The sequence below is a fragment of the Dioscorea cayenensis genome, chromosome 8 (assembly GCF_009730915.1).
Source record: "Dioscorea cayenensis subsp. rotundata cultivar TDr96_F1 chromosome 8, TDr96_F1_v2_PseudoChromosome.rev07_lg8_w22 25.fasta, whole genome shotgun sequence".
NCBI lineage: Eukaryota > Viridiplantae > Streptophyta > Magnoliopsida > Dioscoreales > Dioscoreaceae > Dioscorea > Dioscorea cayenensis.
In genome coordinates this window covers 7,909,978-7,982,066 of record NC_052478.1, presented here as the reverse complement: position 1 = coordinate 7,982,066, position 72,089 = coordinate 7,909,978, and the positions used below count along the sequence as shown (strand labels likewise).

At 33.1% G+C, this 72,089-nt stretch overlaps 5 protein-coding genes and 1 non-coding gene across 8 annotated transcripts in view; 3 read left to right on the top strand and 3 right to left on the bottom strand.

Moving 5' to 3' along the window:
• The window catches only part of LOC120266634 (protein ENDOSPERM DEFECTIVE 1-like), a 2,831-nt gene extending 1,355 nt beyond the window's left edge, over positions 1-1,476 (bottom strand). The window contains exon 1 of the mRNA XM_039274277.1: positions 1-1,476. This exon is cut by the window's left edge and continues 40 nt beyond it. Coding sequence (XP_039130211.1) covers positions 1-1,076 — 1,076 coding nt within the window. The 5' untranslated portion in view covers positions 1,077-1,476.
• A 659-nt stretch (positions 1,477-2,135) lies between these two features.
• LOC120266953 (sodium/hydrogen exchanger 6-like) lies at positions 2,136-9,627 on the bottom strand. Its single transcript, XM_039274610.1, has 22 exons — positions 9,326-9,627; positions 8,563-8,614; positions 8,390-8,449; positions 8,238-8,262; positions 8,069-8,154; positions 7,849-7,960; positions 7,527-7,589; positions 7,390-7,409; positions 7,213-7,310; positions 7,083-7,111; positions 6,601-6,632; positions 6,456-6,503; positions 6,310-6,370; positions 6,119-6,216; positions 5,961-6,036; positions 5,839-5,858; positions 4,684-4,781; positions 4,487-4,596; positions 3,511-3,594; positions 2,909-3,018; positions 2,731-2,810; positions 2,136-2,541 (listed from the first exon to the last, which is right to left on the bottom strand). Exons 1-22 carry the CDS (start codon positions 9,516-9,518, stop codon positions 2,495-2,497), a joined length of 1,602 nt encoding a protein of 533 aa, XP_039130544.1. The 5' UTR covers positions 9,519-9,627; the 3' UTR covers positions 2,136-2,494.
• An 8,214-nt stretch (positions 9,628-17,841) lies between these two features.
• On the top strand, positions 17,842-21,158 carry LOC120266560 (grpE protein homolog 2, mitochondrial-like). The gene is made up of 5 exons (XM_039274202.1): positions 17,842-18,066; positions 18,937-19,431; positions 19,570-19,737; positions 20,158-20,286; positions 20,778-21,158. Exons 1-5 carry the CDS (start codon positions 17,917-17,919, stop codon positions 20,856-20,858), a joined length of 1,023 nt encoding a protein of 340 aa, XP_039130136.1. The 5' UTR covers positions 17,842-17,916; the 3' UTR covers positions 20,859-21,158.
• An 878-nt stretch (positions 21,159-22,036) lies between these two features.
• LOC120266384 (phosphoribosylglycinamide formyltransferase, chloroplastic-like) lies at positions 22,037-26,053 on the top strand. Its single transcript, XM_039274007.1, has 6 exons — positions 22,037-22,257; positions 23,417-23,838; positions 24,205-24,316; positions 24,882-25,058; positions 25,506-25,632; positions 25,734-26,053. The coding sequence occupies exons 2-6, from the start codon at positions 23,460-23,462 to the stop codon at positions 25,845-25,847; spliced, it is 909 nt and encodes a 302-aa protein (XP_039129941.1). The 5' UTR covers positions 22,037-22,257; positions 23,417-23,459; the 3' UTR covers positions 25,848-26,053.
• A 457-nt stretch (positions 26,054-26,510) lies between these two features.
• Positions 26,511-26,601, top strand: LOC120268167. Its single transcript, XR_005538836.1, has one exon. It is a non-coding gene; the product is annotated as a small nucleolar RNA snoR109 (small nucleolar RNA).
• A 16,780-nt stretch (positions 26,602-43,381) lies between these two features.
• On the bottom strand, positions 43,382-48,922 carry LOC120266673. Of its 3 annotated transcripts, XR_005538227.1 has the most exons (7): positions 48,637-48,922; positions 46,683-46,799; positions 46,181-46,291; positions 44,395-44,445; positions 44,175-44,291; positions 43,924-44,064; positions 43,382-43,579 (listed from the first exon to the last, which is right to left on the bottom strand). XR_005538227.1 is itself a non-coding variant. In XM_039274311.1 (6 exons), the coding sequence occupies exons 1-6, from the start codon at positions 48,775-48,777 to the stop codon at positions 44,026-44,028; spliced, it is 576 nt and encodes a 191-aa protein (XP_039130245.1). In that variant the 5' UTR covers positions 48,778-48,922; the 3' UTR covers positions 43,595-44,025. The 3 variants fall into 3 exon arrangements, 1 of the variants encoding a protein (XP_039130245.1); XR_005538228.1 differs by lacking the exon at positions 46,181-46,291; XM_039274311.1 differs by lacking the exon at positions 43,382-43,579 and having other exon boundaries at positions 43,595-44,064.
• Positions 48,923-72,089: the final 23,167 nt, after the last annotated feature.

Sequence of the window (72,089 nt, the reverse complement as noted above, 5' to 3'; positions counted from 1 at the left end):
TTAGCATTAGCAAATCTCCACTGCAGATACCTGTTATCAAGTAAACGAAGCCAATGAATGTCCTCAGGCCGACACGCTGCCTTCTTTACCTTCTTCACATCAACCGGTTTCACATTCGGTGGCTGTGGAGGCAGACAAGGGCCAGCATTCTTCGGTATTACTGAACTAAGTCTCTGTGAAACCAGGTTCTTGCTCACAGACCTGGAGACACTGAAGGGAGCTTGCTGGCAACTAGACAATGCTGAATTCAGTGATCGATGGCAAATGGAGTAGTCCTCGTTGCCATCCTTCCGTCTCACAGACATTGTTGGCAACAAATCAGCCTCTGGCATTGAGGACCTAAGCTCAGAGGTGGACCGGGCTTTACTGGACGGTATTGGAGGGCTCTCACAGAGACCTCCCATGTTGCTAATACTACAAGCATCTTGTTCCGATGAAACTGAATTCTCTAATGAACTAATTTCAGTACCATTGGCACCATTATTGTCAACATCTAAAGGACAAGTACTCACTCTTGGTGGCACTGCACCTCTCCTCCCATTCATCAATCTTGCATCATTATGAGAAGAAAGATTCAATCTTGGAGTGTTGCCAACGCTGAAACCAAGAACCATTGGTGTGCCAGGCCTCTGTTTTGTTGAATTGTTTTGCTGATGTGGTTGCTGTTCACCTGCATTATCACCGAAAAGCCGAACAGCAGGCTTTCTCTTTACAGTAAGGAGCCTGTGAGGAATGAAAGAAGGAAGAGGAGTCTCTGAAAATCGAATAGAGGGCTGGTTCTCATCAGCAAAGCAAGAAGATGAGTCAGACTCAGAGTCAGTGGCATCAGGGGAAGAAGGAACAGCCTTGCGCTGTTTCCGGTGATGCGTGTGAGCTTTGGGGAGAAGGGGTAGTGGTGAAGGGGCAAGATGCACATCGCCGGAGATTGAAGAGGAAGGAGAGCCAGGAGGGAGGATCATATAGCGAGAACTGACTTCCCTGGCTCTTCTTCTGGTTCTCTTCTCGGTTGCTGGAGGCTTGGCTTCATTATTGTCAGGCTTGGGAGGGAGGGGAGGGTTGGAATTGGATTCCACCATTGGAGACGACTTAGAAGTTAGAAAGATGATCTCTTTGGTGGAGAAGAAAGCTGCAATGCTTGATTTTGATGCTCTTGTGATTCAATTTGGGGAAGAAGATCAAGGAGAAGAAGAAAGGTGGGATCTTTGATGAGAAATTTTGTTGATAGTTATTGAAAGGAAAGCTGAAACACTTGAATGTGCTCTTCTTGTGCTCTGATTTGGAGAGGCAGAAGGAGATAAAAGATGTGATCTTGGGAAAAGAAAGGAGGGGTTTTAGATTGAATGAAGGAAAAGGAGGAGAGAAGAGACCATAGATGAGATTATATCATGTATGGTTTTCCTCTCAATTTAGAATTGTTTCTCAATCGACACATAATGAAGAAGAAGAAGAAGAAGAAGAAGAAGAAGAGAGAGAAGTAGCCGTTGGAGGAAGTGCTATGGAGGAGGGATTCTTTGGATATTAATAATTTCTTTCTGGTTTCCAAAAACAAGAGAGTGATAAAACATTGGGGCGTTAGAATCCAACGGTCGAATTTGGATGGCTACTCATTTCAGATGTTTGTAGATGAGAAATTGGGTATGGACACGTGGCGTCCTCCCATTTGCTCAATATCTTGTTTTACGTTGGGGTTTATTTTGAATAAACATATTCATAAAGAAATGGCAAAAATACCAATTTTTTTTATAAACAACTGGTTTTGCACTATTCCCTGAGCAATTCCTCATCCATTATTTAATAAATAATATTTGATAAGATTAGATTTTGTATTCTTAACCTTCTCTATTATGATTTTTAAAAAACTCCAATGATTATATAATCTTGTTTTTATTATAATTTAAAGGCTTTCGTTTTTCTTTTGTCATTTCACAAATTCATACATTTTTTTTATCACAAGAGCCAGGAGGCTAAACAAAAGAAAAAGGAAAGAAAATCAAAAAGAGAGGTTTCACAAATTCATACATGATAAGTAACCCAATAATGAAACGGCATTTTCACAAATTTTGATAAAAACACACACACACACAAACCAACAGAAACCTAATCCCAATGAGTTAAGTAATAAAAAAGAACGAAATAAATTCAAGCCCTATTGTAAAATTTTTGAAGAAAACATTTCATAATATTTTCCAGCAACATATCTGGAAAGCAGTTACAAATGCAAGAAATGGGGACTGTAATGATTAGCAGAAATTTTCCTCTGTATAACAGATGAATATATATATATATATATATATATATACAAACTAAAGAAGATAGCCTACAAGTATTGGCATCACGTAGAGTTTTTCTTTTCCTGTGACATCACTAACAAACATTCTGGTTGGAATAAGCTCATGAACATCTAGCACCTCACTTTAGACATCTGTAGGGTCAAGTATGAAGTTTGTTGTTGCTTTTGTTTTGTGAAACTGAACTAAAAAGGCAAAAATGAGCTTCACATACGACCTCGGAACCCTCTATTGGAATTCTGGGGTGGTTCATCTGTTACACACCAAAAATCATATTCAAAAAAGGGAATGAATTAAAAGAATGTGAAAAGTGTAACATATTTTGGAAAGTGAAGGGTAGAACAATCTGTGAATAGGATGTTTGATGTGTGAACTTAACAATGGATTAATTTGTGATTTTCATGACTAGGCAACTGACAGAAACAATGTGGTTACAACTTACCCATATTGTCTTCATCATCATTTTGAGTTGTAAAGAATGGAGTGAGATAATTCTTATCCAATGCAGTAAATGATGCAGCACTGTGGTATGACAACAGACACAAAAAAGATCAGAAATGAAACAGATGTGAGGTAGAAAGAATAATTAAAAATATAAAGAAACACACTGATGAGCATACCTTTTGTGGAGCTCTTTAAGTTTCATCTTGATCTTGCTCCCAGATGAAGCTCCTTCCTCATAAGACGGTGCAACATAATTACTTTCTTCAAGCTCATTATATCTACGAGCCTACAATAGAAATATTAACAGCTAAGAATAGGAAAACTTCTGCACTTTCACAAGGCAATGACAATGTAGCAGACGGCCAACAAGCACATACGTAGCATCATAATTAAAAAAACAAAATATAAGCTATCAATTTGTGTGGAAATTTTTTCCAAAAGGTTAACCAACTTGGGCTGGCTAATGTTTGTTATACTATATAAATTGAGAACAAGCATCCTAACAAAAAGAATTTTGTTGCCAATACCATAGTGACTACTTCTACAGCTGAATGAACATAGCTTGCATGATTGAAGTCTTAGGTCAGGTAAGTAAAATATTTCCCACAATAGCACATGGGTGTGATTAAAGAGAATGGGATTCAACCGTAAGCTTTAGTTCAGAAGATTCTAAGATAAAAAAAAAAGTAAAGCAGCATAGAATGATTGCCTGCAATATATGGCATGAGAAATAACCCTAGTAAGCAGAGCTTTCTACCGTAAGGTTTTGATAAGTTACCTCCCCAAGTGGACTACTATGGCCATCACCAACAACTTCTAAAGCTTCAAGCATAGTCCCTGTTGAGCCTCCAATCAGCAATACCTGAACCACCCAGAGAGATTAAGATGTTTCTGTGCAAGTAAAATAATGAGCATCTACAAAGTAATCACAGCATTAAATTCATGACATGAAAAGGGGCATCACTAAAACCGTCACATAATTTACATAACAATTTCTAGAAATGAAGAAGAGTTGAGATCACAGAAAGATTAAATCACATTAAATTCAGTTCTATGGCCAGTCTTCAAATAGGTAAGACACAAATTACCGTCAAGGATAAATTTAAAACTTTCCATTCAGAAGTTGAAGGAATGCATGCCCAGATTTGTAATGGCCTCAACAACCTACTGACCTACTGCATCAATCTCTGTTGAGCATAATCTTAGACATGCATTGTCAAGTAGAGGCACGCCAAATTAGAAGAAGAATCAAGTAGAGGAAAGCCAAAAATAAGAAGAAGTCAAGTATAGGAAAGCCAAATAAAAAGTCAATCTGGGTGAATTTTATCAACTCCATCCATCCATGTGATGTTTCTCCTCCTCACAAAACCAATCAGTAAAAAATTCAGGATCCTTCTTCGTCCTTCCTCACAATGACAATATCTTGGTGCACTATCCATCAAAATCCTCTGCCTGTATCCGTGCTAGTTAAACTTGCTTAACTAAAGATTAGTATTCCCGCTTTCTTAATTCACCATTTTGCACCACCAATGCTTCTCTTTGCCCATGATCATCATCTCTGATACCCTTAGATTCCAATGCTAAATGCTTAAAAAATTAACATTTACCAAATATTCTTACAAGTCATCTAAAAATTTACTTCAAAATACCAAGGCAGATTCTGTCTAAGCAAGCACGTAATAATTACATTTGATAACTGCAATTTCAGTAACTATTGCTGGAAACTCAAATATATCAGCTACAAGAAGACCTACAGTAAGAACTACTATCGCTGTAGTGGCTGTGAAGATTGTCTGGCCATGACCTTCAGGTAGTTCATGTACTGATTGAAGTGCAAGGGCAAATGCCATTGCCCCTCTAAGCCCTGTTTGCCACAAGGAAATTCTTAACAATCAAAGAAGGATGAAAAACAAAATGCTTTACAACTTTCAAGAACTGTCAGTCAACTAACCACTGTACCAAAGTGCCTTCTGGTGCTTTAACGGTATTTGACGGTGTGCAGGACGAACCAAGTTAACCAAATAAGCACAAGAAAACACATTTGCCGCCCTTCACAATACAGAACATCCATTAAGAAGTCAAAATCAACATGCTAACAGAAGATAAGAAAATCTCAAACTTACAAAAGGAACTAAAACCCCCCTTGCAAGCAAGTTGTAAGCAAGAAATGACAAACTTTATACATAATAGACAATGCAAGCTGATATTTTTCACCTTAATAAATAACAGCTTACATTCAATTTTCATACAGATATGATATAAGCAAGTGGTCTACTTTTGTATGAAAATTGAGCACATTGAGACTATATAATTAAATCCCATGGATAGACAAAGCAAATGCCATAAGTAAACACAATATTATTGGTGCTTTATGTGATATTAAAAAAAATTGTCATTTTTATTAGAGCAAACAACATAAAATAAATGGAATATAGAATCTGTTAGACATCAGATATTTTGTAGAAAAACTTCAGAAGTAAACTTCCACGACATGTGTTCGTGTCCCCAAGTGGGAAAATTTGACTTGGTAAACTATAGCTAAAATATTCTCTGGTTACATAAATATCCAGGGGAAACATTTTAAAAAGTGCTAAATCTTTCACTGAGATTTAACGTTAAACACATAGCAGGAACAAAACAAGTATCACAACAATGGACATTTCATTTCTGCCACACACATAACTTTCAAGAATTAATAAAAAAGGCAACAAATGAGGAATACAAAGAGAAAATGCAGCATATGACACAAGGTCTGATGACTTCTTGCAACTCAACAGCGCATTAACTGGAGATTCAAGAGATGCCTCTCTAGGGTTTTATAAAATATACCAAGTCAGAAAGTGCATGGAAGCAACAAGCAGACACTGCTCTTCGTAAGTGTTTTCCAAATTACTAATGCATTACAAGATTCCCTATCAAATATGATAATCAGCCACTTATTTTGATTCAGAGTACATAGTAATCAACTAATAACGTCATAAGAAATTTAAACTAAACCATACTACCAATATCCATGTCATTTCATTTGATTAACATAATAATGAAATATGAATATGAAGATAGATATACGCAGAGCATAGAGATTATAAGAGTAAGAAATTTATACCTTGCAACCCCTATAAAAAGCTGGGTCATTCATAAATGTCAAAGTCAACAAGTCAAGGATTTTCATGAAAAGTAAAGACAGACCAAGAGAAATTCCTTCAAGAAGCAAAATTTGTAGGATACAATTGAGAAAAATATAAAACCCAAATGTGACCAGCTATGCTTTTCCATCGCGATATCAAATCCCATGTATATAAACCTGCAATTGAAAATAAATGAGACAAGTACCGGAGTGACATTGCACATGTGAAAATGGATCACTTAGATGATGGTTCCCTTACACATATGTTTCTGCTAATGACGATATTAGATGGAAAAAAGAAGCAACAAAACGTTGAGAATTTTCAGATAAATTTGAGAAGGTATAATGCTTCATGACCTGACAAAGCATGGAAGTAGATCAAGCATTAAGAACATTGACATAAATACTCAAGTATATACTGAAAATTCAACAACGCAGAAATTTACTCACAATTCCCGTGAACAATATAGACACAATACCAGACAAACCAAAACCTTCAGCAAACATGTACCTGCAGAAAGGAGCACATACATCTGACATTACGCATTTTGGTTACTGAATCTATCAAACAACAGATAGGTAAAGAATTAACTTACGAAAAATATGGAAAGAGGACAAAGAGACAGCACTCCAAAGTTTGTAGACTGGAATAAGAAACCAAATCAGGAACATAGAGAGGGGTGATTTATTTGCTTTCTCAATAAATAAATAAATAAAAAGATAAAGACATTCAGCACTCACTTTTCAATATCCAAACCCGCATATTTAAAGAGGTATGAGAGGTCAAGGTTTCACAATTAATTAATCCAAAAATGGGTACCAAGCAGATCATTGATGAGTAGAAATTAAACATTGCATGTTTGACAAGAGAAAAGACATAGTATTCCAGGATTTATGTGACTAATATTTTGGTTATAAAACTATATTATAGGACATAAACGTCAATTCATTTATAATCAAGGATGATGTTGACAGCAAGATTACCATAGCCATGCTTGCATCTTAATAAACAAGTGATGGGTTTGACAGGTTTATCTTGGCAAAGTACATGATAAACCCAATCTTAGAGTTGTAATAGTCACCAGAATTGTACGTTCGCTAATGTATTAAGTCCAATTTGATATAGTCAGCAATTTTGTCTTCTTAACAAGAATAGCTAAATATCATAAATATTAGCCACACATGCCACATCTGATAATAATTCAAAAAATCAAAAAGGATATCAAAGCAGAGATGAATCCAATTCCAACGCCTGTTGATAAGAAAGCGCGTTAGATTTCTTCATCAAAATTTAAGTTTGGATGATCTTCAACAAAGCAGTTAATTGATGGCTGAAATCACACGGTAATTAACCTGAAGACATTGAGCCAACAAAGGTCTCAAGAAACCTTAAAATCACCATAAACAAGTTCTCTCCTGATGAAGCGTGGCTTCTCACTGATGACATAGTCCTAAGAAAACAAGCTTAATTAGATGATTTTCATAATATTTGGAATAATGATCAAAGGGGGTTTAACCCTGGAGGCATACCTGTACAAGGAAATTGCCATCTTCATGGTTGACAATAAATGAAAAGGAAAGACAAAATTACAAATTAGCTGAGATAAATTATAATGCAACCAGAAAAAATGAAGTTGGTATCAAATAGGGGAATTATATATACATACCGCATCATTCAACACAGATTCACCAAAAACCAACGCATAAAGGTTCGTATCAGTCCCAAGTTCCTATTTACCAAAATAGAGAAGATAGAAGCAGAATAAAATTCTAAACCTTGATGAGGAAACCATCAGACTGCTTCTAAGCATAACCTTAGTTCGTCATGACTATTTAGTTCCAGAAATTATCATTTGGGAATTTCAAATTGCTAATAGAATTAAGCAGCATACAAAACAAGATTTAGAGCCATCAAATTAAATGTTCAACAGTGCACTCTTCTTGTGCACCCTTACAGTTGACCATATAAGTATAGAAGAACAACAATACCTGGAATATTGCTAAGACTGTGACAGGATCAGTTGCTGATATAAGAGCCCCAAACATCAAGCATTCAACAAATGGCAGTTTATACATGAGAAACATTAGACCACCAACATATCTGCAATGAAAGAATAGCATGTCATCAATTAAAAAATATACACTTCTCAAAATTACAGAATTTTATAATGAAGTGACCAATATATATACACACACACTCAATGCTTACACCAAAACGCCTGTGACAACTGAAGCAATAAAAGTCCCAAATATGGCAAAAGTGATAATTGCTCCAAAATTTGAAAAGAAGGGTTTCTGTCAAGACGAGCAGGAAGAATACATCAAAAAGAGAAACACATAGTCAAACATGCTGCTGTCAAAAATTCCAAACCACTTACCGGTGCCAAGCTGAAACCTGACTGAGTTGAAAATAGTCAAGAGGAACAAAATACAATTGAAAATACAAGATGTCACATATGGTATACTTAAATAATTTGAAATGAAAAAAAAAAATTTTGAAAAAAAAAAATCATGGCATGAAGAAGGATATAATATAATTGGAGGAAGCAAGAAAAGGAAGAAAAATTCTTCATGAAAATTGAAGCCACCCCTGCAAAGAAAGAAAATGTTGAAGCTTATCAAAACTACCAAGAGCAGGAGATGTGCAAAAGAAAATATGAGCTGCCCAAAAAAGGAAATGAAAAATAAAAAACGTCAAGGAACCTCATGTTGGCTTTTGTATTTGATATGCTTGCCAGTCCACCAACAAGCAAACCTGCCAAGGAAAAATGATGCATAACTATTTTACTCTCAAGTTACACGGAATATTTTCTACATATTTATTCTGAAGAAGATAATCTGCAATGCAAATTGGAATTTACACATAATATTAAGACCACCAACACATCAAGTTATGCTAATTTTAACTCAAACTATTTTAGTACAAATACCCTATCTAAAAAAGAAACTATTATCAGAATAGAACATTACTGAGCTTCATCATCATGTCTAATCCTGATCCAATTCTGACAGAACAAGCAAATATATTTTAATATACTTTCCTTTATTATCTTATCAATACAATTTCCTTCATTCAATAAAAACCCCTTGAAAGCTTTCCTTTCACCTTCCATTCCAATCCAAACACACCCCAGATGATTACAAGTCCTTCTTTCACATGCCAGATTTTACTCAGCTTCAAATCATATTTTCCCTACACTTCTTTGTAAAACCATAAATTCCCAAAACCCAGACAAACCTAAAACAATGATTCACTCCTGTACTGTCAAATACTTACTTCAATCTATCAAAACAACCCAAATCAAAAATTTTATCAAGATCTTTTGCACATCGAAACACCATCAAAATCATCAATCCGAATTTCAAACTATTCCTCTCGATAATAGGTCAACAATTCATTAAAAAAAACAATAATAGCAATCATAAATGTATCCAGTGACAAAGGTTTTCTCCGATTTCCCCTTACCAATAAGGAGAGACGCGCTAGCCTCAGGGAGATAGTACACCTTCCGTCGCCGGAGAAGATGGCCGATCAAGAAGGCAAGGACAAGCATCGAGATCTGGAGCAAGATGCCCCACCCCGCCGCCTGCTGATCCTTCCCGGCCGGCGGCGGAGAGCTCCATTCCGGAGCTCCAGCAGCCGTCGCATTCTCCACCATCGCCGATCCCTCACTGCCGGCGAGCTCCGTCGATGAACTCCGCCGAGGGTTTCACGAGTTCTCTCCGGCTTCTCAAATTCTCAAACTCTACGAATCAATGCGTTGATGCCGCGGGGGAGTCGAAGGTCATCTCGTCGATTACGAAAGCAAGTGCGCTCATTAGATCCACCGTTAAATTGCCTCGTGATCAGATGAAACACTTATCTCGAGGTTATGCTCTGATTAGATGGGGATGAGAGGCTGAGATCTTTCCAATTGTCTCGAGATGCGGATGCTTCGATTCTCTCTCTGTTTTCTAGTCTACCAAGTACCAGTCCACAACATTGACTATTTTTATAAAAAATTATTTGATTAAATGGAAGGTGGGCACGTGTCATGGCATGGGATTGGTGGGCTTGACATTTTGGGGTGAGATATTAAAAAATTAAATTTTAAACTAATTAAATTATATATATAAATTGATGAATTGTCCAATTTTCAATCATTTTAAATTAAAAATTGATATATGATGTAATATTTTAATTTTTTTAAAAAAATATCAATGACATCCACACTTGAACGAAAAGAGAACAATTAACAAGGATGCATTAGTTGGACCGCCAATTTAGTATACATTATATATATATATATATATAGCACCAAATTATATAATAACCCTAATTAAAAAATTAATAGTACTGGCGAAAAACCTTTGATTTATCAACATTAACACAAATATAAAACATAATTTATTTTTATTTCCTGAAAAAAAGTGGATAAACCACATGCATTAAAAAAACAGAGTACAAATAAGAACCACAAGAAATGGAAAAGACCTGCCACCAGGCTAAGAGTACCAACAAAATAAATCAAACAAAACACCCCCGCCACCCCCATAGAAAGGAACTCTCCCTAGGGGACCAACAGACAACTACACATTAGGCAGCGTTCGGGGAAGAAGGTGACTCTAGAGGGACAGGCTCAGCATCCCTAGTAGTGAGGAACTCCAGGCTCCTTTTGATTTTCTTCATAGCCTCCTCCATCTTTGCTCTTTTAGCTTCAGGAGCTGCATTCATCCATAAGAGAACCATATGAACAATTTTCACAATAATGGAAGCAGTTGGTGCACATGTAGAAGAAAAAAATGCTAGCATTTCGTTCGAGCCAAATATTCCACGTATTAGCTCTTATTAAGAACTCCCACAACACGATAAAGGGTTTTCTAATAGAAGAGCGCATGGTCCCCATAAATCAGACAATGAGACAGGGCTCGCCCTAATGCCAAAAAACTGCCTGAAGTGACCCCAAATACAGTAGGCAACCGAGCAAAGAGTGAACAGATGTGTAGAAGATTCCGCTTCAGCATGGCACATCACACACGTGTTAGTAGGCAAGAGGTTACAACGTCTAAGAGTAAGATTCTCCAACGTCAGGATCTTGTTATCCCAGGCTAACCAGTTGAAAAGGTTGACCTTTTTGGGACAACAGCTCTTGAGGATGGTAGGGGTCCAACGACAGTGTAAACCCCTGTCATTCAAGAAGTTATAAAAGGACTTGACCGTGAAGGATCCATTTGACGAAAGTCTCCAAAGTCTCCGGTCCTCCGCCAGCAGTACGGAAGAGCTGAGGTTGGCAAGTAATCGTCTCACTGAGACAAAATCTCCCAAGGGAGGGCCACCATCCAAGCTAATCAGCTCACTCACCGTACCATCTCTACTGACGGCTGACTGAAAAAGATGAGGTCACCTGTCTGCGGGAGCACGACCCTCCACCCAATTATCCAGCCAGAACAGGGTGGACTTCCCATCACCCACCGACGTCAAAATTTAGTTCTAAAAGCCGGCAAGGCATGAAGGAAGCCTCTCCAGAGAAAGGATCTTCTGCTACCCTGCTGCTGATAGAGATTCCAACTAGGTGACCTTCTGAAGTAATTTTCACGAAAGATGGCCTCGCCGCACCACCTTCCACCAACACTGAACTTCCACCACCACTTGCCAAGGAGAGCGATATTGAAGTTTTCAACATTGAGGATGTTCCATCCCCCTTGTTCTCTCGAGCGGCAGATCCTATTCCAGTTAACCAATCTAACCTTGCGATGTTGATGATCCGATCTCGACCACAGAAAATCCTTATGAATTCTCTCAATGGACGATAACACCCAACAAGGGAGCTTAAAGATCAGCATCCAGTAGGTAGGAATAGCCGTAAGAATAAAGTTTAACAAAGTAAGCCTTCCACCAAGGGAGAGCAGCTTCGATTTCCATAACTCTAACCTGGAGGTGATCTTATTAATTAGGATGTCCCAGTCCTGCTTTTAAGGCCGACCCCCAGAAATGGGGATCCCGAGATAAGTGAGTGGCAGAGAGCCCTTACCACAGTGCACTGAGCCAGCAAGGTGTGACTGGGGAACCGTGTTTCTTAGAGAGGAGTACAAGCATGATTTAGCTGAATTAACAACTAGCCCCGATAGCCCTTCAAAGAGGAAGAGAATCAACTTGATGATGCGAAGATCATCCCCACCCCCGTAGTCATGACCAGGAGATCATCCGCATATTGCAGGGGACACATCTTGACCCCCGAGTGGTCCAAAGCCACACCGTGAAGAATGCCCGATCTTAAGGCATTGTTAAACATGGTGCTCAAAACATCCATTACTAGTGCAAAGAGTAAAAGGGAGAGGGGGTCACCTTGTCAAAGGCCCTGACGGTAACGCACATAGCCACATTGCGTACCATTAATCATAAATCTGACTTTGGATGAAAAAAGGATCGTCCTAATCCACCCCACCCACCTTTCACTAAAAACCCTTGCAATCAACAAATCAAACAAGAAGTTCCAATCAACAGTATCGAAGGCCTTGGCAAAGTCCACCTTAAGAAACAGTCCATGTATGTGGTGCTTTTGCATAAAGTAGATCAGTTCCTGAGCGGTTACAATATTATCAATTATGCAATGACCCTTAATGAAAGCTGACTGACTCGTATCGATCAAGTCATCAATATGTCGACCCAGCCTAACAGCTAGGACTTTGGAGATAATTTTGAGAGTAAAGTTAATAAGACTGATTGGGCGGTAATGTGAAGGGTCATCACAGGAAGGCCCCTTAGCAATCAGAGCAATACATGACCAATTAACTTTCTCCAAGTTGGCTCTACCCCAATAGAAGTCCTCACAAAGATTAAAGATATCATCTTTAACAATTTCCCATAATTTCTAGAAGAAGAAGATGGGGAACCCGTCTGGCCCAGGTGCTTTTTCAACAGACATGCTAAAAACCGCCGACTTAATTTCATCCAGGGTGAAAGAGCGATCCAAATTGGCCAGGTTTTGATAGGCCTTGGGACCCAACAGGGCATTCCAGTCAATCTGATAGTGATGATCAAGGACAACACCATAGAGGTTTTGATAGAAAACAGTAAAGGTGGCCCCAATCTCCTTGGAGTCGGTAACCTTCACATTGCCCTTCATCACACAGGGAATGAAGTTCCTATTTCAATAAGCACTCACTTTTATAATAAAAAAAAAAATTAACAAGCACTTATATTTTTAATAAATAATAAGATTTAATTTTACACCTTTCCCAAAACAAACACAATACACAAGAAACCAATAGGTTGCAACAGTTAGTTTATCCATTTCTTTTTTCTCCCAAAATTTTCAATAATACCATGGCTTGTAAGGACCTTTTGTACCTTTATGCACTTTTTTTTATCAACAAATAATAATAAATAATATAAAAGAAAATCTCAAAAGAACATGATTCTTTGGTGGCATCGGTGCGCATGTTTCTTTTCATCATCTTAGATTCTTAGTGGTAGTGGGAATATGGGAACGAGAAACTGCTAGGAATTTCCAACTTTTGCACATGAATAGTTCAAGATAACATATATACTTATTGATATGCAAGTTTGCTTTTGCTATTAATTACAATATTTGTTAGGAGAAAGAAATTTGTATTTAAGCCAATATAAATGCGATTGTCGCATTTGTCCAAACTAACAATAATAATAAATATATACATATATATATATAGGGAAAACATCATCTAGGGACGTCCCTAGATTTCAATTCTAGGGATGTTTTTAAATCTAAGCCGTTGGATCATCATCCGATGGTTGATTGATTATATAAACACTGTACACCTTTTTATTGTTCATGATCACTGTCCAACACTATAGAACGCGATTTCTACTGTTCATAATGATAAGAGCCGTCAGATTTTCATCCGATGGCTACTATGGACATCCCTAGATTTGAAATCTAGGGACGTCCCTAGATGATGGGTTCTCATATATATATATATATATATATATATATATATATATATATATATGAGGACCAATCCTCTATGGATGTCTATAAATAAGAAATCTATGGATGTCCATTATCAGCCGTTGGATCGCGATCCAACGGCTAACATTGATAAATAGTAGATACTACAGTAATATGAACAGTAATTACTATTCGGAACAGTATAATAAACAATGATATTGTTCATCAATGTCAGCCGTTAGATCATGATCCAACGACTGATAATTGGACGTTCATAGGGGATGTAAATTCGGCCATGAAAATTAGGAGAGCCAAATATGTATTTAAAAAAAATAAACAATATAATTTTAACCTATTAATGAAATACATATAGAAATTTAAAAACACAATAGTAAATTTAACGAGAAGCCTAAATTGTTGGTGAATACATTTGTTTTTATTTATTTATTTATTTTAAAAAGATGAAACCAGTACTTTGTTAGACTAATGAACTGTACATGCAAGAGAAATATAAACATAGAAAACCAAGACTTACCCTAATGATTTTTCTACTCTGCTTGTATTTGTTTTTTTAAAAAAGTGATTGCCATCATTTTTTAAAAATAAAAAAAAATAGAAACACAATACAAATGACTGAATATAAGCAACGAGAGAGAGACTAAAAATAAATAAACCCACCAAGGATGGATAGACAACATAAAAAAAACACATTAAATAAGGCATGATCTAATAGTTTCCTACCTTGCTTGTGTTTGAGAGGTCTCGAGTTCGAAACCTCTCAAGCACAATAAAAAAAATAAAAAAAAGTGCTCGTCCTCAATTTAAAAAAAAAAAGCACACACACACAAAAAACACATGGGAGAGACTACAATAAGTAGAGTTGTAAACGAGCCAATACGTTCATTAAAAGCTCGAAGGCTCGGCTCGTTAAGGGCTCGGCTGGGCTCGTTCGTTAAGTTAAATAAGTGATTCTCAAGCCCGATTATTAAGCTCGTAAAATAAATGAGCCGAGCCTGAACACCATCAAGCTCGGCTCGTTAAGGCTCGTGAGCAGACTCATTTATATAAATAATTAAAAACTAGTTTATATGAATTGTTAAAAGCTCGTTTATATGCTCGTTTATATGAATCGTTAAAAGCCTTAAATGATTCCTGAGCTCGAGCCTGCATTAAACAAGCCTCAATGATATTTTATTTAATATAAAAATCAAAATTAAAAAATTATCGAGTTTAAACGATCTAACGAGCCGAGCCCGAGCCTTTAATTTTCTTAACAAGCCGAGCCCGAGCCTCATTAATGAAACTCGAAATAAGCTCGGCTTGAGCTTGAGCTCGATCAAAATAGTAACGAGCCGAGCTTGAACATAGCCAAGCTCTGTTGTCCCCTATCCTGATTTAAACCTTGGGCCTATTTAGATTTTTATGCTTACATTAGAGGTAAAATGGTCATTTAGCAGTAGTGGCATTTTGCATGTTTGCATAGTAGCTTTTATGTGAAAACCCGGGGACAATTCCGTCATTTGGATCCATTTTCTATGATTTTTTTATTAAGAGGGCAATTAGGTCATTTCCTATATATAAAAAAAAAGAAAAGAGAGAGAAAGCCAAACATGTCTCCTTCTTCTTCATTTCTTGTTTGGCCGACCACAACATTAGAAGGAAATTTTTTTCCGGCGAGCATTTCCGGTGAACTAAAATACTAAACTCCTTCCTCCCTCACTCCTGAACTTGGTAAGCTTTAGATCTAATGTTTTCAGTTAGTATTTCTCCCGTATTTCTTGCTTTTAGATTTCTTTAAAAACTTCAATCTCTCCATGGATTTGATGGTTTATAGGCTCAAATTGAAGCCAATGATTTGTGATTCATATATGAGAATGTTGTTGAAGAAATTTCTTGATTTAGTGTTGTAAATTGGGAGAAAACCATAGTATAAGGTTCGGTTCCACTGTAGCAACCGCGAAGTTACTGTAGCACCGAAACTTTTGAGCCTTTTCGGGTATTTCTTTGGTCTACATTGAAGCTCTTCTTACCTTGAACTCATTGGAACTAGGTTTACTCTATTCTGAAGTCGTTTGGGTCCAAAATGATGATGTTTTGCCCTAAAACCCTAAGGTTTCGTATTAGACATGTATAATTGTATTTTCATGCATTTTCTTTTGGCTATCATTCTTGTGTTCATTAGAATTTGGATTCCTAGCTTGTATTTAGGTGGCGAAGCATCCTCTAAGGGGAAGGAACTCGCTGAACAGTGAGCGCGTCTCAGGACGAGACGACTGGTTCAGTGAGTGGTTAAATTTATAGTTGAATAGATTTAATAAGAGTACTAAAGTATTTCTTCATGTGTTTTATCACATAAATTTGATGATAAATTGGTTTTCTTTGATACATATTTTGAGTACGAATTTACTTGAAATGATTAAACCTAGAATGCTTATACCTATTTATTTTGAAAGAAATATGTTTACTTGTATCTCCGTAATTATATGCAAATGGAATATGGTTTGATGTATATTTCCGTATTTATATGCAAATGGAAGATGGTTTGATGTACATTTCCTGGTTTAAACATTGTATGATGGATTCTTTGAATTGGAAATTGGAAAGAATTATATTTTGGCATTCAGTTTTGATGGTGACGGCGGACTTTAGTCCGACACTGCAGTGTAGGGTTTCACGGTCCGGTCTGATGGGAAGCGGCGTGGTTAACTCTGGTTTACCATGGTCAAGAGGTGCGCGGAGCCATTGACAGGGAGTTCTTTTATGTGAGAAACCTGGGGTCACCACACGGGGATCTCAGTGGCCAACACCAAGGAAAGACAACCTTTTTAAATTTTAAAAAGTTTTAAAAACTCATTGGTGGTCCCATAGCTAGTCGCGGCCACGATTAGCGTGGGAATTGTTTTAGGCCAGCCTGTATCTTAGAGCTATGTTTATTGTGTTTTTAAAATGCTATTTGCTTTTACTATTGATGAAACTTGTGTTACTTGTTAATATATTAAATACTTGGAACTGATTTTATACATTATTATTCTTGTGGAATTACTATTTGAAATACTTTATCACTCTGTTACATCTATGCTGTTACCACTCACTGGGTAACATCTGTTACTCACCACTCCCCTTTCTTCTATCTTTTCAAACTGCGACGTTGGACAGAGTTGTGCTGTGCAGCAATAGAGTAATTTGTCTGTTCTCCTTGTTTAGGTTTGTTATAGTATGCATGTAAACTTCATGGATTCACTAGACTTGACCTTTATATGGTGTTCATGTAATTGTATTTTCTGGTTGTATCTGAAAACCCTGGTTTGTACTGTTGTTGATGCTACTCATGTTTAGGGTTCCTAGTATAAGAGAACCTTATTGTGATCTTATTATTATTATGTTGTCCTCTAGCTTTGTACATGTGATAACATGTTTATATTGAGCCTTACGGCGACCTGAAGGTGGGGCCGTTGTGGGACCCACTTCTTGTCGTCGTGGCGGTTGCCACATGCCTAGTTAGGTTTGGGGCGTGACAAGCTCGGCTCGGCTCGGCTCGGCTCGACTCATTTACAACCCTAATAACATCTACAACGACAAGTATTTTTATAATTATCATAAAATTTTCTCAATATATATCCATTGTATAATGAAAATTGCAAATGAGCAAGTTCTTATTATTCAACAATTTTTTCCCGCTCAATCTTTCCAAATCTTTAAAATCTACCATTATTAAGAAATTTTTTAATAATTATTGAATTTGCTAAAATAAATTAAAGGCCTTTTTTAAAAAAAATTTTTGATTATGATTTATACTTGGTGTTGCATGAATGCTTCTTTAGCACATATTCAACCTTTAGAATGGTTTTCCAAAAAAAACAGTTTTATACTCAGGTTTAAACCAAATCCCACCTAAAAAAATCTTTATTAAAACCAATAGAGATACAAATACAAAATAAACTCATTGATGGAATTAAATAATTAAAGCACACCATTTTTGGTTTAAAGATAACAATGATTTTTAGGGAAATGCTGCTATATATACATAATAAATAATGGTCTAGAGGGTATTTCAGTCAATTACTACCTCTCTTTCTCTCTCGCTCTTTCTGTGTGTGTGTGATTCCTGGAAAGCCCTTGTTCGAGTTCAATTGCGGAGAGGACCGGGATGGCTTCTAGGGTTTTAGCGAGGTTATCGAGTTGTGCCATCAGTGCAAGACACTGTCTGATCTCGGGTTCTGCTCCGCAAGGGCCATTGCCAAGCGTCTCCAATGGTTTTCACTCATTGAGCGAATGGAATTCTAGTTATTTGTCCAATGTGAGAGGTTTTTACTTGTTTTGGATTTTTTTTTTTTTTGAGCCTTTGCTATCTTTGAAATAGTTCAGTGTGGTGTATGGTTGATGTGATTTAGATGAAAAATTTTGCATTTTTAATGTGATTTTAGTCTGGTTATATTGCTTAGGATGATTTTTCTGAGAATTCTTAATTGATGATTTGGTGTGAAGGTTTTGAAGAAGTGATGGATTCAGTTGGACATGGATATTTTCTAAGTGGTGTTTTTTGTATTTATTTTAGCAGATTTCAGCTTAAGGGTTTTTAGGGTTTAGGGTTTATGCTTATTAACTCCTTTTTTTTTAAACAAAATAATTAATTTCTTCATTCATTGGGTTAAATGCAATGTGATTACTATAGTTATATTCATGTGATATAGTGTACGAAATTCATGCAGGGTATCAGGCTGTTCTTCTCTGTATGCATGTATTTTTGTCAAGCATTTTCCTCGTTAGAATCTCATTTTAAGAATTGCATTGACATTTTCCTCGATGTATTTAGTAATTCTTTTCTTCTTTAAATTTACACCGGTTTTTGCTTTGTGTGCATCTGCAAATTTTATAGGAGGGTGACTATAGTTGGTGACATGCTTACATTTTTTTTCCACTGTCAATTAAACCCATATTAGTGAGTATCTGTTTTTTCTCTTCATCTTTTTTTTTTGTTGGAGGTTATGAGTTTAGTTATTAGCCTCTTTTTACTATTTCTGTAGATCTTTGGTGGGCAATGGTGCTGGCTGATATTCAATGTCTAGAACTTTAGAGCAGCTTTAGTTTTTTGCTCATTTTACTATATAGATATTTGAAGAAAAATTTGACAATCTCATAACTCTTATGTATATATTTACCATTGCAGTTTTTTCGTTGTGAAATGAATATGCAAAAGGAATGTTTATTTCCTGTAAGTGCTGGAATTCAAAAATGTATGTTTTCATCATCTGCATCTCCTCAACCGACTGATAAGGACATTGGTCAGACAAATGGTGATCTGGATGATGTCTCTGCTGATAGAAATCAGGCTGAGCCTAGTGAAACAAATGCTAATTCTTCTGCTCCCAAGATAGCAGAGGATGCAAGTCAGCCTTTTTCAAAAAAATATGAGCCTCAATCTGGCAAAAGGAGGCGGAAGAGGGGTCCTATACGAACTGCCTTCTCTGATTCTGATACAGAGAATGAATTATCCAAGGATGATCTACTGAAGCTATTGGCAAAGAAAAAAGAGTTATTAAAGGTAAAGCACCAGGAGTTTGAGAAAATGCAAGATAAAGTTGTCCGTAGCTATGCTGAGATGGAGAATGTCTTGAATAGGACTAAACGAGAGGCTGAAAATGCAAAAAAATTTGCTATCCAGGTGCATTTCCAATTTCATACTGTATCTGTTTGATAATGGTTGTGTCCATCTCTTGTTTCCCTCGACAGTTTTTTATTAAGGCTTTGCTGGTTAGTCTAATGTGTTTGCCTTAAAATTCTGCGTATATGTCTAATATAGAACTTTGCAAAGAGTCTACTGGATGTCGCTGATAATCTTCGGAGAGCTTCATTAGTTGTCAAGGAAAGCTTTCTAAAAATTGATTCATCTAAGGACTCGGCTGGGGCCTTGCCACTTCTGAAAACCCTCTTAGAGGGCGTCAAAATGACTGATAAGCAACTTGCAGATGTAAGTTGAAGACTTGTTTATTTTCTTTTCCTCTTATATGTGCTGTAAATATTTGGAGGAAGATGATGTAGATTTATTTTTGATATACAGTATATGTCACAAGTCAAAATTTTTGTGTGTAATTGATATCTCCTTCTCTCTTTCTCCCAATCTCACTTTTGTATCTTCTATGCTTATTGTATCTGGCTTTCGTCATGCATGCTTGCTGATAAAGAATGAAGATAAATATTAAAAAACTCTGATATTTTATTTGTTGATTAATTGGGGAGATAACATGTCAAGTTTAATCAAGTTCATCATTAGCATCTCTGGTGGATTTTATTTCCTCTCCCTGTCAGAATGGTGCCAGTGGTTTTGCATTGTTGCTCCAGAGCTGTTAAGATTGAAATTTTAAACTAAATGATTTATTACTACTTCCAGGTGCTCAAGAAGTTTGGGGTTGAGAAATATGATCCTATCAATGAGCATTTTGATCCAAATAGGCATAATGCCGTATTCCAAGTTCCTGATTCTTCGAAGCCATCTGGCACTGTGGCTGCTGTTTTGAAGGTATCCTCTCTTTTATTTTTCAATGCGTGGGTCCAGACTGAATTCATTGATTACATTATAATTCTTCAAATCTTGTGGAAATTTTTGTATTCATGATGCCTTCCACTGTTCAGTAATTCAAAGATAGATGGATGACGTTTGTGAATTAGAGAATATAAATCCTTGTACAATTATTATTTTTCTTTAAAACTAATCTTTTCAATGAGGTTTAATGTTTATAGTCTCCTGTTTTGATTGAGAGCATGTTTTATCTCAAGTACTTAAGATTACCGGTGTTTGTAATTGCTTCGATACAAATAAACTTGTGAACCTTGTTTTTTCAATACGTGAATCAACATTACTCCATATTGACAGTGCTGGCTCATTCGATATGTATAACACCTTACAATCTTTCTTTCATCTTCATTATATCCCATTGCTGATGTATGCATTTGCTTGACTGTAAATTCATATAATTCACAGACTCTCTCACATTGTTATGCTTATGACAGCCCGGATACATGCTTTATGATCGTGTTCTTCGGCCTGCTGAAGTTGGTGTCACTCAAGCTTCAGAAGAAATGACACAATGAAATGGATGGCTGCGTTTCTAGGCTGCAAATTAACTTCGGAGCATGTTCAGTATCGTAAGCTTGTGATCAATGTATCAGTGTTGATCAAGTTCTGTAATCCTTTTAATGAATTAGACCAATTTTGTTTCTCATATCTTAACTTTGTTCTGTAATCATTTGAATTGTTTAATTGTAAGCCACAATATTCTGGCTTGAGTAGGGGGGACAACATAAAGACAACACCGATGTAAATTTTATTTATTTATTTTTGAAATTTTGGAACATAAACGATGTTGTTACAAGAAAAAAAAGGGGGTTTGTTGGAGAAAATGTTGTGGTTTGTATTATAAAAAATCAGGTTTTCTTAGGGGTCGTTTGATTCGCACAGATGATATATTACTATTGCGTAATGAGATCGGTAATGTTATATGCTCATGTATGTTGTGGTAATTTGTGATAATCATGTTTGATTGGGATTACATAGCAATCTTATATCTACAAGTTTAAGAATTAAATAAAATTTGGGATCAAAATAATTAAATTATAACATTAAAAATTAATTTTTATACATTTTTTACATAATACTTTTATATCCGAAAATTTGAACTTAAATGAAAAAAATTAATAATATATTAAAAATAAAATTTTAAAGCTAAAGATATTTCCAAAATAATGTCATTCGAAAATTTTTTATCTAACGTAAAGTATGAATTTTTTTGAAATTATTTTTTAAACAAAAAAATATATTTGTTCAGAAATTTTTTCAAATTATCATATAGTTGATATTCCAACATAGTCACATGTTTTGGAAGTACAAATATTTTGACAATATTTGTCATCAATCCAAACATTTCATATTACCATGTAATTAGCTGTAATTTGAAAATGTTTTGTAACGGATGAATTATTTTAAAGTGCCAAATAGATATATTTTTATTTTATATTTCAATAGCATATGTTATTTTAAAAAGTATAAACAAATTGAAAACATGTTTGCATAGACACCCATAGAAGGTAGAATATCTATTTAGTCATTCTAATATAGTTAATCTATTTTTTTGATCCCTCTAATATGATTTGTCCCTAACAAGACTTTATATTTCTAGGTTAGAGGGACCAAATAGATAAATTGACTATATTATGCACTCAACAGGGTATTCTACTTTAGTATAATTAGCTATGTAATTCAAACCATTCAGGGATTCTATTGTAAATTAAAATTCGTTAAGGGGGTTTCCTTTTGAGTGAGCATCTTAATTAAAACCCCTCTCGCTCGGCTTTCGATCGGGTGTTGTGACTGCCGAAGTTCGCCGGCCGGCGTCTGAGTACTCGTCGCCACCTCGAAAGGGTGGGAAGAGGAGGAGGAGGAGGAGAGGAAGTGGAATCTGGATTGAAGCTTTTTGGTAAAGATAATCTCAAGGTAAGAGAAAGCAGGCAGGGAATTTCTTTATATATATATATATATATATGATTTTCTTTTTTGGAATTTTTATTTTATTTCGGTGATCTATTGTCTCAATTTTGTGTTTTTGGCTTTCATTTTATACTTGTTATTTGGGTTTTGCGAAAAAAAATTGGTTTTTGATTTGGTTTAGCATTCTTCTGTATTTTGTTTGATGATTTAGTATGAGGATTTGAGGAAAGTAATGAATTTTGCTGAGAATCCTTTGGCGCGCGTCAGTTGTTTTTCTATTTTGAATTTTTGGGGAGCTCAATTGTTATGGGGTTTAGGGTTTAGGGTTTGGAATATGCATATTGAATTAATGAATTTAGAATTTCTTTAGCATCTTTATTTCTCTTGTGCTTTTGTTCAAGTGATATATATATATATATATATATATATATATATATATATATATATATATATATATATATATATGTATGTATGTATATTTGGTCACATCTGAATAGCATTTTGAGCACTTACTAACAGTGTATAATTACTACTAATTTTTGCGCTTCATGGCCTTTTATGTTAACATATTGGATGTTTGTTGTGAAAGTGTTCATCTTTATTTTTGGCATGATTGAATGATCTCTCTAGGAACTTATTTCTTTGTGTTTAATTCTTTTCACACTGTACTCACAGTTTCTCAATATCCTTTGTTATTTCATATACTGACTTTTATTGAGGATTTTTATTCATATGATGTGATCAAGCTCTATCTCTTTGTGTTTTCCTGGCTGATTTTCCTTGTAGATAAATTATATCACCCAACAGTACTTAATTATTCCTCGCAATAAGCTAACTTGAGCTTATAACTAGCTGGTTTAAAAAGAATCTGCCTATTGATCTGGCTAAATTGCAGGAAGTTCGGCCTTGACTTCTTTTCTGTTCATAGTTGTTGTGCAAGAAATAATTTGGTGAACTACTGGAGTGATGACAAATGCTGGGTTATTGCCCATATGTTTAATATTTTGTTTTTGTTATACTTGGTGACTTTAGTTCCTTGCTAGTTGTGAAATATAAGTGTAAATGTCGAGGAAAAGGACGTTAGTTATATGGTATGTTTGTGGTGATAATTTACAAGAGCATTCAATTTTGATCCTCTTATTTCAATCTTTTTTTTTTATGCCAGGTTCTTTATTTATTGGTGAATAAGAGGACCATTAAATACCTTAATGGAATCTCTTTCTTCTGCTATTGCATATAAGCCATCTTTAAATTCTGGGGAGATAATTGACTTGCGGCAGAGACAAACATTAGCTTCGCAGTTTAATTGTTCCTTCCCCAATCATAAAGTGATCTTTTGTAAGACATGCTCGGCTAATAATCTAGCTTTGCGAAATACTTGGAACAGTATAAATCTGTTCCAATGCAGAAGCAATGCTTCTCATGTTGAGGGCCCCCAAATTGAGAATGACACTGTAAAAGAGCTCAGAAGGAAAAAGCTTGGGATTTTTGTCTCCGGTGGTGGTTCAAATTTTCAGGCAATTCATGATGCTTCTAGCAGGGGATTGATTCATGGAGATGTCTCAGTTTTGGTCACAGATAAAGCTAGTGAGTGCTTATTTACCTTAACATTGTAATAGCTATTCTAAGAAGTTGAAAGGCTCTTGTTGGCAAATGATGCCATCATGCAAGTTTATGTTCCTGTTTAGGTTTATCTGTCCTATGCAAGTTACAATACTTTGACATGCATATTGAGTTTGAGTCTTTTCTGGATATTTTGCTATAATTTTTAGCTAATCCATAAAGCTCAAGGGAAAATGTGAGTATTAACTTTCATGGAATATTGTATTAAATTGTATAATATTCTTGTAAAGGTACAACTTAATAGCTCTGTTTATCATTTTAATGCTTTTTTTTGTAATTTTTCACTAGTCGAATTCTTTCTAATGTGCTGTTTTCATATCTAAATTACAGGTTGTGGAGGTGCTGAATATGCCAGAGATAAAGGCATCCCCGTTTTGTTGTTCCCTAGGTCCAAAAATTGTCCTGAGGGTTTATCATCAATTGATCTAATAAATGCTCTAAGGTTAGCATTCTGCATGGCCATCCACATGTACTTATGCTATAAATACATTTTCTTTTTCAAATTGCTATCAGTGCTAGAATGGATCTAGAATCCTTTCAAAGAGCTATTTCGTTAGCCCTGTCCATGCACTCAGGTCATCAATGATCAGACCCCATTTGTATGCAGCAAATTCTTCCCCATTGTTGTATTTAGAACCTTTTTTTTTTTGTTTTTGATGTAAATTATGAGACTTAGATGTCTATAATATCTAATGTAAGAGTTTTTATATTATATTGCATTAGCCTTAAAAAAAACAATGTCTGATTGGTCTGTAAAAATCAGAAGTGAGTTGAAAATGACTTAATCTTGAGCATGATTGTGTACGCTAAAACAGAATCAAGAATAAGGGGGATTTCTTTTTATTCTTTTGCTCCATAATTCATTGCTTATATGACCAATCCTCTGTTGTTTGGAAAGAAATTTTGTATTTTATTGTTTACTTAATTCAGTTAATTGAATTGGAAAATTAATTCTTCCTAATGTAATCAATTGTTATTCCTTTAACTGTTGCTTATCTATTCGGCAGGACATTTGAAGTTGACTTTCTTCTACTTGCTGGTTACTTGAAACTTATACCCACTGAACTAGTTCAGGCATACCCAAAGTGTATATTAAATATCCATCCTTCTCTTCTTCCAGCATTTGGTGGCAAAGGATTTTATGGTATGAAAGTGCATAGAGCTGTCATCGCTTCTGGTGCTAGGTACTGCAACATGTCTCCATCATCTTCACAATATTTGATAAATGCATGAGTTTGTGGAAGAGGAACATTATCATGTTTCTTGCCATATATAGTTACTGCACTTGCATGTTTATCACCAATGCTCATTGTACACCATATCCAATAGATAATTTTCTTGCTTTCTTTGGTGAAGAAAAAGTTTCTGATTGCAATTGTCTCTAGATGCTCAAACAGGTGGGAATTGTAAAACACAAATAGCATAACGAGTTACAGGTTTGCATTCACTAACAAATAAACATTTTGCTTGAAGGTAATGGAGCTTTTATATGACTAACAGCTTCACAGCGATGTCATTTTAAAGAACTAATAAGCCTTGCTTATTCTTAATTCTTCTTCTTCTCGGTAGATTGGATTCATTTCTCTTGTTATTACTATATTTCTCAAAACTCTCTTCTTATATTATTATAGGTTTTCCGGCCCTACAGTCCACTTTGTTGATGAACATTATGACACCGGTCTCATCCTCGCCCAGAGAGTTGTGCCTGTGCTCGCAAATGACACTCCTGAGCAATTAGCTGCAAGGGTCCTTCATGAGGTAATACATTTGTATTTTTTTTCCTCCTTCTGACAGTGTGACTAAGCAAGCAGAAAAATTAGTCACTGTTCTTGCTCATTTATGAACACCTGCATTTTCAGGAGCATAATGTTTATGCAGAAGTAGTTGCTGCATTGTGTGAGGATCGTATTGTATGGAGAGATGACGGAGTTCCTCTCATCAGAAGTAAAGCAAACCCTCATGAGTATTACTAATTGGTGACCGTTTTATCGTCACCATCTTGACAATAACCCTTCTTTAATGATTTAATAATCTGTTGCATTATGTGCAAAATTTATTACATAATCCACCAACTGTGTTGGTGAATTTGTGGATTCTAAATTTTTATATTTATACATTCAAAGCAACTTGGAAAATCACTTCAGTGACCTCAAGAAAGAAACACTAGTGTGTGTGTATATATGACTTTTTGGTGGGTATTGACGCAAAACAGGCTGGAAACCATCTCATGTATTTATATAAATGTAAACTTTTTAAAGGGTATTTATGCAAAAACAGGTTTGGAACTCGATCTAAAGCTCTAAAGATTGGAATCTTGATCTTAGCCGTTCATTCTCACCCTCATTCTAAAACACCTAGAACCGTCGGATTGAAAGTTGCTGATTGAACGGTGGAGATCGTTTACATCTCTATTATAAATACATCGAGCCCGAAGAGCTTACCCTCCGTGATTTTCATTTCTAGGGTTTTCGAAGTGGCTTTTCTTCGTCTCCATTTCTAGGGTTAAGAGTACTTTTCGAGTTTCAAAGTTTTGATCTTTAGTCTTAGTATTGAAGTAGAATAAATGGCTCTTGTAATCAAGGCTGCATGTACCGAGATTAGGGTTTCCAGTTTCCCTGGTCTCGAATCGCCGGATCCGGCTGCAGCCATATCAATTGGGAAGAAACACTGGTCGGCTCGCTGTTTTATGGATCAATCGGCGACTCGCTTACCGATCTTCCCACATTCTCTCATTAATCGTAGATGATGCTCTTGTAAAGTCGCAATTTTTGCCTGATTTTTTTTTTATTAGTTTTTGGAGTCGATTGATGAATGCGAGGAGGGGGAGAAGAAGGAGTTGGTTCAAGTGTTTACCATTTTTAGAGGCCCTGCTCGCAAATCGAAATCTCAAGAGCATCGTCCGGGCAAACTGTTCATCGTCATTGCAGGTTGCGTCACACGATGCCCACATTTACTTCCATTTTTCTTCCTTTCTTTTCTCTCTTTAGGGAGGTTTTTTAACTCGGTTTTATTTTTATTTTTATTTTTATTTTTTCTTTTCTAATTTTAGGAATTTTTTTTTGAAAATGTTTAGGGTTTATGAAACTGTGTTTTTGGTGTTTATTTTTAATTTTCTGTGGGGTTTCTTGTGTTCTTTCTTCTGAATTACAACCGAGGCATGATATGATAAAACTAAAGGCATTTTATTTTTATTGTTTTTATTATATATTAATGGTTATATCGAAAATTATTTTGTAATTTAAATTTATTGTGTAAAAATAGGATTGAGTTGTAAATGAGTTTTTTTAATTTGAAAAATGTTGGGAATTGATTGTCTACTGCACCGGATCAAGTATTGATTGATTAGTCGAGTAAATTTTTCAGGAAGCTACCAAACTTTGCTTTTTATTTAATTGGGTATCCAAACTTTAATTTGAATCAAAAAGGTTACCTAGTTTTAATTCTCTTTCACCGGCAGGTCACCCTAACAAATTTGATCATTCGATGCTGATGTGGCGGCTCAACTTACATAGTCAGCTATTTTAATCCTCATCAGCGTTCCACATCATCATTAATATTCCACATAATCTATAGATCCGGAGTGATCGGACAATCAAGAACTTCACCATACTCCGTCTACTCTATTGCATAGTCGATCGGTGGAATTGATGGTTGTCTCTCTTCCGGCGTAGGTCAGTGCCAAGCGCTCATCAAAGAATGATCTTGAAAATCAATTACAAGCATAACAATGAGAACTAGATGTTCAGACTGATAAAAATCATCAAAGAATGATCCTGAAAATCAAGAACAAGAATGTTGAAATTACTTTGAAAACAGAAAAAAAAAAAATCCCAAAGTTTAGAGAATAAATTCAATCAGATAAAAAGAAAATAATGCCAAACATCACAATTTATTGGTTTAGAATTTCAACTTTTCATTCATTCATTCAACAATCCATCCCTACAAACTATTGAAGAAAACCTAGCAAACTCTATAAATTACATATTAGAAAATCAAGAAAGAAACCCTAGATCTAAGAACTGATAAACTTGGTGATAGCCTTGGTGCCATCAGACATGGAATTCTTGGCGAGCTCTCCGGGAAGAACAAGACGAACGGAGGTCTTTGTAGCAAGCCAAGCGAGATGCCTTCTGTGCGAGCTTCTGGAAGATATCATTGATGGAGTTCATGATGCCCATACCTTTGCTAGTGAAGATTAGAGGGGAGCCGTCGGGGCAAGACGTGAAGAGAAGCGCGGCGAGGAAGCTGCTTGGGCCGGAGCCGACGGTGAGGTCAAAGAAGTCGAAGAGGAGGCAGAGTGGCTTTGGTTGGATCTGGAAACAGTGAAGCTCGATCGTCCAATCACTGAGATTTAGGGTTTCAAATAGGAGGATCTCAGCCGTTGATCCGGAACTCTTTTATGTGTAATGTTGATGATGATGATGTGGAACGCTGATGAGGATTAAAATAGCTGACTGTGTAAGTTGAGCAGCCACATCAGCATCGAACGATCAGATTTGTTAGGGTTTTGTTAGGGTGGCCTGCCGGTGAAAGAGAATTAAAGCTAGGTAACCTTTTTGATTCAAATTAAAGTTCAAATACCGAATTGAATAAAAAACAAAGTTTGGTAGCCTCCTGAAAAATTTACTCTTGATTAGTCCCTACACTTTTGGTAGGATGAGGGTTTGATAGGTGATCGATTATGTTGTTTTTTCTACAAATGATTTTCAACTTCATATTTTTGTTATATATATATATATATATATATATATATATATATATTTTCTAATAGAGGGAAATAAAAGGTAAATTACATAATGCATTGATTATTTGATGTGAATGAGAAACAAACATTAAACGCTTAAGCAATTTGCTACGTCTTAAAATAATAAACTGAAAAAATAAATATGAAGGGTACATGAGATATACTGGACGTTGTGCACTCGGTTCATTATAAAAAAATCTATCAAGAATGAGACAAAGATGTGAAAAATACCCGAGTTTGGTTCTTTTTCATATAAACAAGAAAAAAGCACAAAGAAATGAAAGGAAGGAAAACAAGATTTAGAATCTGCATCTTGGTTTGTAAGTGCTGATGAACCAATTTAAAATCATAATTCATATTAACTAAATATAGATGAGGAATTTCAAAAAATCAAGATTTAGATATATTGCATGGCCATTTGATTGACAATGTGAATACCTTTTCAATTGCTATGGTTGAAGAAAATTATTAATGGAAAAATTTAAAAATAAATCATGTGGTTTTTGCAGTGTTTTCGAACAGGATCGGTTGATCTGGACCCTGTTTTAAAACTGGTTCGGTTCAATATATAAAATCGGATTTGAACCGGCAACCTGGCCGATTGGAACTGTGATCCGGTAGGGTCATCAACCCGGGTTTGCACAATTTTTTTTAATTCTTATTTTATTTTATAATATACTAATGTTTGGGGGTTATACTATAAAATTATAAAACTAAAGAAGGGAGAGACTAGGGATATTTTTATTTGGGGCTTTTGTAGGTGTACCCCTAAAAAATTTTGAAATTGCATATTTGCCCTGAATAAAAGTTAATTGCATACATACCTTTGAATAATATATATAATTGCGTATATACTTTTGGGGTTCAAATTAGTTGAAAATCCATCTATTAATAAATAACAAATATATAAAATTACCATTATATCATTGCATATATACCTTTGAAAAGTTTTTTTTTAAGTTGTACAAGGGTTAGTTTGGATCTTTTGTATATTTTAATCCAAGTTATAATTATAGTTAATTAAATTTGATTACCGGAATTTAACAGTAAGGGCATATTCACAATTACCTATATTTTTCAGGGGTATATATACAATTTTGTTTTTTCGAAGGATAAATATACAATTATAGAATTTTTGAGGGGTTTATAACCAATTCTCCCTTTTTATTTTTATTTTATTTTTTTTTATGAATTTCTTAGTTGTGTATTTCCTTGTGAATATTTTTATGTTTTTCAATTAATTTTGTATTAGTTTATTATTATGTTATTTGGTGTATTTCACATTTTTAATATGGTGTACTTCAATATTTATTTATGTAAAATACTTGCTTAAATTTTTAGAAATCATGTTTTTATTTTTTTATTTTTTATTCTTCAATATTTGTTTTTTTAATATATAACTAAAAATTTTATTATTTTTAATAAAAATTATTGACCCCGGTTCAACTCCTTGACCACTGACCCCTACCCTTCTCCGGGTGGATGCCCGGTCCGGGTCTGAAAACCTTAGGTTTTTGAGTTTTATAAATAAAGGAATGTGTAAAATGTTTTACATTTTCATTCTTGTGGTTTGCCAAATTAGTAAAAATTGACAAAACTGTCAACGACATTAGTGGAAGCTGACTGATGTGGTAGAGTTAAAAGAGTCAAAATACATAAAAAAAAAATTATTGTCTTGTGTGAGTTGGCACCACTTTGATTTGGTTAGTTTGATTATATCATTAAGAATGATTTAACGAGGGAGTTAACACATCTCTTCTTCCCTTCCTCAAATGTCAACCATCGTTCGACAATAGTGGACAAAGGGGAAGTTCATTTATGGTGTGAGATTAGCTGTTGGTACGCCAAATCAAGTAGCAGATGAAGGGAAACACATAGGCTAGTCATGGAGAACTTTATAGCTTCACCTGATCTCATTTCCTTCCTCTTTGTTCTTCAGAAGATCATTTATACCTTAAAGAGCCTGAAAAAAAAGGGAAAGAGTAGGAGAAAGAGAGAGAAGGAGGAGATAATAGCATGTTTGTGAGCAAATCAATTCATCAAAGAATGGGTGTTGTCCATAACACATAGTAAGAGAAGACAAATGAGATTCAACAATTGACTGATTTTAATGAAATGAGAGTTTCTGGTCTGGTTTGTGGCAATGATTGGAATTGTCAAGTCTTCGTTATCTTTTTGGTGACAATGCTCAACTTTTTCCTTTTCTCTTGGATTTATCGATTTTGATTTTGGTAACTACTGGGTATGGTACCCAGGAGTCTCTAGGATTCGAATTTCCAGGTCCATTTACCTTCATTCGAGTCACCCTTCGATCTCGGATGATGCTTGGCCTGGTTGGGCCAAGCTTTGGGAACTCCAGGTTGCTCCCCGGGTTCGCCACTTCCTTTGGTTAACATTTCATGGTAGACTCAACACTTATGAATATTTATTTATTCTCAAATTGGGTCCTAGTGGCCACTGTATTTTTTGTGGTTTTATGTTGGAGACTGTTGAGCACTTGTTGTTGCATTGTAAGAAAGCCCAACTTGTTTGGAATCAAGTTATCAGTCTAGTTGGCAGGATCCTTTGCTTTCCAGATGGTTTTTGTCACACCCACCCCTTCTACCGAGGTAAATGTCGCACCCATCAGTTAAAAATTTCTTTTTAACTAGAAACTGACACCCTGTTTTAAAACAAAATCAGACTTACAAATTTCGATGTACAACTTTACACCGACTACAGGTTCAAATACATAAATATAACAAATATAATTACTCTAATTTACGGGTACAACCGCTACAAGATCACGACATCAATAAATAGAAAGAAAAAAAGGACCCACTGAAGTCCTGGACTTAACCCTGACTAGCTCTAAACTCGATCAGACAATCTAGGGTCCTGCTCCTCCAGCTACAACACATTCAGTTGGTCGATAGTGGCTCAATAATTTTAAATAAGTAAATGTAGTGTATATAAAGTATATAAAGATCAATTTTAACAAATAATTTCAAAACTTTCACAAAGACCAAAATTTTGATAAAATACAACTTTAGAGCTTTTGAAACTTAATTTCATCACAAATCAACATTAAATCAATTTTTCCAAAAATCCAAATTGTTGTGAGAGACTGCCATCCTAAGAGTGACAGCTGGGTTTCGCCCCCTCATCACAATTCAAAATAACAAGTAATATAAAAACCATCCTCAAATCCACAGCCTGAAAACTCTCCCCGACTTAGCCGTCGTCACGACTAGGTTGGGAGCCGCCAAGGTCTTCATAACCTTGACGTTGGGCCATCAGTCCCGTGTGGTGACCCCAGGATCCCGATGTATCATCCAATCAGAGCTCTACGCTCCCACCTGATCTGGACAAATCAACACTCAGGTCCACCACGCCACCTCTAAAGGCTGGCCCGTGGGAACCCACTACTGCAGTAGTCGGGCCTTTGCCCTCCGTCACCATACAATCGGTATAAATCATATCACAAGATCCTTATCCAGGACAAGCATTCACATCTCAGAAATAAACATTATTTTTCACAAAGCCAATGCCAAAAGTATAACAATACATAAATCAGTAAAGTCCAGATCTATGATACCATTCCTATACAAGGAATGAAAACCAATTCCACAAACAATGCCGATAAAACATTTTAATATGCTCACATGGTTTCACAAATCACTCCAAATCAAAGCATATGTAACCATAAAAAATAAACACATGAACTAAATAATTAAATCATATATACATGTATTTTCACTATTTGAAAATACGTATAATTATACAAAAACATGTATATCAATACGATCGTCATGGCACATCAACGGAAAATAAATAATAATAAATATAAGTATATTTCAACAGTATACACAATTAAACATAATAAAATGAAATAATTAAACCATCATTTCCAAAATACTAGCCATTAAATAATTATTTCCAAAATAATAATAATTAAATAATTATTTCAAAAATAATAATAATTGTCTAATAATTTAAATAATAGCTACTATCAACTCACCTGGTTTCCCTTGAGTTTCTTGCTAGACCTGGAACTCCCTCCCAAGCCTAATCAACACCTAACAACATAACATAATAAAAACAAATATAAATATCACAATTAAACCCAAAAGAAAATACAATAAAACAATATTTGACTCTCTAATTGGTCCACTCACTCCAATCGATTAAAACCCGACCTTGCATAATTAAATCGGCCTCCAATTGCATTTGAACTAACTTAATTTAGGCTAAACACTGCTGACCCAATCTCAATTCCACTGAACCAAGTTTAATTAAACCAACCAGTCTTGAACCAATTCAATTCTTATACAAAATCTATTGAACCAGCTTGGTTCAACCGAACCCAAATTTTCCTTGAATTGGTTCAACCCAAATTCTTAGTCCAACACCCAAACCAAGCCCATATCAGTCTAAACCCACTCAATTTAACCAAACAATTCAAGTCCAACCACACTTGATTTGATCAAACTTAGACCAAAGTCAATTCAATTAAACCCAACCACTCCAATTCTCATCCAAACCCAAATCCATTTCATTTAAGTGAACTTGACTAAACCAAATCAAATTCTCATTCGATTAAACCCAACTCAATTAATTCAATTCAACTCAACGAAATCAATTCAACTCAACCAATTCAATTATAACTTGGTTTGATCCATCCAAATCAACTTGGTTAACTCAACCAATTCAATCCAACCATCATCATTAACACCTTAATCATCATCATCATCAACTTAATTAACCAAACTAAACCCTAATCTCGGTGCCCAAGTAAAACTATTCCTCCGGCGAGCTCTCTCCGACGATCTCCAAGTCCCTCGGGTTACTGTAGCAAATGGAGGAGAAGAAGATGATGAACAAACCATCAAAATCTAGATTTTTCTCCAACTTATGTTTTCAGCCGAAATTCACTTTTAGTCCCTCAAAATATAATTTCTTACAAAACAGTCCCTGAAAAATTCACCAATGGTCCCTCAATTATGAAATAGTATTCTCAAGAGGTTCTTTCAAACTATCCAATGATCCCTGAAGTTTAACACAGTATTTCAAAAAGGTCCCTACCGCCTTACGTTTCAGTCCTTAGTTTTTAGAAACATTTCATATCAATCCTTTTTCTATTACTCTTTAACCCAAAATCTTTTGTAAACTTTTACATTTAGGTCCTTATTCTTTACACTTGGGGTTTCTTAACAGGATTACTCTGTAGAAAAATCTTACTGCAGCTGTAGTAATATCATGAATATATTTTCCAACAGTTATCCACAGGTTCAGGGTATTACAGTTTTTGCTCTGGGGTTTGGCTCACTGATTATAATTATTCTATGTTTATCATCTCTATTATTGCTGCAACAGCTTGGTTTCTCTGGAAGGCCTGATGTGGCGCCATTTTTAAGCGTATCATGCCAAATTATAACCTTATATCTTGTAGAGATTTTGCTAATGTAAAGGATTTGTATCAGGCTAATCTTTCACTTGTTGGCAAGCTTCTCATTCTTAACAACTTTTTCAGCTTTGATGGTCTTTTTTTTCTCTTCCGGGATCTGAAATCAGGCTTGATGGGTAGGTGGAAATGGGTTCTTCCTTTCAAATTTTAATTATTCTGTCTCCCTTGCGGGTTGCTGCTTCTCTGTTCCCAGTAGTACTGTTTCAGTTGATCTTCAAGCTCTAATCATTGCCATTAAGATTACACTGAACAAATCTCTCTGTGCAACATATCTTCATCAACAATTAAGAACTTCTAACTGTCATCAACTTGTTTCGGTCCCCGTTTGATTGACGGCTTGCTCCCAGCATTGATATTCTTCGCCAACTTCTTATAACTGCTGGGAATCCACATATTCATGTCATTCCCCATTCCTGGATTACCCCAACCTCCAAGCTGGCTGTGCATGGTGCTAATCTGCACTCTTTATCCCTATTTTTGCTTGGCCGAGAGCTTCCTCGCTGGATCATGAAATGGCTAACAAATTTTGGTTTTTTTCTTTTAGAGTTGTTCTCTTAGCTTTCTCTTCTTGTTTTAGCTTTACTTTTGTCTTCGTCTTTTCTCTTGTGTACCTATCTTCTTTATTTCAATAAGTTCCTCTGGGGATCTTTTGCAAAAAAAAAAAAAGAAGACAAATGAGTTAGTATAAATTCAATAATTGATTAGTTAGCACATGGTAAGAGAAGGCAAATGAGATTGTAGTTTTTGTTTTCATTTATGGTTTTCAGTTGTTGTACTAGATGTGAAATTTTAGCATTATATGCTTGTAAAAATTAGAAAAAGCTCAACAATTGGAAAAACTAAACACCCGTACTTGGACAATGCTAATTATACTCACATGTGTGAATGACTATAAAACTAAATCTTAAGATCACATATAATTCGACAGAGACAAAATCAATTCAAATGAACTTCGACAGTGATGTTAATTATATTAGACTCAAGTAATTTGAAAATACATACAAGAGTACTTCAACACAGAAACATGGACTTGGAGCCATTTAACTTCATTACAACACAATATAGTATTTCTATACACAAAGTAGTATTAGCTAGGATGCCTTCCTCTTATGCAAATTAATTGATTCTTCCCTCAGCTGAACTGCATGACATGCATGTTGAGTTGCCCTCTGAAGATTGCTTGCTCTTGCTGGTGGAATTATCTTCTGAACACTTGATGCAGTATGTGCATTATATGATCTTAACATTGAAGTTCTATTTATGGTAGGCTGCAAGGAAGTGCAACAAATTAAAATCTCTCAAGTCTGTATAAATATATCATTTTCACTGATAAACATGATGTCATGAAGAGGAAATAAATTAAAGGTTGCAAATATTTACATGTTTTGCAGGTTGTGGATGTACTCCACATAAATTTATATTTTTCCTGGGTCTTGCTCTTTTTTTTGGAGGACTCTGCAAGCAAACACAACATAGCATAAATTAGAAACCCACCTGGTCAACAAGTATACATAAATTTCTAAATAATGGGGAAATATAACATATACCTTGTATGGGATAGATGTCCCTGCCTCCTTTGTCTTCTGAATTCTTACTCTCTTTTGCCATGGTATTTCTCCTATGATGGCAGCCTTACATCCTTTTATGTTATGTTTAGTTTTGTGACAATTTCCACACAAAACATCACCATCAGCCCTTACAAGCTTATGTGGATTATGTGGCTCAAGCGAGTTTTCGTTCCTTCTTGGTCTACCTGGGGGTTTCTTCACTATCTATGGGTGAATGTCTGGTAATTCTATTTTTTTCCCATTCATCTTGGCTGGGGACTGGTTGTATAGCATGTCTATACACCTCCAAGTGAGTTGACTTGTTAAAGAACTGATGCACATATGACTCTGGCTCCTCTCTATTACTGTAAATTGCAGCTATAACATGTTTGCATGGAACCCCTGTGAGTTCCCACATCCTACAGGTGCATGTCCTTTTTTCCAATCTCACAACTATTGTTATGTTATAAAAATCAACCTCATAAATTCCCTGACTAGCAGAAGTACGGAAGCAATTTCTGCTTTGCAACTTATTTTTTTCCAACACATCTTGATAGTTGGGCAAATGTTACCCTTATAGTTTTTCATGCCACTTCACTTCACATAAAACCTTTGCATTAACTTCTTCCTAATCCATTCAAACATTCTCAAAATTGTGAAGCTCCTTGCCTTCTTAATATAAGAATTAAAAGACTCACATATGTTGTTCTGGAGAGCATCTGACTTGGTATGAGTTGAGAAATAACATCTTGCCCAAGTGTGTGGATCATGTTGCGTACACCATCTATAGGTATTTTCATCCATTTTCTTCATTCTTCCCATATGCAATTCAAAATGCATTTCAATCCCAGCAGATGCAACTGCCTATAACAACTTCTTAATTATACCCATTTCTCTTGAATTTTTGTTTGAAGTTCTCATACATGTGCTTCACACATAATCTATGCTCCACTGCAGGCATCAACTCCTTGAATGCTTGCATCGATCCCTGTAAATCATAGCAAAATAGATTTCAATTGGTGTAATAATTTTATATAACTCACATTAAAAACAAACATTTCTTAATTCAAACCTTTTGTTGGTTAGACATTAAAACCCAATTATTGTCTTCTGGCCTCCCAAAATCTTCACACAACATACTAAGAAACCATGACCAAGACTCTTTGCATTCAGCATCAACACATGCAATTGCAAAGGGGCAACATGTTTTTATTTCCATCTCTGGTTATGGCACATAACAAATGTCCTCCTAGTGTAGTCTTCATAAAACATCCATCTAAACATATCAATGGTCTTAAATCTAAAAAATAAGTCAGCTTCTGGGCTCCAATCTCATGTACATATACTGAAATACAGCTATTTCCCTTGGCAAAACTGGTATACCTTCAGCTGCCCTTCCACAATTTTCATTAACCTTATTTTGAACAAATAAGTTGGTCTTAATTTTTAATAGACTCCCTGGATTTGTAGTTTTAATGGTCTATGAATAGTCATACAACCTCTTGTATTGTTTTTCATATCTTCTAATATGCCTTCAAAGCAATCTTCTTAGCTCTGTAGCATTTTGACATGTGCACATCATCTCCATATTCCCTACTAACGTTTTTTTTTTGTATTGTTGATGCATTCCAGTCATGATCATATCTTATGCTTCAAGATACCTAGTTGCTAGGTATTTTGTAGTCACCATGTGGCCTAAATTTTTTTGGGACAACTGCAGTCTACCTTGAATGACTTGTTCTGTATTGCAGAAGTGCCTTTGTATGTTGATGCATGAATTTTGAAGCCACATGAATTCTCACACACAGCGATAATCATTGTCCTGTTGTTCTTACATAGTTTATATGAATACCCCTTGCAATTGCCCATGCTCTTAGGGCTTCTCTAAAACTCCGAGGACCAGAAAATTTCATGCCTAAATCCAATTATGGATTTTTCACATCACCATCTTCATTGAAATCAGCACACACTTTTCTATTTTCATCATCAGACCCTTGCAAGCTAAGCAGGTCATCTTCATAGTGTGGGGGTTCATTGAACTCTTCCATAAAATATTCAGTCATGTTTTTTTCCCTTAACATAATCAGTTGTTCTTTCCTTGTTTATAGTATTAGAAGCATCATATCCTGACCTTTGTCTGAATATATCATCCTCATCTCCTTCCAAATCCTCAAACATCTAACTAGCATTGCTTAATTCTGAGTAATCATTTATGCTATCATCACTTGACATGGAGAATTTAAAATGTTGATAAACAAATAAAACATTACAAACACAAATTATCAAAATGAAACCAACAAAGAATTTAAAACTGAAACACATCTCTTAATGCTTTCACAAATAAGAAGGAGAAATTAAAACCTAAACAACACTCCAACATTGCTTTCACAATTTCAGTTTAATTAAGTCCTATTGATTTAACAAATAAAAACTAAAACAAATAAAACACCGATTTAACAAATTTAACTTACCTTATGAAGAATTAAATTGAAACTCTACTTCTTGCATGCAATCATTTGGTCTAAAAAATTTACAAATTAAGAACCCTATCATACTTCTCACATACATTAAGTATTTTTCACAGAGTTGATAGGAATACCTGCACTGAACAAGCACACAATGCATATCAGAACCCTTTGCACCTCTATCTAGATGAGAACTTCCCCTTTGTCCGAACCCTAGAAACCCTCTCCACTGCCCCCTTTGTTCAAACTCTAGAAATCCTCTCCACTATTGTCTGAACAATGGGTGAAAATCCAAGTGGTGCTGAAGGAGACGAGAGATGAACTCTCTCATTTATACATACTATTAAATAGATGTATAATCTACTCCGAAAGCGTTTCAAGGAACAATTTTAATTTTTTTTATAACATTCAAGTTTTTATTTATATTACTTATAATACAAATAATTGAAAAATATTAATCACACTTAATTATTTATGCAATAAATGTCCATAAGACTTTTGAAATCTAAAGTATAAAATAGTTTTTATGGTAGGAGTTGTTTAATTAAATTATTTTATATATGATATTGCCTTAAAACTCCTCACAAAATTTTAAAAACTCTGATAGGAAGCTGGGGAGAATGCCTAGTTCTCATTAAACTAACTCCCTCATTAAAGCATTCTTAATGATATAATTAAACTAACTCCCTCATTAAAGCATTCTTAATGATATAATCAAATGATTTTTTATGTATTTTGACTCTTTTAACCCTGCCATGTCAGCTTCTACTAACATCGTTGACAGCTTTGTCGGTTTTTACTAATCTGGCAAACCACAAGGATGAAAATGTAAAAAATGTTACGCATTCTTTTATTTACAAAACTCAAAAACCACATGGTTTATTTTTGAACTTTCCCAATTATTAATGGAAAACACCATTATTACAATGTTATTTTACATGAAGTCCATTTGGTTTTGGAGTGGTATGGTATTTGGTTCATTTGTTATGATTGCGTTTGCAAGAGTTCAAAATGGGGAATAATCCAACCAAAAGAAGTGATTAGGTGATTAGAGATTAGATAGAGGTGGGTGTGGAATAAGAGTATAATTGGGGTATAAGAAAAAGGAATGTAGAGTAGCAGGGGTTTTTGGAGATGATAGCCAAATGGGCCATCTTTTTGAGGTTGCATTAATGAACCCGGACTCAAAAGTCACTAATTGAGTCCGGGTTCATTAAAGCAACCTCAAAAAAAGTCCCTAATCGAGCCCATTGTTAGGGGGGCGCATGCCGTGAATCTACTGATGTAGTAATTGATCTGTACATGAAATTGAGACTGTGTTTGATGCTCGTGATGATGTTTTTTAACTCTATTTTTTTTTTACTTTTGGGTTTGCAGATGAAAATAATAATAATAATTTTAATTTTAATTAATAATGGTGAGAGAAGTTAATGATTGAATATGCAATCTCTCAGTGTCAGGATTTCAACTTGAATCTCGAAAATGCTTAAACATAGTCCATATAGATTAGGAGACTTTGAAGGTTGAAAATATGCCCAAAATAACTCCAAAGATGGGCATTGCAAGGGCGTTATAGAAACAAGATGGTTGTACGGCATTTTTTTTCCTTTTTTTTTAATTTAAATGTTGCTTATGGTAAACCATTGGAGTTTTTTTTATGCTAGATTGTCGAGGTCTTAACTTTAAATTATAACTTACATGATTGATAACTCAAAGTAAAAATTATTTGCTTTCAAAGTTATTTATAAAATTTAGCCTTTTATTAGTGTGTGTCATTCATATATATATATATATATATATATATATATATATATATATATATATATATATATATATATATATATATGTCTCTGGGTTTTTTAGTAACAATTGTCAAAGATAATGCAAACAATTCTAACTTTTGTTGATGTATTAGTAACCTATAATATAATTATATATATATATACAAAGTTATTTTTTTAACCAAAAGCTAAGACTCCAAACACAATCCTTTTGGTTGATAAAACCAAACGAGGGAAGATGAAATGCATCCATGTCAACAGACAAAATAAGAATGAAACTCATTCATTGTTCACATTCCTTGGAAGATCCCCACCTGCCCATTAAACATTATCCTTTGTTTTCACCCACAATATTTGTCAATTTTGTATACTAACAAAGATCCACTGTGTCACTTTAAACTCTATCCTTCCAATAACTAAGCACTTCAACCTTCTGGTTGACATTGAAATTCCAAAGAGAAGATACCAAAGATTCTCTACCGCCTCTAATGACCATTTTGGGGAAAAAATATTTTAATTTAATTTTAATAATAAGAACAAGTGTATCGTATATGGATTTTTTTTTGGTTGTCCATACTATTTGTACAACAAGAGGGTTAGTATTTTATTCTCCTAAAAAATATGGAGATTTATAATTTATCCACATATTTATTGCAAATTATATTGTTTTAACATTTTTTTTTTAGGTATAATCACCAAAATAGTCCCTGTACTTTTCTCTCTCTTCTTTTTTGATCCCTCTACTCAGAAATGCTCCCGACTAGTCCCTCTACTTTTGAAAATGTCTGTTTAGTTAAAAATGCTTTACATGGAGTCCCCTCTACTTTAAAAAATGTGCTCACTTAGAGGGACTAAGTGGGGCACGTTTTTCAAAAGTAGAGGGACTAGTCGAGCATTTCTAGAGTAGAACCGAGAAGAGAGAGAAAAATACTGAGACAACAAAGTATTATCATTTTTTAACAAATATAGATAAACCACTAGTTAGGATAACGTGTGTGAGCTTTTGGAGAAAAGGAAATCAAGGCTTCTTCTAAGCTTGCCACATGGCTCCTCCAATTTAGCTTTTTTCGAGTCAGGAGCTTCTAAAGGCGAGGTAGTGGAGAGATTTGATTCTGGATCTCCACCAACGCATAGAGAATCAGCTAAGATTTTCAATACAAATCATTTTATTATTTATTTCATTATTTTTTTTTTAGAGTAAATGGATTAAAAATTTGACCATAAGCAAATAGCAATAGTTTGCACATTACATTTCGATGCATATATATACACTTGTTATATATATATATATATATATATATATGTAGACACAAATGTGGGTGTGCATAATACACACATTCTTACCCTTTAGAGTAAATGGATTAAAAATTTGACCATAAGCAAATAGCAATAGTTTGCACATTACATTTCGATGCATATATATACACTTGTTATATATATATATATATATATATATATATGTAGACACAAATGTGGGTGTGCATAATACACACATTCTTACCCATTTTACAAGGGCGTATATGTAATATTCTCCTATGTGTGTGTGTATATATAGGCCAAAACAATCTCTTGAATCTCAACTTTTCAAATAATCTTCAAACACCTTCTCAACAACACTTCCAAGTAAATGGGAGGAAACCAAAGCACTTGCCAAAGCTCATCATCAAACCAGAAGAAAACCATCACTTCTCTATTAATGGAGATGTTCAAACCTGCATGCATGGGAGAAAACAACAAGAAGAACAACAATAACAACAAGAAGTATATGAAGATGAAGCCAGGATTCTCACCAACTCTTGAAGATTGGCTCCATTGTTCTCCATCACGTCATCAATCAAGGAAACATTCTCCTTCTAGAGTTTGTCTTTCTTCTCATGTTTTCAAGGTATCTAGTACTGCTCCAAGAGATAGCATCTCCATTAATGGAAGTTTCAAGAAGAGAGTGAGCTTTAGGCTTCCTGACGAGGCAGACATATATTTCTATAATGTTCATGATGAAAATAATGATGATGAGAAGAATGATCACAAGTTTTCAAGGAAAAAGGATGATAGTTTCATGAGTTACATGGGAGTGATGGAGGCTTGCTCATGATGATGATTTTCTTAATGCTTATTATTATTATTATTGTTGTTTTTTGTTTGTTCTTGTGTAAATATCTACTCCTTTATTGTTGTTTTTCGTTTTTATTATTTTCTATTTTTTGAAATGCAAAAGCCCATTTAGAAACAAGCTTTTTAAATCCAGTAGTATTTTCTTCTTTTTATCTTCATTTGTACTCTCACTTCTCTATGTTTTTATCCAATCCAAATTTGTTGAGTGTTTGGAATTAGAGGATTTTGTGTTAATTAGTTTCCTCGCATTAATTAATTTAAGTGTTATATTATTATTATTATTATTATTATAAATAAGCAAATTCCTTGATGAATTTGTTTATCCCTTATTTTTAAATAAAATAAAAAATAATAAATAAATAAATAAATAAGCAAATTTTAGGAGTTCATAATATATATAGTAACAGATTCGGATCACCACAAATCTCCAACTCCAAATTGGCAAACTAATTTGGAATTTTTTTTTATAAAAAAAGAGAACAATAAAGATCAAGAAGCTAACATATATATATATATATATATATATATATATATATATATATATATGGATGCATCCTTCCTCCGTCAACGTTCACAAAAACGTAATCTGTGAATATTGATATGGGCCATTGGATTTCAATCCAGCAGTACATCATTATGCTGAGCAGAATATCAGCATGACTATTTATAAGCACAGTAAAAAGTGGGATGCACAGTGTTTTGATCTGAATCCTCCAATCAATCTCAGCACAGTAACTGAATCAATCACAGTCATCTAATCCTATAAAAAAATACTGTACATCATCTGCGGACGATTCTACGAAGGTCCGCAGATGATGTTTAGCCTATATATATATATATATATATATATAAGAATTCTAATTTCTCTTAAAATAAAAAAGAACTTGATATATATATATATATATATATATATATATATATATATATATATATATATAAAATGTTGCAACTTGCAACACAAATATGCTACCATCGGAGCAATGTGAAATTTTCTATGTTTTTGAAATTCCATTTTATTTATTGCCAATTTAATTTTTTAAACATCAATAAAACAATGGATATATATCTGGTTACAATATAGTTATAAATCTAGGATTTTGTTTTATGTTGGATTGGACCATAAGCTAAAATACACCAATATATAGATTTTAAGTTAGTTTAAGGTATAGAGATTTATAAATAAATTCATCAAAATAAACAAAGTAAATTTAAATACACTCAAACAAACTTGTTATCAATGGTGAATGCATAGTACAAGAAAAATATCAAACTCCATTCCAACTGTATACAGAGATTAACAATTGACAATGATAATACTTTGAAATAATTTCAATGAACTAATATGTTCACATAAGAATGACAAGTTAGCATAAACTTGACAACAAATTTGCAATTCATTGCTTAAATGAGAACTAAATGTTGTATGTAAAACCAATAGATGACAATCTTTGAATCAACTTAGATGAACTAATATTGATACAGAGAAAAAAGAAAAAGGAGTAGGAAGTCAATGCACTGACACCGGTAAATTTCATGTGGTATGTATGGTGAAAGTACAAGTCAAATTGTACAAAGCAGTGAATGACAACCTTTAAACCGAATTCATTGACCTGATATGTTCATACAGAAAAATATTAAGAGTAGAGTCATATATTCATCAATGAATGTAAATTTCAATGTTTATGATGGAATAAAATATCATACTTTCAATCCACCTAATGTTCATACATAAAAAGGAAAAGTGAAATCATAAACTGATACCGATGTCACAATTCAACTGAGAATGTAAATTTCATGTTTTTCAGATCATAGACATTTTGAGTAGCACATATATATCATCGATAGTGACTTATTCTATGATAAAAGAAAAGAATCTTACACACACTTTAGCTAAGGTCAATGATAATAATATTTGCAGAATCTAAACTTCCAATTAGAATTTAAGTGAAATCACCTCTTTCATGGCATAAGTAAATTCATGATTTCATTGACAGGTGTTGCACAAGCTTTTGATGATGCTGAGGTTGAACCATTGATTGGAAAATATAGCTTAGAATCACTTCAGGTGTTTGACTTGTGTGTCCTGAACATTTGACTGATTGGGATGCATGTTTTAGTTATCATTTACTAGTATATAAGTATTTCAATGAAGGGGAAAAAAAAACATTAAGCATAATATTGCTGTTATAGATATTCTGTTTTCACCTTCTTAAAAGGTGCACCATTCATGTCCTGAGAATCAATCTTTCTCTTTGCCAATAAAGAATTCGATGGAGGTGACCTAATTTTAGCATCATGCTCACAGAGCATGGTGATTCCAGACTGCAGAGGTTGGCCAACAAGCAGGAATTATCCAGTCAAAATATTAATTTCTCACAGAAAAGAGGAACATTTCATTCAATCAATTTCTCCGATATTTGCTTACTGATATAGTTTGAAAGTGATATAACCTAAGTGCTGAGTGAACACATGGTTCCTAAAGAAAGAAAAAACAGCAGCAAATTATAATTTCAAGCAAGATATATATGTAAGAATCTTCTACTGAGAAAATATTTCGGTAATGGAAAGATAAATGCTTAGAGAATGCAAAACAAGAAGGCAAATATGCTTAAGCAATTGAGATTGAATCATGAAACTGAAAACTATCTTTATCATCAAGATTTTGATCGGTGAAAGAATTCTGTAATAAATTTTGGCAAGATAATCTTCATGCACATAGTTAATGGTCAAAATTCATCTAACAACTTCAACTTGTACAAACTTTATTGTCTTGAATTTTAATAACTTAACAAAGTGGAAAGAAAATAACTATTTACCATAAACACCTTCTCAATAGTGATGAATAACAGTGTTCATGTAAAATGTACAACACTAAAAAGAAATCATCTTATAAGATGAAAATAGTATGGTAACTTCCCATCTTTCAAACAAGCTAGTTAGGCTAAAAAACCCTAACATCTTTACTGATGAAGAAAGTAGCATATTTAAAAACATAATTAATGACATTTGACAAAAAAATTTCAATAACCATCCAAAATTCAAAGGAGACCACTGGTGGCAAGCCGTCAAGGAGATTAGAATCGGGCTTCTGAACAAACTGGAGAAGAAAGCCACAAATTAGGATATACTAAATTTTGTATTTCTTATAGGGGAATTTTGGTCATAAAAGTAAAATGCAAGTGCTTTTCTTCACCCTTGGAAATGTTTTTCTCATAGAAGCATCAATCCCCTAGCTTCTGACTAAAGTACCAAAACCATATTTTCTTTTGTACCTTAACTTTCTTTCTAGAAGGCAATCCAAATATGTTTCTTGCCCCAAAAACACTGGTTTCAAAAGTAAAGTATTTATTTCACACAAAAAATAAAAAAAATAAAAAAAAATAAAACCAAGCAGGCCTCTGAACCCTAGCATTTAATAAAAAATTGTGCCACAACCACTGCATCGCAACCAACAAACTGCTAATTCTAAAACTTACAATAACAAAATTTTAAAGTCATACATCACATCAAAAAGTCAAAAGGAAAAATCACAAGCAAGATAAATCCCATATCTCCTAACTACAAATTCGAAGATAAGTACTGAAGTTTTCTTCTTCTTTTCTTTTCTCTCATCAGTCAAAACAGCCTAAACACAACACACAACATCAGCTAACATTGTGTTACTAAATGAACATAAAACTTAATATGAAAGTATAGCTCCATGTTTTGCCAATCTCCTCCAAACCCACAAAGATTTGCAACTAGAACTCATCAAGAAAAAAACTTTTCATATTTATGAACCCTAAACTCAAAAAGACATAATTTTCAGTTTCCCTCTAATCCAAATACACTCATAATCTTACATAGTGGATAGTCTAGGAGAGCACCCAATTGTCAACCTCCATTTTATCCAGCACCACAAGATTGACAGTTTAATAGATACATTAGTTCCTTAAGGACCAAAAGAGAAAAAAAAATCTAATCTCAAAAGATGCCCATATTGTTTTGCCAATCTCACCCAAAAATCACCAAAATTTGCTACTAAAACTCATCAAGAAAGCCAATTTTCATCCCATGAGCCTTAACCCTTAAACTCAAAGAAAACACATGGGTTGGGGGAAAATTTTTTTTTTCTAAAAAAAAGAAGTTCCTTTTCCTCTTCTCCTCCATATTCCTCCAATACGAACACACTGAAATGAATTAAAGAATCAATCAAGAGCTCAAATGCTTACACTGGGGATCTTAGAGACGTCCTGTGTCCAGTCGGCAGAGGTTGAGTAACTGCACTCCTCGAACGTTGGTCCTTGACTAAACATGGGGTGGTCGCCATAAACATTGCAAGGCTTCAGAGGAGAGCAGAAAATGTATGAATTTTTTTTCTTGATTATTGATGGAAAAGAGATCAAATTGGAGTCTCTAGGATCAAAGATTGAGAATTAGAGAGCAGGGAGTGTAGAGAGAGAAGGCTTCAGAGGGAACCGAAAAATTTCAAAGCCAAAGCTTTGTGTGTGAATATATATAGATAGATAGATGTGGTGCTTTTCATATACCTCCCTGAAATTATGAAATTTAACGTTTTCCAAGATACGCCTTAAATTACTGAAAATTTAATGTTAATTCATTGTGTGTGCATGTTTTAATTATCAGGTACTTACTAGTAAAGAAGTATTTCAATGATAGAAAAAAAAAAAAACATTTAGCATCATATTGCTGTGATAGTAATTCTATATTCACCTTCTTGGAAGGTGCAGCATTAATGTCCTGAGAGTCAATATTTCTCTTTGCCAGTAAAGAATTTGATGGAGGTGATCTAATTTTAGCATCATGCTCACAGAGCATGTTTTTTCCAGACTGCAGACGTTGGCCAACAAGCAGAAATAATTCAGTCAAAATATTAGTTTCCAGCAGAAAAGTGGAACATTTCAATCAATTTCTCAAATATTTGCTAGTAACCCAAGTGTTGAGTGAACAAATGATGCCAAAAGAGGAAAAAAAACAGCAGTGAAGTAAAATTTCAAGCAAGATATAAATGTAAGAATTTTCTGGTGAGAAAATATTTCAGCAATGGGAAGAATACTGCTTTATGAATGTAAAATAAGAAGGTATATATGCTAAGAAATTCGGATTGAATCATAAAGGTGAAACTTATCTTCATCTTCAAGATATTATCTGGTGAAGGAACTTTGTAGTTAATTCTGGCAAGATTATCTTCATGTGCATATTTGGTGGTCAAAACTCATCTAAAAACTTCAACTTGCACTAACATTTTTGTCTTGAAATTTAATAACTTCACTAAGTGGAATGAAAATAACCATTTCTATAAATACCATCTCAAGAGTGATGAATAACAGAGTTCATGTAAAAAGGACAACACTAATAAGAGAACAGTTTATATGACAAAAACAGTATGATAAACTTCGGCTCTATCAAACCAGCTAGTTTGCCCAAACAACCTTAGCATCCTTAATAGTGAAGAAAGTAGCAAATTCAAAAACATAATTAATGAGTTATTTAACAACAAAATTTCACTAACTATAAAAAATTTTAAGGAGACCCATGGTGGTGAGCATTTAAGGAGATTGGGATCAAGCTTCCAAACAAATTGGAGATGAAAGTGATAAATTAGGATACACTAACTTTATATTAGGATATGGTGTGAACAACCTTTCTTATAGGGGAATTTTGGTCACGAAACTTTAATACATGTGTTTTTCTTAAGTGTTCTTCATCGAAGCACCAATCTCCTAGACCAAAACCATATTTTCTTTTATCTACTCTTACTTTTTATTTTCCACAAGACAATTCAATGGTTTCAGATATTAATTGTTTATTTTTGAAAAAATCCAAGCAGGCCTTTGAAACCTAACCATTTAATTGGAAATTGAGTAACAATCTCTGCATCACAACCAACAAACTGCTAATGCTAAGATTCACAATAACAAAATTTTTTACAAGCACATTAAAAAATCATATAGGAAAAAAAATCACAAGCAAGGTAAATCCCGTATCTCCTAACTACAAATTTTAAGAAAAGTAGTAAAGTAGAAATATATTCTTTTCTTTTTTATTTTTCTTTTCTATCATCAGTCCTAAAACACAACACACAATATCAGCTAGCATTATGTCACTAAATGAACACAACTTAATCCAAAAGAATGGTTTCTTGTCTCGCCAATCTCCTTCCAAACCTACAAAGATTTGCAACTAAAACGCATCAAGAAAACAACTTTTCATACTCATGATTCATGAACTTTAAACTCAAAACACATATAACTTTCAATTTCCCACTAATCCAAACACACTCATAGTCTTACAATGTGGATAGGTGTCTAGCAGACTACCCAATTGCCATGGAAATTCAGACTAGACAATCAATTTATCCAGCAGTACAAGCTTCATAGTTGAATAAAAAGATCAGTTCCTATACATTATATAAAAACCTAATCTCAAAAAATACCAATCTATATTGATTTGCCAATCTCGCCCCAAATTCACCAAAATTTGTCACTAAAACTCATCAAGAAAATCAATTTTCATCTCACAAACACTAAACACAAAGAAAACACTTATATTGAGGGAAATCAAAAAAGAAAAGAAAGAGACTTCCTTTTCTTCTTCTCCTCCACATTCCTCCAATACAAACACATTGAAATGGACTAAAGAATCAATCAAGAACTGAGAGGCTTACATTCGGGATGTTAGAGACATCATGCGTCCGGCGAAACTCTCCGGAGGTTGGAAAGCCGCACACCTCGCATATTGGCCCTTCCCTAAATGTGGGGTAGTTCATACAAACCTTGCAAGGTTTACACATCTCCGGATCCCTCATTGAATCAAAAAAAAAAAAAAAAATCTTTTTTCTTGATTCTTGATGGAAAATAGATCAAATTGGAGTCTTGAGGATCAAAGATTGAGAATTGGAGTGCAGAGAGTGTAGAGAGAGAGAAGGATTCGGAGGGAACTGAAGGATTTCGAAGCCAAAGCTTTGTGTTTGTATATATATATATATATATATATATATATATATATATATATATATATATATATATATTAAATTATTAATATGATGAGGCGTTTTTCAAATACCTCCCTGAAATTATTAAATTTAACATTTTCGAAAAGGCACCTTAAATTACTACAAATTTAATGTTAATTCTTTTGCCGGTATTTTTTTTATGAGAGATAAAGTGTGAACAGAATTTTTATTTTTTATTTATATTTATTTAAATTAAAAAAATGTTGTATATATACACACACAATAATAGTTTTTTGAATTAATTCTGAATATAAATTGATTTCTTTAAAACCTGATATGCATATATAATATTATGCTTAAAACTATTTTTATAAATATAGATAATACATCATATATGCATCTTTATCAAAATTAATAACTAATGACTTTAATTCTTAAAAAAATAGTCATCATCTTAAAAAACTAAGGCTTCACTTATCATATAAAAACTTTAATAAACAACATATAATTTTTAATCTGAAATAATTGCAAAACAAATTCTACTATAAATGTTCATATTTATTTGTTGGAAGTTGTAAATGGGCCAAAATATACTCAAGAAAAATAGTATTAGGAAGAGAAAGATTAAAAAAAAAAACACCACACTTTTATAAATTTTATTTTTAAATCTTCACCACTTGATAAGACATTACAAAGATAGTTATTATATAGGCTTTACAAATATCCTTGACATTCTGAACTCCAAGCCTTACAACTTCCATAGCAAGTAACTCACAATTATTAACTCGAACTTTTATTATATTTTATAATAATGTTTAAGTTTATTATTCCAACAATACTATACTGCAAAATGACAATCCCCGGTTGGTCACCGGTAGTTACCTACAATGTGTCATCAGTCATGTGTGGGCAAAGGCGTAGGGTCAAAACCTTGTGCCAAGCAGAATTGTCCATGCATTGTTTTAACTTATATATGTTAGAAATATAATACCACATCGGTAGGGGTTGAGCCATTAAGTCTTGAGACTTTTTGGTGTAAGACCCCTAAACCCATATAGGACCAATTAGTACCAAAAATATAAAATCTAACATAGTATTAGAGATTCAGGAAAAAAAAATGATCAAGGCAGTTATAGTGGGATCTAGTAAAAGACCTCTGAGGTTCCAGAAAGAACACAAGTCAAGTTAAAATAAGACCTCTGAGACACAAGTAGTGTACAAGTCTATGTGTGTAGGACCTCCGAGACACAAAGTAGTGTATAAGTCCTGGTAAACAGACCTCTGGTGTACAAGTCTGAGCAAGTTCGACCGAGTTGAACTTGAGGGAGGGTGTTGGAAATATAGTACCACATCGGTTGTGTGATAGAAGTGTAATGGGTTTATATATAGGTATAGGGGTTGAGCCACTAAGTCTTGAGACTTTCCCTAAACTCATATAGAACCCATATAGAACCCACTAGTACCAAAAATATAAAATCTAACAATATATATTGTTTACCAGATCTCATCCTTTTTCTATGCATGCAAGGGAAATTTAGAGTTAATAAAGTTCTAGATGGCCAATAAACCATCATAACTTATGTACTATCATACAACCCCTGAAGTCTCAGTTGTCATTTTTATCAAATAATAATAATAATAATCATAATGCGAAATTGAAATCTTCATCTTTCAGGGATCTAAATTTCCTTATCACAAAGAAAAAAAATGGAAAACATATTTCTTGAAATACTTCTATTTCATCTGTCAAAACTCCATTTCATTTCAACATGATGTATCTGTGACCTATCTTTGTATCTTCAAATTCTCTGAGATTTTAGTGCAAATCCAGGTTCACCTTGCAACAAAGAAAAAGAATATAAAAATAAATCATTAAACAAGAATTTCATGAATATATTTATAACTGCATTTTAGAAGTAAAGAGTAGAATACCTATTTAGTCCCTCTAATATAGTCAGTTTGCCCCTTTGATCTCTCTAATATTATTCGTCTATATGAGATCTTTGTATTATAATTTTTGAAAAATATAAGTCCCTCTCTTTAATATAATTTGTGCCAAGATAGGAGATTTTTAAGGGACATACATTTCTCAAAAATTAAAATATAGGTACATCTTAGGGACAAATTATATTAGAAGAACCAAATGGACAAATTGACTAGACTAATTAATAAAGTATTCTACCGAAGTAAAAAAGTATATACCATAATCTTTCAAATTTTTCATACAAAAATAAATAAATAAATAAAGAACACATACATCGAATAATTTTTTTTTATAAAATTTCTCATTTTTATTATCTCACAATAGACGAAATGTCTTAGGAATAATTCTCAAATGGAAAGTCAAGGTTCCACTCTCTTTCAAAACACAAATAATGATTTGGTGTGTATGTCAAGGTAGTTTGTCCATATTGTAGAATATATATGTATATATACGTATCTTATTCATTTTTGATCTTGAAAGAAAAGCACTATACCTATATTTTAAAAATGTTTAATTTTTTTAATAGAAATATTGGTATTATAAATAAAAATTAGCAAGGAAAATATATTTATATGGGTTTGTATATAAAATAGAAATACAAAGAATAAAAGAATAATTTTAGTGTTTTCTTAAACCAAATTGGATTTTTAGTCAGAAAAATCGAAAGAGAATTAATCAATAAAACAGATAGAGTATAATTGAATAGGATCAGAAGGCTAAAATTTAATGAAAATGAAAATGAAAATGGAAGAAATCTTTAGGAGTAATTTCACACTTCAAAAATATTTTCACACACATATATATATATACAAACAACATAATAAAATTCTAAGAGTTTAAATGTATAACTGTTCATCCAAATAATTATAATTATATATATATCTATAATTTAAATAATTTTTCACATTTTAAATAAATACAAAAATTCATAATCAAATCTTTCATTAAAAAAAAAATGATAACTCATTTTCTTCCACAAGAAAAGGTGGAAGGTTCAACTCAGTTCCAATGCAATGGATGAGCATTTATAACTTGTCACATTTATAAAATAATAAAGATTTTAAAAATAAAATCAACTTAAAACTTGGGTTCCCATTATATTTCTTTAAACAATTCTGGGATATTATTCATCCGGATCTCTTCCTGCTCTGTGAAGATTTCTACCTGCACCGAGCGAACCTGGAAAGAATCAACTGGGCCGCTATTGCTCTTATCCCCAAAGTCAATTCGCCTGAAACCCCTGGAGACTTTAGGCCAATTAGTTTAATTAATTCTTCTCTGAAGATTATTTCGAAACTGTTGGCTTCTCGCCTAAGTAAGGTCATCAATTCCTTAGTGAGTACTGAGCAATCTGCATTTCTAAAAGGACGTTGCATCTTGGATAACATTACTACTGCGGAAGAATTGATTTTCAGTATTCACAAGAGGCGTTTGCCGGGACATATCTTGAAAGTTGATTTTTCGAAGGCCTTTGATCTAGTTGATTGGGATTTCCTTTTTGATTTACTTAGAGCAAGGGGCTTCGGAGACCGGTGGATTAGGTGGATCAAGAACATTTTGTTTTCTTCTAAGGCCTCTATCCTGGTTAATGGATCCCCTAATGGTTATGTGCGATATCAAAGGGGTTTAAGGCAAGGAGACCCACTTCTCCTTTGCTATTTGTGCTGGTTACGGATGCTCTATGCTCGATGTCCTTTCATGCACTTCGTTCGAAGGTCTTGATTGGGGTGCCGTTAGGTGAGGTGGGATGCATGTGCAACCTCCATTATGCCAATGACCTCCTGGTTTTGACTACGGGAGGGCTTGAAGATCTGCGGGTGGTGAAGCTTATTTTGTTAGTGTTTGAGGGGATGACTGGTTTAGCAACTAACTTTTCCAAAACTTGCTTGTACTCCTCCTATCGGGACTTGCTCCCCGACCAGGCAGCTGCGGATACGCTTTCTTGTGAGAGGGGGGTCCTTCCGGTTACATATCCGGGTATCCCGATCTCGGGGCGGAGGCCAAGAAGGCAAGACTGGGAGGAGCTTATTGTTAAAATCAGAAGACGACTTTCCACTTGGAAAGTGCAATATCTGTCGTTAGGTGGTCGGCTTACCTTGGTGAATTCTGTCCTCTCTGCTATCCCTACGTATTGGATGTCTCTTTTCCGATTACCCTGTTGGGTTATCAAAAAAATTAACCGTATTAGAAGGGACTTCTTATGGTCGGGACCTGACATTGACCACCCTAAGATTAGGCTTATTGGGTGGAAGAACCTCTGTCGATCGCGTGATCAAGGAGGGTGGGGTATACTCGAGCTCCAGAATTTCAACTTGGCGCTGTTAGGCAAATGGTGGTGGAAATATTTGTCGGATCCGACCTGGTGTGGGGCGAGTATTGTTAAGTTCAATTATGGATTAGAACGATGGAACTTGTTCCCTAGGCAAGCGGGGAGGATCTCCTTCTTCTGGAAAGGAGTAATGAGCTGCTTGCCGGCTTTACGAGGTTGTATCCTCCAAGTTGTCAACTCGGGATTTGAAACACTTTTTTGGAAAGACCGATGGGTTAATGGACAGGCTCCTATGTACATCTGGCCGGACGAGTTTAGAAGGTCGCAGACTCCTAATGGCACGGTGGGGGAGCTGCTCTCTCTTTTTGAGGAGACGCCATTTTCTGCGCACTCGGTTCTTGCTGATCTCCGTGTCCGGCTGCGGGGGCCCTCGGGGGGCTTGGGGGATAAAAAATGGTGGAATCTGACGGGAAATGGCTCTTTCTCGGTCAAATCTTTTTACAACTTTCTCAATGATGGTGGAGTACGTTGTCCGGTGGCGGGTTTCTTCTGGCGTAACCTGTGTCCCAAAATAGTCAATATCTTCAACTGTCTTGCATGGAAAAATAAAATCCTCTCTCGAGAACCTAGCAAAAAGAAGCTGTAACCGGTTACCTACTGCAACCTGTGTTCTTTGCCATGCGGATTTAGAGACGGTGGACCATTTGTTCTTTCAGTGTTCTCTTGCTAGACAGGTCTGGGGCTACTTTGTACATCTGTTTCAGCTTCCGGATCCTCCACTGTCCATTACCTCGGCGTGGGGTAATTGGAGATCATTAGTGCGACCTGGTTCTAGGGTTTTGGGGGACGTTGTGGTGAAAGCCATTGTGTGGAATATTTGGTTGACTAGAAATGATTGCATTTTTAATGCTAATTGCATTTCTGCGCATGCTCTCATTATTAAAATTGCTCATATGCTTTTGACATGGCTCTCTTCAGGAGGGGAGGGCTCCAGAGTCAAGCTGGAGGATTCCATCACTACCATCCGCCGGAGTCTTGATTTCTTAGGTCCGAGGGTGGAGGAGACAGGGGGTGATCTGCCTTCTGAGGGGACCCAGGTCCACCACACGGGCGAGTAGCTGGGCGGTTCTGAGTGTGTCGGCGGCTGATGTGTGCCGTTTCTCTTTGTTGTTTCTTGTTGTTGTTTTGTTTTGTTGGTGTCCCCTAGACTACCACTTCTTGTGGTTAGTTGTTGTTGTTTGTGTTTTGTGCTTTTTGTGCTTTTCCACAACTGTGTTGTGGGAGTCTGTTGTACTTTGCTCCTCTCTTTTTAATTAATGTGGTTTATCCACTTTTTTTAAAATTTAATGCAATTTAAGCCAAGGGATGAACCAAATTAAAAACATTTTATCTGAGAACATATTTCAAGAAATATTTATGAAGTTGAATCTTCAAATTGAGTAATTTTTTTAGCAGTCTCACCTTGAAGATGAACCAGTAGAACTTTGGGTAGTGACACTAGTAGGTTTAGTCTGGGTCTCTTCCAGAGCCAATTGCATAAATCTTTGGTTTAAGTTATCTTGAGCGACACAAGAGGTCTGCAAAAGAAAGAAGAAATATATGTGTATTGAAACATAACTTCAAACAAGTGAAAAATATTACAACTACTGTTACAATAGAAAGTGATTGTGTGATTAACTCTCATACGAAAATCGAAAATTTGACTTTTTTTTTATTATTATAACATGATTGAGTTTTAAAGTGTGCATGTGTAGGGCTTGGCCCAAAATTAAAAAAAAGTTATAAATATTTCAAAAAATTATAATATTAAAATAATTAATAGTTTTATATGGATTAATATAATAAAAATATGAATCTAACTATATAAATTTCGACCTATGCTAATAATATATATTTAATTTGCACTTAAACTAAAATGCATCCAAAGCACATATTATAGTAACCAATAATTCCGTGAAGTTAATTTCATAAATATGATTTTAATTTACCTTAAAAATATGATTTTAATTTACCTTAAAAATATAAATATGATTTTAATTTAATTACCTTAAAAATATAACAACTTCAGTGCATCATTAAATCAAAAATTATTTTCATCCTCACTTTCGTGTGTAAACATATGAAATTTATTACGGTCAATATTAAGCATTATTTTTTAATAAAAATAAATAAACCATAATTTGTTAATAAAAAAAAACAATTACAAAACTAACAAACAATATATAACAATATATAAAGCAAGCTAACAATATAAAACTAATTCCTAACAAAAACACAGATACTAGAAACATCGAACAAACCCCAATTTTTTTTTTTGACAAATAGACGACAAGCGCCCCCATTTAAATGGGTAAGTCAGGAACGTGCACGTGTGGGGAGCAGAGCTCAACACCGACCCACGTGCCCTCACCTTGCGCGAACATGGGATTCGATCTCGGGTCCTCCCCGAATTGGTCAAACCCCAAATTTTGCATCCATATAAAAAAAATCTTCTTCATTAAAAATATCTTTTTATTCTATTCTATTAACTCTTTAAAGATGTGTTTTTTTTTTCTAAGAAAACTAATTTTCAGCTTTCATGCACATAAACCCTAAAAACAAACAAGTTAAATTTTTTTTCCTACTCTAAATTAATTTCCTCAACCCAAAAGCACACACACCCCAAAAGGAACAATAAGAATCAATGACAGAGCTAATTAGAAGCTTATAACTTACATTGGTGATCCGAGAAACACTTTGCTGGTTCTCGGCGGTGGTCCGGTAACCGGACCTTGGATAACCACAGACCTCACATTTTTCACCGTCGCTAAATGAAGGGTAGTTGCCACAAACACTGCAAGGCTTCGTCATCTATCGATCTCCTTCAAAAATAATTGATGATCAACTTTAATTGGTGGTGTTCTTTGGGAAGGGAAGGGGAATTGAAGAAGTTTAGGAGGGAAACTAAAATTTTTATTAATTAAGTTTTATTGCATGGAGATAGAGAATTATTATTTTAATTTTCGAAGCTATTTAAACTATTTATAATTAAAATCCTAGTTCAAATCAATATAGGTTTCATGTTTTAGAAAGCTTTTATTTGATTCGATCTAAAACTTAAATTAACTTCATAAATACAATATATACACATACATTTGTAGGGGAATCGGTGTAATAGAAAGCTTTTATTTGATTTGATCTCAAACTTAAATTATCTTCATAAATACAATATATACATATGCATTTGTAAGAGTCGGTATTTCATCTCACTTCTGGTTTGAATCTGTTTGCGGTAAAGTTTATATATATATATATATATATATATATATATATATATATATATATATATATATATATATATATATATATATATATATAATGTTTATTGTACTAAATTGTTAAATTATTTTATAAATGATAATTCTTATTCTTTTAAATAGTTTTCAAATTGCACAAGCATTTTTGTGTTTCAAAACATGATGACATTTTCATGAATGTTTATTTAAGAGAATCTCAGTATTAACAAGTGGATATATATATAATATATATATGCTTTTGTTTGTTGTTTTATTTTCTATTGTATCGCTTGTTATATTTTTTATCTTTTAATGAATGTGATTTATTAATTTTTTTTTAAATACAAATCGATTTTTAATATATGATAGATCAAGATTACCATATGCTTATCTTATCTAATATTATCTAATCATTATTTAGGTTATTATACATGTATATATCCTAAAGAAAAATCAATTTACAAAATAGAATGATTGATAAAACATATTTCTTGATAAGCAAACCTAATTTCAGTCATTTTCAAACATTATTTCATCAAGAAAAAAAATTTAAATATATAAAAAACCATAAAGATTGGATAGGGTCATATCGCTGATTTTTTTAATTCTTATTTTTAAATTAATTATTTGAGTTGCTTTTTTAAAAAAAAAATTATTATTACTTTTTATTAACAATTTTAACATATAAATCGAGTGCATAATTTCTTTTGGGCTTTATTTTAGTAGTTATATAATTTTTTTTTAAAAAAAATAGAATAAGAACTAATGCACAAACCAAAATAATAAGAAAAAGGTTCAAAAAAATATATTTAAAAAAATTATATATAATTAAATCATAAATTTAATTTTATTTATTTACATACAATTTTATATCATAACATTATTTTATTCACTTTAAATTCAAAATAATAAAAATATTAACAGATAGCTTATCTAGTGCATATATATAAAAAATACAAGTTCATATATTTTCCTAGCTACTTTTATTTAGTCCTTTTATCATATCCACTCTTATCATGTTTTCTCCACCAAATGACTCCAAAGCAGCATGTGGGAAATACATGGAATAAATTAGAGAAAATATTTGGTCCTGCTTGATTATTGTTTTTGAAAAAAAATTTAAAAAGTTGATTGATAATGTGTGTTTTTTAATTGTTTTTTTTTTAAAAAGTAAAAACAATCAAGTTTTTTTTTTAAATAAAAATAAAGAGAAAAGTGAAATTTTTTTTTAAAAAAAAAAATAAAAACTATAAAAATATAATTAAAAGACAAACAAACGTCCCCAAAGTTAATCCCATTTAGGACAAGTTGTTGCATTTTTTTTAAATTTTTTTTTCCATGTTTTCAAAATATCTTCACTCAAACAAAATTTTTTATTTTTCTAATTCCTTCTAAAAATTAATTTTATAAAATTATTTTAAAAACATAAAAACAAAAACGGAATCGAACAGCCCTTCATTTTTATTCGTAAAGGCAGTTGAGAAAAGTTTAATAAGATAAACAATACCAATTATTAAAAGAAAAATCAAAATTTCCGTAATTTATGTTGAGAATCCCATTTTAAACATCACATGATTCACATCTAAAAACAAATAAAACATCAATATATGAAAACGAAAAAAAAAAACTTTATTTATTTATTTATTTATGACTTTAATTATGTTTGTGCCTCACCTCTAGTGAGAGTTTTTGTTCTCTTCTTTCTTTATTTTCTTGTTATATATTAGTTCGCCCAGCTTCTATCTCAATAAATTTGTGGTTTATCTATTTTTATCCAAAAAAAAAGCTTTTTTTTTTTAAAATTGAATCTAAAAGCACTGGTGAATGATATCCAAGGTGAATGATATCCAGATAGAGATTTATTGAAAAAACCAACCTGCATGAGACTAAGAGGGAATTTAGCAAATCTCAAAACCTTGAGCAAAACACAAAGAATGATATTCGAACTTGTTGGAGAAGCTAAGTTTATAAAAACATAAAAATGAAGAGAAGATACTTCCATTGTTGATTGTTCAAGTAACTGCTGTTTAGTTTCATTCATTACAGAGGAGCTGTTTCTCTCATTACAAGCACGTGAGGAGCACACGATTTTACAACTTATGCCAGCCTTTGGTTAAGTCTAATGCCAAATTCTATGTTGCCAACTCAGCAAATCAGTTATAACTGATTGGCTGAGTCAGCTAATTAGTTACAACCGTTTTCTTATAGCCTTGTTCTACTGTTTGAGCATATATATAAGGCTCCTCTTCTCTGTAAAATTTTAGATCAATGAAATCAATCTTTTTCCTCTAAATTCTGCTCTTCTTCTTCGATTCTTGATTGCTGATCAAATCTTTGGAGTGTTTTTGTACATTCATTGAAGCATGATTATGGCAAGGTTGGGAGTTTTGATCCTCAGTTGCAGCAGAGTTTGAGCTGGATTGCAGTGGTGTGTTTTTCCTCAAATCCATGAAGTTTTTCAACAGAACTAGGGTTTTTATTGTTTTCAGTAGAGAACACATGCAAAGAAGGGTTATGATAAGAGAATAAATTTCTTTTTCTTATCCTGTATATTTCTATCTCCTCTTCGCCATACGTGGTGGATATATGATAAAATGAATTAATAGACTAAGTCTATTATATCATTGATTCGTCAAGTAAAACTAAAATATATTCATATAATATCTTGTTCTATTTTGTCTTCCTTATTCTATCCCACGTATTACTCCAAATCCAAAAATATCCCTCACATATCAAATTATTCACCAAAGCCAATGTTAACATTTTATTATATTTTATTTTTATTTATTTATTTTTTACTACAAAAACGAGAAGCGCCACCCTACAATAAAGTATCAAGAGACAAACAAGTGTAAAAATGCACCATTTACAGTGGCTTAATGACCCCTTAGAGATTTATTAACTTACCCAGATGTCACATGGTGCAATTAGATTCCTACAAACCAAATTAATAAATCCTCATGCTATACAACCCTAGCTAGAGGGGAGAGAGACAACAGCTTCCCACAAGAGACCCATAAACAATGAATGAACACTACCGATATAGTATTTATACAATATCTACAATAACCAAAGGATTTAACCCTGAGTCTCATTCACTATTCTAGTAACATACCACTACACTAAGTAGTGGTTGATGTTAACATGTTTTTCAAACATAATTAAAAAATATCTACCTCTATTGCTGTTTTTTGTTTTTATTATTCTCTTTTTTGGGTTTTTCTTTTGATGTATATATACCTCTGCAAACATCCATTAATATCACAAGCTTTACGGAAAAAAAAACAAGCTTGTGAAATCTAGTTTGTTGTTCTTAAAATTAAAAAAGAAAAAAAAAGAGATTTTGACATATATTTTGGTTTGTGGGGGTATATATTTAATTGTGACAGGTTGCAACTTGCAAGATATACATGTTAAATGCCATTTTATTTGTTTGCGTTTTTTATTTTCACAACATAGCTGACATTTAATACAATAACATCAGATGCAAATTACAGGCTTGTGAATTAAATGGTGAATATATATATATAGTAAAAGAAAAATTAATATCAAACTCTATATAGAGATTAACAATTAACCATGCAAAACTCTGAAATAATCTAAATGACCTAATGTGTTCATATAAGATAAGAATGAGCAAAATAAAAGGCATAAACCTGAAACCAAATTTGCAATTTATTGCTAAATGAGAACTAAATGTTGCAAGTAAACCAATGGATGCCAATATTTGAATCAAATTCCATGAACAGATACCAATATACCAATATAGAAAAGAAAAAGAAAAAGGACAAGAGAGTCGATGCATTGATACCGGCAAATTTCATGTCGCTTGTATGGTGAAAAAAACACGTCGAATTGATGACAACCTTTGAACCGAATTCCTTGACATGATATATATGTTCACAGAGAAAAACACTAGCCATATATTCATTGATGAATGTGAATTTCAATATTTATGGTGGAATAAAATATCAAACTTTAAATCTACCTGATGTTCATACATAAAAAAGGAAAAGTGAAATCATATACTGAAAACAATGTTACAATTCTACTAAGAATATAAATTTCAAGTTTTCCAGATCTAAGACATTAGCAATAGCACACACACACATATATATATATATCATCGATGCTAACTTATTCTACAATAAAGAAAAGAATATAACACGTAAGTTAACCTAAAGCCAATGATAATAATATTTGCAGAATCTAAACTTCCAATTAGAATTTAAGTGAAATCACCTCATTCATCATTCATAACGCAAGTGAATTCATGATTTCATCACTAGGTGATGCACAAGCTGTAGAAGATGCTGAACAACTGACGACTGATTGGAATTTGGGATGCATGTTTTAATTATCAGTTACGTACTTGTAAACAAGTCCTTCAATGAAGGAAAAAAGAAAACATTAAGCATAATAATATTTCTGTCATAGAGACTCTGTTTTCACCTTCGTGGAGAAGAAGCATCATCATTCATGTCATCAGAGTCAATCATTCTCTTTGCCGTTGAAGTTATCGATGGAGGTGATCCAATTTTAGCATCAGGCTCCAACAACATGGTGATTTCAGACTGCAGAGGTTGGAGAACAAGCAGGAATAATTCAAAGTAATAGTTTTACTAAAATAGTGGAACATTTCAATCAATTTCTCCGATATTTACTTATTGATATTGTTTGAAAGTGATATAGCCTAAGTGCCAAGTGAGCACATGGTGTTAAAAGAAAGAAAAAAAAAAACACAACAGCAAAGTGTAATTTCAAGCAAGATATAAATGTAAGAATTTTCTAACGAGAAAATATTTCAGTAATGGATAGATAAGCGCTTAGAGAATGTAAAACAAGAGGGTAAATATGCTTAAGAAATTCAGATTAAATCATTAAATTGAAAATTATTTTCATGTTCAAGATATTGATTGGTGAAGGGATTCTATAATCAATTATGACAAGATAATCTTCATGCACATAGTTGGTTGTCAAAATCCATCCAACAACTTCAACTTGCAAAAACTTTTTAATTTGTCTTGAAATTCAATAACTTAAACAAGTCAAATGAAAATTACCATTTACTAAAAATACCTTCTCAAGGGTGATGAATAACAGTATTATTGTGAAAAGGATGATACTAAAAAGAGAACACTTTATAGGAGTTATTTGACAACAAAATTTCAATACGATCCAAAATTTAAAGCAGACCACCGGTGATGAGCCTTCCAGGAGATTGGAATCAAGCTTCCAAGGTAATCAGAGAAGAGAGCAATAAATTAGGATACAGTAATTTATATTAGGATATGGTAAGGAAAACCTTTTCTTATATAAGAATTTTGGTCACAAAACTTGCATACAAGTGCTTCTCTTCACCCTTGGAAGTGTTTTCAAGCATTTTGTAATTAAAATTTCCTCACTTCTGGCTAAAGTACCAAGCCCATATTCTCTTTTGTAATTAAATTTTTTTTTTCCTAAAAGGCAACCCAAACATGTTCCCACCAAAAAAAAAAACACAAAACAAAACAAAAGAAACCTAAGCATTTTGTCAAAAATTGTGTCACAACCTCTGCATCACAACCAACAAACTGCTAATGCTAACATTGATGATAACAAAAATTCCACAATCACATCAAAAAAGCATAAAGGTAAAAAATTCACAAGCAAGGCAATTTCCATAATATTGCTGATAAGGATACATGTTTTAATTATCAGATAATTAACAGTGATAAGTATTTAAATGATGGAAAAAAACATTAAGCATAATAATATTGCTGTTATAGATATTCTGTTTTCTTTTCACCTCCGTGGAAGGTGCATCATTCATATCCTCAACGTCAATCATTCGCTTTGCCGGTGAAGAATTCGATGGAGATAATGTAATTTTAGCATCAGGATCCCAGTGCAAGCCGATTTCAGATTGCAGAGGTTGGTGAAGAAGCAGGAATGATTCAGTCAAAACATTAGTTTCTACCAGAATAATGGAACATTTCAATCAATTTCTCTGAAATTTGCTTATTGATATTGTTTAAAAGCGATATAATCTAAGCGTCGAGTGAACACAAGGTGCCAAAAGAAAGAAAAAAACAGCAGCAAAGTATAATTTCAAGCAAGATATAAATGTAAGAATTTTCCAGTGAGAAAATATTCAGCAATGGAAAGATAAGTGCTTAGGGAATGTAAAACAAGAGGCCAAATATGCTTAAGAAATTCAGATTAAATAATTAAACTGAAAATTATTTTCATCTTCAAGATATTGATTGATGAAGGAAATTCTGTGATCCATTTTGACAAGATTATCTTCATGTACATAGTTGGTGGTCAAAAATCATCTGACGACTTCAACTCACAAAAACCTTTATTTCTTGAAATTTAACAACTTAACTAAGTAGAATGAAAATTACCATTTACTATCAGTACCTTCCATAGAGTGATGAATAACAGTGTTCATGTGAAAAAGGACAGCACTTAGAAGAAAATCTTTACACAATGAAAATAGTGTAATAATTTTCCACCTTTCAAACTAGCTAGAATGCCGAAACAACCCTAAAATCTTTAATAATGAACAAAGTAGCAAATTTAAAAACATAATTATTGAGTCATTTGACAACAAAACTTCAATACCATACAAAATTAAAGGAGACCACCGGTGGGGAGCCTTCTGTGAGAAACAAATTGGAGCAGAAAGTTATAAATTAGGACACACTAAATTTATATTAGGATATGGTGAGAAAAACCTTTTCTTATTGGGAAATTTTGGTTACAAAACTTTAATACAAATGCTTTTCTTCACACTTAAAAGTGTTTCTCATAGAAGCACAAATCTCCTAGTGTCTGGCTAAAGCACCATAAATATATTTCCGTTCGTACATCTTTTTTCCTAGAAGGCAATCTGAAACATGTATTTATGTGCCAGAAAATCAAAAGCAAGCCTTTGAAACCTAAGCATTTAATCAGAAATTGTGTCACAACCTCTCCGTCACTAATAACAAACAGTCGTATAAAAAAATCAAATTATTCACAAGCAAGGTAAATCCCATATCTCCTAACTACAAATGTTAAGCTAAGTAAAATTTTCTGTTCTTTGCTTTTCTTTTTCCTCATCAGTCCAAACAACTTAAAACACAACACACAAATATCTACTAGCATTCTATTACTAAATGAACACAAAAAATATGACTTGTTGTTTCACCAATCTCCCTCTAATCTCATCAAGAAAACAACTTTTCATATTCATGAACCCTAAAATCAAAGACATATACCTTTCAGTTTCCCCCTAATGGGAACACACTCAGAGTCTTACATTGTGGATAGGAGTATAGGAGAGTGTCCAATAATATTCATGGATATTCAAAATTAACAATAAATTTATCCAGCAGAGCAAGCTTCAAAGTTGAATAAATAAATCAGTTGCTAAATGATATAAAAAACTAATCTCAAAAGACACCCACATTGTTTTGCCAATCTCGCCCCAAATTCACCAAAATTTGCTACCAAAACTCATCAAGAAACCCAATTTCCATCTCACAAACCCTAAACATAAAGAAAACACTTGGATTGAGGGAAATCAAAAAGAAAAGAAAGTTCCTTTTCTTCTCCTCCTCCTCCTCTCCTCCATATTCCTCCAAATTCCAATACAAACAAGAGCTCAGAAGCTTACTATACACAGTAGATCGTAGAGAAGTCCAACGGCAAGCGGCATTCGCCCAACCATCTGGAGGTGGAGGTTGGGTAGCCGCACACCGAGCACCTGCTATCTTCCATAAGCGTGGGAAGGAACACACAAATATCGCAAGGCTCCCACATCGCCAGATCCATCACTGAATTAAAGAAAACTCAAGAAGAAAAATTCTTTTTTGGATTCTTGATGGAAAAAAGAAATCAAATTGGACTTCTCTACGATCCAAGATTGCAGATCAGAGAGCTAAGGAAGGATCAAGAGCGAGAGAGAGAGAGGTTCGACCTTCGAAGGGCAATGAAGGATTTCGCAGCCAAAAGCTTTGCGTGTTTGTATATATATATATACATATATATAGAGGTGTGATGTTTTTCAAATACCTCCCTGTAATTATTAAATCTAATATTTACCAAACGACACCTTTAAATTACTGAAATTATAATATTAATTTTTTTACATTTTTTTAAGCAAGAGATGAATAAAGTATACGGAGGTTTTTGTTTTTTTATTTTTGTAAAAAATTTAGAAAATTTTAAAAAAAAATTATGAAAACTCTCATTTAAACAGAAAATAAGGAAACAATTATGTATATGCACAAAAATTGATAATAATTTTAATATCATGTGCAATTATTTAACTGTTCTGTTATATAGTTAAACTATTTTCGCATACTTAATCATAAAGTTACAAAAAAATAAAGATTTTTTTTAGGGATTTAATGATATTTTTTTTTCACCTGAGGTGTTATTAAAAAGTAAATAAATAGTGGGGGGTTTTTTTTTAAAAAATAGTTTAGGTTGGGAAATTACATATTTTGAGTATTTTTGAACTGATTAAAAAAATCTATCTATTTTTATTAATATATAAATATAATAATATTTGCATTTTCCAAATGATTATAGATACATATCTATCATTAAAAAAAAAACTTAATTTTGTATTTCAAATGGCTTCATTTAAGAAAGAAAAATATCTCAACCGCTTGATCGACATCTTATCCTCTTTTTTTCATAGGGATAAACTTGAAAACTAAATGTGCAATTGAAAATCTTAAAGGATATATACAGATAATCCTAAATATCATTTAAATATATCAACTCGTTATTTATTATATATTTTAAACATACAATAATATATTTTCGAATTAATTGTGAATATAAATTGATTTTTTAAAAATATATATATATATATCCTTCCATAATTTTACTCTTAAACTATTTTAATAAATATAGGTAATATATCATATTTTTATCTTTACCAAAATAAATAACTAAAATACCAAAGTTACATTTAATTAATTCTAAAATAATTTTTCATCTATATCCTGTATATCCTGTGTTTAAAACACTTCAAAACTAATTATATTAATGTTTTATTATATTTATTCTCAAATTAAAATGCATCTTCTTAGTTAGAATAAGTATTTTTTTATTATTGAAACTTACAACGTGGAGAATCTCAATTATAAAACATGAGCCACTTGTTTTACAAATAAAATATTATAAATCACAAATCCTATAGGGGTTTGTAGTTTTACTGTTTAGAGTTATGATTTAAGATTTAGGATTTAAGATTTTAGAGTTTAGTATTTATTATTTAGTATTTAAGTTTTTAGAATTTTATTTTTCGGTATAGGATTCCATATTATTTGTGTTTAAAATTTTAGGATTTTGGATATAATTTTATAATTTTTAAAAATTTCAACAATTTAGGAATTTTTAAGGGTTAAATATTTAAAATTTACATAAAAATAAATGACGTGGATGTGATGGTATCATGTTATTAAGAAAATCTATTTGATAAATCTAGTATGTAAACATCACAACGCTCATATTTAAGATTATGCATAAACTTTTTCTTTAATAAAATTAACAAAGCACAATTTGATTGATGAAAAAGAAGACAATAAAATTAACAAGCTATGAAAAACTATAAAGAGAGCAAGCTACCATTACAAGAAACAGTAACAAACAAAATAACAATACTAGTGATAATATCACAAAATAATAATAAAAAAAAAAATCCTCGTCACAATAAATATTTTTTTTTGGTATTACATACTCTCAAAACATGATGGTTTTGTTAACCCTAAACTCATCAAGAAGCCTAGTTTTCAGTTTTTTAATACTCAAGAACCCTAAAAACAAATATAAAAGTTTCTTTTTTCACTCTGAATTAAATCTTCCAATCCAACACACACCAAAAGAAACAAAAGGATCAGAGCTAAGCATAAGCTTATAGCATACATTGGTGATCCGAGAGACACACTGCCGGTTTTCCGCAGTGGTCCGGTAGCCGGAACTTGGGTAGCCACAGATGATAGACGGCTTCTCACTTTTGGTGATCGCCAACGAAGGGTTGTTCTCACAAACACCGCAAGGCTTCGGCATAGCAATTGATGATCAAATTTGGAGATGGTAATAATGGTCTTTGTGAAGAGAAAGAAGGGAGGGAAGGGGAGAAGTTTATTAGAAGGGAAACTAAAATTCTTGATTAAGTTTCTTTGCATGGATGGAGAGAGATCTTATTTATTTATTTATTTATTTATTTATTTATTTTGTTTTGAAGTTATTTAAATTATCTATAATTAAAATCCTAAATCCAATCTGTTTGAGAAGGTCTTTATTTGGTTTGATCATCGAAAATAATAGATATTTTTAATCTATATATGTATATATATCATATAGATATTATTATTATTATATATTAAAGTAGAAGATAAGATTGGCATGTGTCAACCTCTGATTAAAAAGTTTCATGTTAAAATAATATTAAATAATAAATATATATTAAATTAAATTATCTTATTTTATAATTTTTAAAAATAAAAATAGTTTTTTATCGTAAATTAAACCATTTTATTTAAAAAATTAAAATATTATTTAATATTAAATTATAAAATTAATAATGTAAATATCAAATCTTATTTTCTTTAACAAGTTAATTATTAGATTAATATTTTTAAAATGGATTTTTAGAATATAAAATAAACTATTTTTTTTTTCATTTTTTGTATTACAGTCTATAAATAGGAAATTCAAGTTTCCTTTAATCAATCAATTATTTAGTTTAATTTTTTATTCACTATTTTATTTGTTATTTTTGTTAATTATGTGATGGTTTTGGTTCAAGGTCCAATCATTATTGATGGAATTGATATGATTCAATTAAAATAGATGTCACTTTAATTAAGATTATTATTTAATTTCAATGAATGTAATATAATTTAATTATATTATTTGATATGATAAAGTAATATTATCGCACACCATTTATACGTATATCAATAATTTCATTTTAATGTGTAAATTACTAATAATATGTACAATTTTATCTTGCCATTTTTTACTAATCTATAGAGAATAAAAATATATATTTTTTTTATCACTTTAACTTCATTTAACACAAAATCAATCACTCATTTTGATTCACTATTATCAATAGTTTCATGAATTATATAATATCAATTTGTACATCATTTAAGAGTTTTTATTTATTTATTTTCAAACTTCTACTCCTCAAATTTAAAAAGTTTTCTTGAAACAGTTGGAAAATCAATAAATAATTTTTAAAAAGTTTGAGTAACAATATATGTAAAGTTTTCATGTATATATATATAATTGGAAAAAAAATGATATAATACTTATAGCAATTGTTTTTTTTTTTTTTTTGAATAAAATGGATAAACCACAAATTTATTAGAAAAAAGAGAAGAACATAAAGTACCAAGTACAGAAGGAAAAAAACCGAACTGGCAAACAACAATAAGAGGAGCTGGTATCCTCACCGGAATGAGGATAATAGTAAATAGTACTCAAAAAAAAATTAATGAAGAAGAGGGAAAAGATAACGAGTTGAACTAACGAAGTCAACAATCTGGAGACAAAGGCTTGTCTAGCAACAAAAGCGAAGCAGATTACTCCCGGTCTGTGGTATGCGCCATTTCACTTGTAGAATCAGTGAATCTGGAGCTCCAGAAATTAAGGGAACGCTTGATCTTTTGAGCAGCATCAGATGGTTCTTGCTGAAAAGATACCGAGTCTGCAGAAATCCAAGAAAGAAACATATTAGCTGTCTTATAAAGTATAGAAGTAATGGATGAATATTTTTAGTTAAAAATACGATTGTTGCGTTCCAGCCAGATATTCCAGAATATGGCTCTAGTGCATAGGTCCGAGAGTATCCTTGAAGTAGAATTTAAGGAGGGGATCCAAATGGTCCAGATGTTGTAGACAGATCGAGGATGGGAGAGTAGCAATATCAAACAAACATCGAAAAAAAGACCAAATTTTCTAAGAAAACGAACAATCAATAAAAAGATGACCCACTGTTTCTGAATTATTATGACATAGAATACATGTGTCAGTAGCATTAGGATTGCAACCTTTTTTGAATAGGTTATTGAGAGTAAGAATTTTGTTTCCCAGGCAAGCCAACAAAATAATGTTATTATGCTAAGGGTTTTTGTCTTCCAGAATTTGGAATAAAGTTGACTGCGAATTCCTCCATCAATTAAGAAATTATAGAAAGATTTGACGGAGAAGGTTCCATTTTTATCAAGAGACCAGGTATAAGAGTCCTCTTGATTAATTGCACAGTCGGGAAAAAAATTGATTAATACGGTAAAGTCATCAACGTAGGCTGTCCTGAATGGATTACAACCAGAATTAATTATATGAATAAATTGTCTTAAAGTAATTCAAGGACAAGTGCAGTCCAAGAAAAGTGATGTGGGCCCCACACATTTTTTTTTTAATTTATTTCATTTAATTGTTTTGCATGTAAGGCTGTTACGGAAGAGGAAAAGAAACTTTCCTTTTTTATTAATTTTTTTTTCTCTTAATTTTTATATCTTATTAGGTTTTCAAACCCTAGCCGCCACCTTTTGTTTCTTCCGATATAGTCTCTCGTTTGAACCAAGAAAGAGGGAGAGATCTTGCCTCTTTTCTTTTCTCTTTTTCTTTTTGGTGTGTGGTGCCGGCGGCGAGGACGGAGATAGACCTCTTCGTCAAGGTTGTGTGGTTATCGTTGGGAGGTAAGCGTGCTCTTCCTAGATCTAGGGTTAAGTGGTGTAATTTATCTCCTAGATCTTGTTGTGGTATGTTAATGTTTATTTATGGATTAAGTGGTGAAATTCTTTTTATCTCCTAGATCTTGTCGTGGCATTACTACATATTCTTGTTTAGGGTTATGATATACGTTTAGTGGTTTGATTATTGTAGGATAAAACCGGCCATTACACAGTGGTTTTTCTACATTGATTTGAGTGCTTCTTGTTGCCTTCATTCATGCACAAATTCTTTATGTTTTAAAAAAAAAACATTATTATTATTATTTTTGGGGAAAAATCAGAATTGTTTTTCAAATTTTGTTTTTCATTTGAATGTGGATTTGCAATTAGTGTGCTGGCGTCACTAAGCACACACACATAATATATATATATATATATATATATATAAATTAAATTGATAGGTTATAATGGCTTCATGATCTGTGTAGAGTTGTCCAAATCTTTATATATTGATAATATATATATTCTTTTTATTATAATGAAGCATAGTTTTTGTAATTTTTTTGTAATTATTATTTTATTAGTTATTAGAGTTCAGATGCTCATGAATTTTTAATGATGATAATGTCATTAATTTTTGTTTTTTTCTAATTATTAGAAACTATTCATGTATGGTATTGGGTTGTTGGATGTTTAAGTGTTATGATAGTTAGTGTAGGAATTTGATCTCTCGTATATCCTTGTGTATTTTTTTAGTATGTTTAGCATCTTAATACCTTTGGGATATGCTCTCAATTATAGGGTATTTTGTGGAAGCCTAATTTCAGTGGCGCTTATAGTTTTTGATGTTAACTAGTCGGGGTAAGTAAACCACCTATAAATATTAATATATGATGTATTTGTGACACTTGTTAAATTGTTTTTTTGTTAAATTATTTCTTTTTATTATTTGGTCACTTGGCTATCTTATTAGTAAATTATTATTTTTTTTCTAACATTGATTTCAGACTTATTTTTGTTTAATTCTCAGTATTATTCTATTTTTTTTTAATTTGTTTAAAAATGTGAAAAATAAATCCTGGATTATTTGATGATTCAGTATTGGGTAAATTTCTATATATTATGTTTCAGTAGGTTATTTCTTTTGAATTCCAAAGTTATTTGTATGTATATAGGTGTGTGTGTGTATATATATATATATATATATTTATTAACTTTGGCTATTTATTTATTGTTTTGTTAAGTGTGTTATTGTTGATATAATTGGTTTAATTTTTGTAAGAAAAATGGGATCACCGGTATTTTGTGTGGACAATGATTTTGGACTCAACATATTTTGTTATAGAAATTCGTAGTCCCCAATTAACTGTGCAATGACCCTGTCACTGGGGGTTAAACACTGACCGTATCGACACGTACTTCTGACATAGAAACTATAGTTTCGCACCGTTCCGTCGGTGAAGAATAACGGCTTCTGATATTCTGGCTCGGGTCACCGAGGGTAAACCTATGAGTTCTGAAATCCGACTTGGGTCACCGAGTTTAAATAAATGAGTTATGATATTTTGTTTTGGCATTAGTTGTTTGGGGGACATATATGCTTGTTATTTTGGTAAAGTAAATCTGTTATGATTTATTTCCGATTTCTAAATTTCACTTTGTTATTTTTTCCGCTTTGTTACATTTTGTATGTTTTTTTGAAATTATTGAACATTTTTGTGATCCCGATATTTTTAGTGGTTGCTTACTGGGCTCTCAAGCTCATAATCTTGTTGTTAATTTTTTTTTCAGGTTTTGAGGCCTTGTATGCCTACTTGGTTTCGGCTTTGTAGGTGTGCGGCCGTTTGTCAGCGCACTGGGCCTGGTGAGCCGGGTTCGGGGCGTGACAAGTGATGTCCAACGATCTTTTGGGGATTGACCCTTAAGCCATTTATCAAACCAGAATAGAGTTTTGTCGCCATTTCCAATTGATTTGGATATGCAGAATCGAAAGGAGGGTAGAATGGCATTAATTCCAGTCCAGAAGAAAGATTTATTTCTTGGTGGGGAATGATATAAAATATCAGGTGAATCTCTTATCACATAGTTGGCATTGACAATTTTTGTCCAACAGGAGATCGGCTTGGTGGTGAGCTTCCACCACCATTTTCCTAGCAAGGCATTGTTGAAAACCTGGAGATCAAGGATTCCCCAACCGCCCATGCTACGGGGTCTACAAATTCTTTTCCTTACAAAAATACATGTTATTCCTGAATCATTAAGGTATTTGATAAATACATGTAAATCGATATTTCCTTACAAAAATAATTATAAAGAAGCTTGAATCTGCTACAATACTCATGTCATAAACATGTGAATATAGTTAAAAGCAAAAGACAGTTACTGATGAGAATAATCTAATTAATATATCGCAAGGCCATTAAAGCATTCAGTACTGAATTACAAAACCACCTTAACAAGTTCAACTCATGGATATTAAAGATGATGATTTAAAATTCAGGTGAATAAACAAACAACACAAACTACTCAATTTCTCAGCACAATATCCTTCAACAACATAAAACTATACAACATTTAACTTAAACAAGTTTAAAGTTCTTTTCTAGTTTTCCCAACAGACGCCAACTTATTCTGCAACACAGAAAAAAAAAGCGTATAAAACATATATATATATATATATATATATATATATACATATTACTAGAACCTCCATCGATTTAGTAATGCTGCAAGCAATTTCTTTCACTTGTGAAATAATATGAAAACTGCAAATTAAATTAATGTATGATAAAAGACATTAAGTATATATAAGTACTTGACAAATCAAAATTAAATTTAAGTTTTCAACTTGCACCGCCATTTTGTATTTTAAAATCTGATAACAAATTCTCATCTAATTACCCGCAAGGATCCCTTGAATGCTGTTATATATTCATTAAGTGTACGTAATGAGAACAAATATG

Coding starts and splice junctions, on each gene's coding strand:
- LOC120266560 (XM_039274202.1), top strand. CDS start 17,917: ATGGCTTCTAGGGTTTTAGCGAGGTTATCGAGTTGTGCCATCAGTGCA. Junction 19,738..20,157: donor CTGATAAGCAACTTGCAGAT/GTAAGTTGAAGA, acceptor TACTACTTCCAG/GTGCTCAAGAAGTTTGGGGT. Junction 20,287..20,777: donor CTGTGGCTGCTGTTTTGAAG/GTATCCTCTCTT, acceptor TGCTTATGACAG/CCCGGATACATGCTTTATGA.
- LOC120266673 (XM_039274311.1), bottom strand. CDS start 48,777: ATGAGGGATCCGGAGATGTGTAAACCTTGCAAGGTTTGTATGAACTAC. Junction 46,292..46,682: donor ATGCTGCACCTTCCAAGAAG/GTGAATATAGAA, acceptor TCTCCTCTGAAG/CCTTGCAATGTTTATGGCGA. Junction 44,292..44,394: donor ATCACTTTCAAACTATATCA/GTAAGCAAATAT, acceptor CAACCTCTGCAG/TCTGGAATCACCATGCTCTG.
- LOC120266953 (XM_039274610.1), bottom strand. CDS start 9,518: ATGGTGGAGAATGCGACGGCTGCTGGAGCTCCGGAATGGAGCTCTCCG. Junction 8,450..8,562: donor AATACAAAAGCCAACATGAG/GTTCCTTGACGT, acceptor CTTTCTTTGCAG/GGGTGGCTTCAATTTTCATG. Junction 6,217..6,309: donor CTATATTGTTCACGGGAATT/GTGAGTAAATTT, acceptor ATGCTTTGTCAG/GTCATGAAGCATTATACCTT.
- LOC120266384 (XM_039274007.1), top strand. CDS start 23,460: ATGGAATCTCTTTCTTCTGCTATTGCATATAAGCCATCTTTAAATTCT. Junction 23,839..24,204: donor TTTGGTCACAGATAAAGCTA/GTGAGTGCTTAT, acceptor TCTAAATTACAG/GTTGTGGAGGTGCTGAATAT. Junction 25,059..25,505: donor GTCATCGCTTCTGGTGCTAG/GTACTGCAACAT, acceptor ATATTATTATAG/GTTTTCCGGCCCTACAGTCC.